General features: G+C 43.5%; 4 protein-coding genes across 4 annotated transcripts in view; 3 read left to right on the top strand and 1 right to left on the bottom strand.

Moving 5' to 3' along the window:
- Positions 1-9,230: 9,230 nt before the first annotated feature.
- LOC308290179 (chloride intracellular channel protein 4-like) lies at positions 9,231-12,142 on the top strand (the record flags this gene model as incomplete). Its single annotated transcript, XM_080731954.1, has 2 exons — positions 9,231-10,007; positions 12,074-12,142. 2 exons carry the CDS (start codon positions 9,231-9,233, stop codon positions 12,140-12,142), a joined length of 846 nt encoding a protein of 281 aa, XP_080588080.1.
- A 15,023-nt stretch (positions 12,143-27,165) lies between these two features.
- On the top strand, positions 27,166-27,753 carry LOC308290178 (protein RER1-like; the record flags this gene model as incomplete). Its single annotated transcript, XM_080731953.1, has 1 exon — positions 27,166-27,753. The coding sequence occupies one exon, from the start codon at positions 27,166-27,168 to the stop codon at positions 27,751-27,753; it is 588 nt and encodes a 195-aa protein (XP_080588079.1).
- Positions 27,754-30,426: 2,673 nt separating this feature from the next.
- On the top strand, positions 30,427-37,412 carry clns1a (chloride channel, nucleotide-sensitive, 1A; the record flags this gene model as incomplete). Its single annotated transcript, XM_080731593.1, has 6 exons — positions 30,427-30,851; positions 32,756-32,892; positions 33,524-33,649; positions 34,838-34,978; positions 35,925-36,098; positions 37,336-37,412. Exons 1-6 carry the CDS (start codon positions 30,733-30,735, stop codon positions 37,410-37,412), a joined length of 774 nt encoding a protein of 257 aa, XP_080587719.1. The 5' UTR covers positions 30,427-30,732.
- Positions 37,413-46,705: 9,293 nt separating this feature from the next.
- The window catches only part of LOC308290177 (tripartite motif-containing protein 16-like), a gene marked incomplete at its 5' end in the record, with an annotated part of 17,787 nt that continues 3,544 nt past the window's right edge, over positions 46,706-60,948 (bottom strand). Inside the window, 7 exons of the mRNA XM_080731952.1 lie at positions 46,706-47,607; positions 47,728-47,778; positions 48,794-48,953; positions 53,275-53,508; positions 54,465-54,560; positions 55,319-55,693; positions 58,274-58,555. Coding sequence (XP_080588078.1) covers positions 47,090-47,607; positions 47,728-47,778; positions 48,794-48,953; positions 53,275-53,508; positions 54,465-54,560; positions 55,319-55,693; positions 58,274-58,555 — 1,716 coding nt within the window. The 3' untranslated portion in view covers positions 46,706-47,089. The remainder of the gene's footprint in view (positions 47,608-47,727; positions 47,779-48,793; positions 48,954-53,274; positions 53,509-54,464; positions 54,561-55,318; positions 55,694-58,273; positions 58,556-60,948) is intronic.

Raw genomic sequence — 60,948 nt, 5'->3', positions numbered from 1 at the left:
GTGTTGTGAGCTTGTAGATCTGTTTGTTACTTTTTGCAGATTTTTTTTCCACAAAGAGTAAGGACATTTTCTACATGATTCTAGTTAGTTTTAGTTGTTTTGTAAACGCACAATACGGTTTCAGTTTTTATTTTTTCAAGCCTTGTTTTTATTTTTATTTCAGTTAACTACAATGATTGTTCAATTCTAGTTGTTGTAATTTCATTGGTTTTAGTTGACTATAATAACCCTGGTCCATGCCCAAGCAAGCACTGAACTTGATCATTGTCTCTTTCTTGCCATTAAAACATTTTCAAAAGAAACATCGTCTTGTTAATGTTCCTTTGTTACGACCTGAGGAACACAAATGTGAACAATCTATTTGGTTATTTCTAGATCCTCCCTCCAAACTTAATTTCAAGAAAGGGACAATGTGTGACAGTTTTATTTGAAGGCTGTGGCATTCCTCTCCCATGCACCTGTCACTTGCAGTATACCGGTATGCCTGGAAAGATAATATGAGTCATTCCTAACCAGAACTGTGGACTGAAAAGTCTAGGATGGAGTTGAAAACATGGTGATATGCCCCCCACACACACACTTTGGGGCCTTTTCCACCGGCAAAGAGCCGGTTCTGGTTCTTTCTCCGCTTTTCCACCGAGAACCGGAGTTGGTTCCGAACCGTAAAAGTTGGTTCCGAACGGGAACCACCAAATCCTTGGTTCCTCTGGTTCAATCATGGTTCAATCTGGTGGAAACGCAAGCCGGTTCGCAAGAACGAACCAAGGTTCCAAGAAAGTTGAACCGGCACTAATTCTGGAACCAAGGTTCTTTTGGTGCAAACGGCTCTTTGAGAGGCCCAAAATTCTAGTTCCCAGTTTTTATTTTATTTTGTGTTATTTATGCGATTTCAAGAGTAGGAATTAAGTGTTAAAATCTATAGCTACTCTGCATGTCCAATGTTGTACTGCCCTTATTGCACAGGGACAGCTCTTGAGGGTCATATCATGTCGATTAGGAGAAACTGTCTTGATTGTATATCATAAAACTTTCTTTTGTTGTTTATACAGTTTTGACATCTCATCAAAAATAAAACATTGGAGAGGATGAAATGGAAGGGTAACTGCTAAAGGTGTATAAAAGACATTAGAGTAGGCCTACTGCACATCTGAGGGTGAACACGCGAGGAACTCATCTGGTAAATATAATGAGTAACTGTAACAAATGGTACACACGTATATTTGCAGCTGCTGAAGGTGTACATAAGTAACAACTGTATAACTGTACAAAACAATCACAACAGAATAATAACCGAACAAGCGAGTTAAATACGGTCTGCACAAACGAAGGGTGTTCTGTACATAAACGATAACCAGGAAACGAGAGCGTGTACATTAGAGTCACTGTACAACAGAAGGTGTACAGAAACCATACATGGAGGTGTAGGCTACAGTCAAACAACAGTTGCTACAACTGTACTTCAGGAATACGTGTTCTTCTGAGGCAATATGTGAGTTACTCTACCGGAGTAAATGTAAGTCAAAGTATAACTGTTCACACAAACTATAATTGTACACAACAAGCTACACGCTTAAGAGTAACTCCATGACTAAAATGTACCGGTACAGAAAGAAGTGCTATGGAACTTGGATGTTTACGTAAAGAGTCAAATGTACATTTGAAGACGTACACATGACCCAAGTTGTGGGGAAAGAAAAGGAGAGACTGATTTTTGTTGCCTCCATTCTCAAGGTAGTGCAGAACGTTTATTGAATCTGTCTCTCTTATCATTTTCATGCTGTGTTGTACTGAATATGGCAGTGGTGGTCCTTAAGTCTCCACCCGCAGCAATGGGAGTTGTTGGCTTAAAGGAGTCATCCAGACCAAAACACATATAGGGTTAAATCTGCCTTTTATCATACCCCTTCATACCTGCTTTAGTTGATTTTTTTCATAGCTGCCCCTGTTGCTAGATTTCGGCTGCCCCTGTTGCTAGATTTCGCAGGCTCTCTCATAACTAACACAGTGGATTGTCCTTAGGCTAGTGCGGTCATTTCTTTAGCTTCAAAGTTAATATTTTTTTATTGGATTGTGTTTACACAACGTCCTGAGATCAACCAAACCGCTGTTTTGACCTCACAGGCACCCTTACTTGTCAAACGGCTTCTGCTCTGCACCAGAGCAGGGAGAGGAGAGGCTAGAAAGGGAGGGAGGGAGGGGTCTGTTTGACAAGTAAGGGTGCCTGTGAGGTCAAAACAGCGGTGTGGTTCATCTCAGGACGTTGTGTAAACACAATCCAATAAAAAAATACTAACTTTGAAGCTCAAGAAATGACCGCACTTGCCTAAGGACAATCCACTGTGTTAGTTATGAGAGAGCCCGCGAAATCTAGCAACAGGGGCAGCCGAAATCTAGCAACAGGGGCAGCTATGACAAAAATCGACTAAAGCAGGTATAAAGGGGTATGATAAAAGGCAGATTTAACCCTATATGTGTTTTGGTCTGGATGTCTCCTTTAACATGATGGACCCGAGTTGAAAAACGCCAACTATCGATTATCTTTATTAAAGATAATTCACACAAAAGTATTATAATGGGCTAAATCGATTAGTCTGATTAACCACTTAGGCCCTAATAACTAGTAAGACGCCTCAGTGCGACAAGCGACCTAACGCTAAAGGGCGAGGTCGCGCCATGTCTTGGCAGTCTGGCCAGTGATGTACCGGTATATCGGACCAGTTACCCATATATGGATAATAGTGATGTGTCAAGGGAACCACAGTGTCAGGCGATATCCCTGCTCTGAGTAGCTGACATCACATGTGATGTCACCTGTGATGTCACAGTGATGTGTCAGGGGAAGTGTCAGGCGTTACCCGTCCAGACGGATACGGTTAAGATGTGACGGTTCTGACAGTAAACTGCGACCTACGGTCGCAACAATTATACTTCGCTGTGCAATGGTGGTGTGCAGAAATAGTGAAAATAGCCAATCTACAAGCTTTTGTAGAAGCTGTGCTGTGCCTTATACTTAATTAAAAAAGAGTTATTTGTTATAATCGATTACCTAGAAAATCAATCAAAAGTGTTTCGCCCCTAGTAGGAAACCCACTTTTTGCAGAAGACTACTTACTATCTTAAGCCCCTTTTCCACTAGAGGGCCGAACCAGAACTCTCCAGAACCAAGAACTTTCAAGAACCCGTGAAGTTTCGGGACCAAGTTCTGCTTACGTTTCCATATAACCAGACCTAACCGGGAAGGTCCCAAAAAAGAGACGCAGCGCTGCTGGCCCCGCCCATAGGTTCCCAGAACTCAAGTTTAGTACTACGAGCAGGATCTAAAAAAGGTTCCCAGAACCTTGTCTGAACTCTGAAACCACTATGGAAACAAACCCAGAACCAAATAATTTTGGTTCAGGTTCTGGAAAGTTCTGGTTCCGCCTCATAGTGGAAAAGGGGCTTAACACTATATCCTGATTCTGTGTTAAAGAAGATGAATTGTATCAAAGTCACCCTTTGTTGGAAGAGGTGTAGGCCTACCTTTTTGATGTCTCATCACAAATTGGAGGCTGCCAACCATGGCACCAACTTAAAGATTTTGCCAGATACACTTTTCTTTTTGTCTTGTTTACGTTTTCTTTTTTTCTTTTCTTTTTCGTGAACAAATATGCAAGCAACTTTTTGTGAATTTTAAGAATAAAAATGAAAAAAATAGAAAGCGAGACCATTTTGACCTTGCTCGGTAGATAGTGGCCCTGTTCTCTCCGAGATAGATTAACCACTTGAACCCCAGTGTCCCTCTTCTGCACATGTCATAATAGGCGAAAATCCATCATAAAAGAGCAGATCTACAAGCTCGTCTCTCTATTTTCAGCGAATATATTTGGTGTAGAGGGGAGGAAAAGGAGAGGGCCCTATCTTATACTTTCAAAATCTTCAAACATACAGTAGCCTATGGCCGATTGATCGACTGTTTTCAACCCGTTGAGAGTGGTTAATGGTCTGGGGCAGGGGTCTTCCACAGGGGGCCAGGGACCCCTAGGGGGTCCTCAGAGTTACTACAGGGGTCCTCCAAATCTTTGTGATAGAAGCTTTATTTCTCATTTAATCACTTGAACCCTAGCGTCCATATTCTGAGAACTTTAGCCAAAAATAGCCGATCGTGCTGCGAGGTTGAGCTTGTAGATCGGCTCTACAGGTTTGGTGTAGAGGGGGAAAAGTACAAGTTCAAGTACAGAGTGAAAGGTCAAGTTTATTAAGTATTGACGGTTCAAGTGGTTAAATATCTGATAATACAAATTGACATGAATCCAAAATACACTGATGCTTGTGCTGTCAAACGATGAAACTATATGGTTGTGGAGGTCCCTGCTTCATCTCTCTCTCGACTAAGGCTAAGGGGTCCTTGGCCTGAAAACGTTGAAGACCCCTGGTCTGGGGTGTGCAGACATGTTTCAGATGGTGTTTGCTTATACTTGCTTGGAGAACCATATGGGAAGCTTTCATGGCATCATGACATGTCAGGTTGTGACTGCCTGACTGGCAACAAAGTTTAGACTGGATAATTAAGCGCCTCCATGGCAGATTCTGTTGGTTTGAAACGTCCAATAAGTCTCATGATAAGGAATAACAACGGGCACCATTTAGGCGAGCACGCTCTCAACATTCTGTTTTCCATGTTGTATTGTACGTAGTTATTGCTGTAACATAGGTGTTTTCTAAGTTATTAAAAACCAACATCTCTGAGCATCTCCTCAAAATGTGTCCTGTGTCTGCTTTTTACCTTTTTACTTTTACAACATGCACATCCATCTATAGGATTATGTAGGATTATAGATACAGGGAATGGGATCTCCATTTATGGGCATACCAGGGACAACCAGTAAGACTCCCTAATCGGGAGATAAGCGACCGTCAGGTCACAGTATACACAAAGAGGCCTGTAAGTGGCATTGGTTCCACCCACAAGTTTGTACGACAAACGGTTGATGAGTAAAGCCAAATAAAGTTCCGGCCAATCAGAGGAGGGGGTGGGGCAAAGTTAAACCAAAGGACTCTTAATGAAGATAATTGACATCAGCCACAAGTGTGTACGACAAACAGTTAATGAGTAAAGCCAAATAAGGTTTGGGCCAATCAGAGGAGGGGGCGGGGCTAAGTTAAACCAATTAAGGTGAAGGACTCTTAATCAAGTCAATTGACAGCAGCCACAAGTTAGTAGGACAAACGGTTGATGAGTAAAGCCAAATAAAGATTCGGCCAATCAGAGGGGGCGGGGAAAAGTTAAACCAATTATGGTTAAGGACTCTTAATCAAGTCAATTGACACCACTCACAGGTTTGTAGGACAAACGGTTGATGAGTAAAGCCAAATAAAGTTTTGGCCAATGAGGGGAGGGGGCGGGGCAAAGTTAAACCAATGAAGGTGAAGGACTGTTGGAGCAGCAGGAGTCGGTGGTCCCCGGGAATTCCCCGTGAGCAGAGACAGTACTCCATAAATGGGCATTAAAGGGACACAGACATGGGCACACAAGGGAAACAGACAGATCAGACCATATATGGGGATTTGTGGATTTATTTATATTTCACTAGGAGAAACCAAGCATGAGACAAAAAAATAGGTTTAAGGTTGTTTATTGCGACCGTCAGGTCGCAGTTACTATCAAAACCTCCACCGGCTGTCTGTCCGTCAGTCTGTCTGTCTGTCACGTCACACTTTTGCCCTACTCATATCTCTGCCATCGTTGCCCCTATCCATGTGAAACTTTCCACACACACTCCTTGCCTGCCAAACCACAACCTTCAGGACCCCCGGACCTCCACGGACCCCCAGGGACCCCCTGCCACCGCCGCCAAATAGTGCAAAAATAACCAAATCAACACCCCAACTGGGCTGCTCACAGGGAATTCCCGGGGACCACCGACTCCTGCTGCTCCAACAGTCCTTCACCTTCATTGGTTTAACTTTGCCCCGCCCCCTCCCCTCATTGGCCAAAACTTTATTTGGCTTTACTCATCAACCGTTTGTCGTACAAACTTGTGGGTGGAACCAATGCCACTTACAGGCCTCTTTGTGTATACTGTGACCTGACAGTCGCTTATCTCCCGATTAGGGAGTCTTACTGGTTATAAAACCTAAAGTATGGTCGTTTATGGCGCATCGCATGCGTGGCATGGGATGTACGGCATAAACAGCCAAGATGCTGAGTGCGAAATAGTCATCTAAGGTCATCACAACACGGAAGCGTGATGTGTGCGGCTTAGATGGCTATGATGCCCGATCGGCATGGGGGAGACAGCATGTTCATCGGGGCATGGATGACATAGGTGCCGGCTTGGTCATCGGGGCATGCGATGACATTTGGGGTGCTAGCGTGGTCATCTAAGGTCACGCACCATGCAAGCATGGTGTGTGCAGCTTAGATGACCAAGGGCATGAAATTACACTCTGAGTGCGTGGTCATCTAAGGTCAGCACCACACACAAGCGTGTAGTGTGCAGCTTAGATGGCCATGGGCAGTTAGTTGGGCACGAGAATGACATTTGAGGTGCTAGCATGATCATCGAAGGTCACCACCACATGCAAGCGTCTAGTGTGCAGCTTAGATGTTCAGGATGGCAGGCGTGAGGAGGGAGGTTCCGGGGGGGTCACAGACCCAGATACTTTGGCTCAGGGGAAAAGCCCACATCAGTGCTGAAGTTGATAGAGAGACCCCACCTGGAACCTGTAGAAGAGGATAGAGGTAGAAAAGGGAGGTTACTGTGAGTGAATGGTTGGCACTGGGTGGCATGGGTGGAGTTACCAGTGGCTGGTTAGAGGTGGTTGATTGTCCTCTGGTTGGCCACACCTCCCGAACTTCAGTTGTTCCAACTCCATTTATACTAGTGGTGCTCTCTCCTTTCACTACTCTCCTGTTCATTCACTTCATTGGTGGTGGTCCTTTTGTGTGCCTAAAGCAAACAGTGGTTATTTTCTTTGGTTTTTATTTCAAGGACCCCTTTTACAGGTCCATTTGGTTCCATTTGTGTATTCTCAAGAGTTACAGACCCCTTGTGAGGGTCCATTTGGACCCTGGGGGTCCCTGGAGGCTGGAGACCGGTCCAGGACCCTCCAAAGGCTTCAGGGTTTTAAGATAGATATATTTTTGTTGGGGGGAGATTTTTCTGCCTTTCTATTGATAGATGTAAAGTATAGGCTGACAGGAAACGGGCGAGAGATGGGGGGCTGACACGCAGCAAAGGTCATCAGGATCGGGACTCTAACCTGCGGCGCTGCAAGGCTGGATTACCAGCCTAGGTGCCTGGACCACTACCCTGTGGCCCAGGCCAGGTTTCAGGGTTTCACTGGGTCGGGCTGGAGAAGGGCTCCAGCCTCATCTGCTCGAAGCTCTCGCCGTCGAGACGCAAGACCAAGCCCAGCCTGGTGGGGTCCTCGGGTCCGGCGTTGTTCTTGGTGATGCCATAGCTTTCGAGGGTCTCGCTGTCCTTTAGCAACTGGTTGCCTTTGTAGAAGAGCCTTTGGTCCTCCGGCACCCTCTTCAGGATAGCCTCCATGGTGCGCTTCAGCTCGTACACGCTGGAGGTCTCCTTGGCTTCGGTGAAGATGTTGGTCTTCTTGTGGCTGATTATGAGATAGACGGTATCCATCTTGAGCAGTTAGTAGAGAGTTCTTACACGTTGAACAGGTTGAGTGTTATGTACACGCCAGAGGCCTCCGCGCTGATTTATATACAGCTGAAGCTCTGACTCATCATGACGTCATGATGATGTATGTGTCGCCACGTCACCTATAGGAAAGAGGTTCACCCATATACTGTATCATGCCCTTATGGAGATCTCTGACCATGTCACTGTTATGCCCATATATGGAGTACCCTGACGTCAGCCGTATGTGGCCATATATGGGAATGCCATATATGGGCATATCAGTTGGTGGTTCTGGGGGCCGGCCGTAGGTCTATGTTCCCCAGGTTCTATGTTCCCCAGGTTCTATGTTCCCCAGGTTTTATGTTCTCCACTTACCCCCACAAAAAAGGTTCTATGTTCCCCACTCAACTAAAAAAAAGGTTCCCCAACCCCCACTCATCCAAAAATATAGGAAACATAACTCTAAACACACACAACGGAACATAATGGGGAGAAATTCCAAATACTAGTGGGTCAGAGGGTAACTAGCGACATCTGGGCACCATATTTGTGTTATGACTGGGCATCTGGACGAGTGGGCACCTTAGGAAGGGAGAACCAGTTTATGATCAAATATGTGCATGACCATATACGGTATAGCGGTCAGATTGGCAGTCCTGGATAAGTGGATCTCCATATGCCCGCTAGCCTATATACCTGCGTATCAGTCAAATCTTGCGATTCTGGACAACCACCGATCCGACTGGCTCGATGCCTGGCATAATGTCTCTTAGGTCATTGGCGACGCATGCGGTGAGTAGGCCTATTAGGACAGTCGGTCTGATGGTTCTCGGGATACGCAAACTACAGACGGGACGGATGTGCCGACGTACATTAGAACAGAGATTTTGCCCATATATGAGCATATGCATATACAGAATGGGCATTAAAGGGACAAGGGCTGACAGATACAGAGATCACCATATATGGACATATCGGTCGAATCGGCGGTATATGAGGATATGCAGTTGTCCAGATTCCAGAACCGGCGATCTGACCGAAATGTCCGTATATGAGCTTATATAGATATCCAGTTGTCCAGAACGTCCGATCCGACCGATATGCCCATATATGGTCATACCAACATATGGGCATATACTGATGACCATCAGGGAACTCTCTGGGCAGGACTGACAGATAGAGATCTCTATATGGTATATGGGCTTAAAAGGGCACAGGTAGACAGACAGATTCAGAGATCTCCATAATACTGTATGGGTACAAATGTAGGCACCGCACTCTTTGTGGTCCTCGGAAGGTTCTCGAAACAGTTACGCACGCGCACTGTTTTTTTGTGTGTAATTTATTGAAGGGTATTCAACAATTTAAATTAAAGTTCAAGGTGTCTGTCTGTGACAGGAGGGCCGCGGATTGTGCCCAAATATGGACATGCCTGACGTCAGTTTCTGATGAGTCTGATGTCACATGCCCATATCTGGAGATGAGTGACATCAGCACACATCATACAGTATATAAAGTTCAGAATGTATGGCAGATAACGTCACAACCCCGAGCTCAACGGAGTAATTACGTAGAAAACCCTTGGTTTTCCAGGCAAAAAGTACAATGTCTCTTTCGGTGCCACAGAATGGAACAAAGGCGGGTCGCGAACCCGTTATCGAGCTTTTTGTGAAGGCAGGGAGCGATGGGGAGAGCATTGGAAACTGTCCGTTCTGCCAGAGACTGTTCATGATCCTGTGGTTGAAGGGGGTCAACTTCAAGGTCACCACGGTGGACCTCAAAAGGAAACCCGCGGCCCTCCACAACCTGGCCCCCGGGATACACCCACCCTTCATCACCTTCGACGGCGAGGTCAAGAGCGACGTCGTCCAGATCGAGGAGTTCCTCGAGGACGTCCTGAGCCCGCCCAGGTTTGCCAAGCTCAGCGCCAGGCACCCCGAGTCAAACGCGGCCTGCGTGGACGTCTTTGCCAAGTTCTCGGCCTTCATCAAGAACTCGAAACCGGCCAACTGCGAAGCTTTGGAACGCGGGCTCCTGAAGGCACTGCAGAAGCTCGACGGGTACTTGCGCTCGCCACTCCCAGACGAGATTGACCATGACAGTGCGGACGACGTCGAGGTGTCCGGCCGCAAGTTCCTGGATGGAGACGAGATGACCCTGGCTGACTGCAACCTTCTACCCAAGTTGCACATAATCAAGGTTGTGGCCAAGAAGTTCCGGGGTTTTAACATCCCTGAGGAGATGTCGGCCGTGTGGAAGTACCTGGATAACGCCTACGCACGCGAGGAGTTCACCAACACCTGCCCCAGTGACAAGGAGATCAAGCTGGCCTACGCAGCCTGGTCCTATGAGAAGCTCTCCCCGCTCATGCTACGCCGCTCTGTCCCACCCTCCCATTCGCTCATTCATAAGGAAGAACCGTCCCATCTGCTCATTCATAAGGAAGAACCCTCCCATCTGCTCATTCATAAGGAAGAACCCTCCCATCCGCTCATTCATATGGAAGAACCCTCCCATCTGCTCATTCATAAGGAAGAAGAGACAACAACTATGAAGAAAAAGACTGTGTCATTTCTTGTTTAATATTCTTAACATAAAACAACGTGGATCCCCAGACATCCACATGGACATTGGAAGAACCTCTCTCCAAACGAGAAGAACAAGGCTCGAGGCCCGAGCCTCTCTACTCCGCCTAAGTTGCACTAAAACTTCAGAAGGTGAGGTTATGCGTAGAACAGAAATGAGTATGAATGTGCCAGTGAAATCAATACTAAAAACAGGAGACTTCTATTTAAAATAATAGCAGTTAACTTTATTATATCAATACCGTTTGCACAAATGGGCTATTCTAAGTTCTAAGTAAAATCTATGTAAGGAGACAAAAGAGAAAATAATCCAAGTACCGGTACCAAGAAGTTCGTTCAGTAAAGTACACAACAGCAAGCTGTAGTGTTCTCGTAGAGACGGACGCAAAATGAAAGTAACAAGAGTCTTTATAGTATTTCGCAGGTCTTCAGCAGGGGAGGTGAGACTTTCTGATTGGTTCGTGGGAGGAGTCCCGGGCTGGACTCTATTGGCTGTTTCTTCAGTTGAGCAGGCATGATTGGGCCACACACTCAAAGGGGCAAGGCTGTCTGCCTCCGCCCCATCACCACGTGATCTTCACTCCTCCTTCCCCCGCCCCTGGGCTGTGCCAGGAATCGTTGGGTTTCTCTTTACAGATAACAGAGAAATGTAGCTTTTCCAAGGCGGCTGAGACCCCGCAAGTGCGTGGGTGCGGGTATCTGCACGTACAGGCTGACTTGTGCAAAACAGGTGCAAAACATCATTCACAGAAGATAACAGAGAAATGTAGCTTTTTCAAGGCGGCTGAGTCACAGAGCATGCACTACTATATCATTGGTGACATGAGGTGAGCATGAGCTGATCACGCTCTAGGTGCATGCTGGCGTGCGTGTGAGACAGGACTGTGCGTGAGTGGATGAACCTTGAAATGAACTCTAGTAACCTGACTGTGGGACAATACTGTAAAACATTGGCTTTTGGTACTTAGATATAATATAAAAATATAGATTTACTTAAATCAGCTTAGATCAGATATTTAGCAAACGTTTTGGTACAAAAAGTATTTACAATGTCATCACATCATATCATCAAATCCCCCTTTGATCTGCCTCCAGGGCAGATCACTAACTAGTGATGTGATACTTGGCACATTTTTCAGAAAAGTTTAAACTCCCCCTTTGGACTTCTTTTAAGAAGTCCACCTAAACTGGGTAACGTTTCTGAAAAATATGGTGAGCGGGGGTCAACAGAATCAACATTTGTTTTTTTTAATAACTTAGAAACAATAAATGGCACCCCCTTTGGGATGCAACTAACACATAAACAATGGCACAGGATTCTATGTTTCTGATGACATCTATTTCATACTTGTCAGTTTCTATCTTTTGACCATAAGGTCAACTTGGTCCCTGAATCCAGAGTTTTCACTTGGTTGGACAGACCACAGTTTTTCACTTGAGTCCTTTAGACCTCCCCTCTCAGGGTGCAGTCCTGGGCTAGACCCCTTTCCACCTGAGGTCTGCGCCCAGGCAACCCTGGACAGAGAGTTCAAGTTCTCCTGCTTCCCGGTGTCTTCTTTTCAAAGCCCACCGATCACAGGAGACACAGCTCGCCTACTGACGCATTCGCTTTTGGCTTACTGTGGCTTGACTGTACATTAAGCCCCACACGACGGCCGCTCGGGTCTTACTGTCATCTGTGATGGGACCGGCCGGTGACCCAGTCGATAGCGACCCCTGACCCCGTAGTGATGATTGGTCACCCAGGGAGGAAGCCGACGGTCTGATCCCAACCCCACTTGGCTATGGGAATTGAAACTTTGACCGTTTTCACCAGCCTTGCCTGTTCACAGAGGTCGTCCCCAAAAACGTACCCTCTGCTAGGTGTGGACTGTCATCCACGTACCACGTGTTGCCCCCACATCCACCATGTGCGACAACTACGCCGACTAGACGGTACCACGGCAGGGTGAGAACTCACCCTTCACTAGACACGGGGGCCTTCAGTCAATCTCCCCAGCACTATATGTCTGTCTTTAACGTGCCCTCGGAACCTTGCGATTCCGCCGCCGCCTGTTGTGGCCTAGGTTTGGGGTGCCCAATCCCCTTGCCTAAGCCACTGACATGTCAGTCTATAGTGGGGTATTGTTGATCAGATTCCCTAACTTTTTCTGTTACAATTGTGATCAACATACCCCTGTCATTCCTGTGTGACTGTCCAACTTTACTTTTTTGGTTGTAAGACAACATCCATAAGATGACATCAGAAAACATGAATTGACACAAGACCCCCTTCGGGGTAAAACAGAAATCAGTGCAGAAAATACCTAAAACTATATCACCTAGTCCTTTGGGGATGCTAGGGATTCACACAAGCAGGGAAAAACAATTTCTTATAGAAAACAACGGGTTCAATGTGTAAGTAGACTGGAGGCTGGTCTATGCGTGGGTGGATTAAACCATCAGTATGTAAAAAAAAAACAAAAGCTCACTCAAATGCCTCCTCGTAAACAGGAGGTGGACGGACCTGGTCCGTAACAAGATCCAGGAGAGGTTGGTGGACCTCTCCTTCGGTCAGTTGGGCTAGCTGGAAGTCAGTAGAAGGGTAAACAGTGCGGACAGCTTTGTTAATCATGTATTTCAACATTGGTATGGCTACGAAAATGATGAGCCCTACGATCAACAGGACTGGGAGAATGGTGGTGACAAACCAGTTGCTAAAGCCCCCTAGTAAGCTAAAGTCAAACCAAGTGTTTGGAATCTGGGGCTGTGGGATGGTAGCTATGGCATCACGAGAATGAGAGATGAGGGAGGAAATGTTAGCATGATTATTAGGGATTAAGAAACAACATTTTCCACCTAGCATTTTGCACACACCACCTTCCTTAGCCGTCATCCAGTCCAGGGCAGCACGATTTCTGAGGACTACTGTCCTGATTTGGGACTGTTCGTTGGTTAGGAGCTGACCTGCCAGCTGGAGGTCAGAGAGGGAGTCATGTAACATTAGCAGTTCGGCAGCTAGAGTGTTAATCTTTTTCAGGGTGAACTCTTCAGTCACACCAGAGGTGATAAAGGTGGTGGCACCTAGGCCATAGGCCATTTGGGAGTCTGAGTCAGTCCATGGGTCCTTGAATGTGTAACCTGGGTACTTGGCCCTAATGTATTCTAAGTTAGTCTGAGTCTGGTCTGGAGTGGCCCAGGCAGTGGTGGGTGTTAGGCTTCTCTTAACTCTATTGTGGGCATTGTCATCTTCTGGGGGAACAACAGGGTAAATTATAACACTGGTAAAAATATAACCCGGGTGGCAGCAGCCGTTCCATTTGGGTGGGAGAAAATGTCTTGCGGCTCTGCCGCAAGTCCACACAGCTGCATAGCTGAGGTGAGAAACGGATACATTAAACCATGGACATGAGACATTTAGCAGGGTGCCATCTAGAGCCATAGAGGTGCAATAACCGTTATTAAGATGGATATTGCGTTCGCACAGAGATATACCTAACGCTACAGTGCCTGGGGAGGTGTCGTGGGAACACAAACATACGGGGGCCTTGATGGGTTTGACAGGTAGAACGTGAGTACGTTGGGTCATTGATTGGGCTGGTTCAATACACTTCAGGGTACCATCTAGGGAGGAGTTGGTGATGGTTATGTTCCTGTCTATTAAATGGGACATTGCTAGTAGCTGGAGCATGTCACGGGGAGAGGTGCAGTTTTCAGTGGAGCTATCATGGTCAGTGAGAGAAATGGGGGTTACCCTAAGATCAGGACGGTGATGGACACAGACCCAACAGTCAGCGTCCTGCATTGCATGGTGGGCGGCAATCGCTGCCTTAACACATGCAGTATTACCTTCGCACCTCTCCAAGTATCCGTGGACACGATGTTTGGTGATGTCTGGCAGTTCAGAGTTGAGGTCTCTAGTAAGCCATTCATCGAGCTCCTCCTCATCATTGATTTCTTCTTCATAAATGATGCGTTCAGGAAGTTTAGCTGTGGCGTTAGGTTTGGGAGAAACGTCAATAAACAGTTTAGCATAGGAGTCTCGTCCGGTCAGAGTTAAACCTAACCATAATTGACCTGTGTCGCCAAGTTGTGGGTTTCTTAATTTCATGATCACATAAGGACCAGCCCGAGCCAGAGTTAACCTTCCGTTAGCTCGCCCAGTTGAGTCACCATCAAAGGATCCCCAATGTTCCCTTTGGGCTCTGCAGTCTCCGTTATGGCGATTGGACAAGGGGCGGGATCCTGCAATAATTTGACAATTGTCCTTGCAATTTCCTAAGCATGCGTATACATGATAACCAGTGCCGTAGTAAGTATACCAGTACCCTTTCACGTGAGTGGAACAATCCACTCCCTCAGTACAGAACATGTAATGATGATAATAATCTGATGCTTGGTAACTTCCGGATATGCGGTTTGCACTTTGGACAGGAGTTAGCAAGTGTACAAACATCCATATTTTGAGGAGTGTAAGTACAGTCAAGAGCATGGCATACTTCCTACGGCTGGGCATAGTGTTCCTATATATCCTAATATCACTCTCTGACTTACTATATGTTTTCAGATCTTTCTTTTAAATCTGGGCGTAGTCAATTTCTAAATTATGTGTAAGTGTAGATACTTATCTAAACGCCCAGATCTTTCAGTTATCCTTTCTGGTGTCAGAGGTGGTGTTCATGTAGTTATCAATAGATGATTTCTGTGGAGACATAGAACAACAGACATCAGTACATGACATTACATACAAACATTTAACAGACTTATTATCATTTGTGGAGCTACTCAGAGTAATATGGTACTCTGGAGAAGGACAAAGGACGCTAAGTCTAACGTTTGTCCTCAAAACCTTGGTCTTGCTCCCATTCCATATCTACTGGCAAGGGGCACTGCTTATTTCTTTTTGCTGCCTGTTCCTCTTCTTGGTTGAGCTGAGTTAGATCTTCCTGAATCTGATCTACACTCCTAGTGCTATCTCCTTCTGGCATTACCTTAACGTGCACCTTGTGGTACCAAACATGTTGACCTTCAACCTTGACTGCAAATTCTGTTGCGTCTGTTACCTTGAATGGACCTGACCATCTTACCATGTTCCACTTTCTCTTGAACCTTTTGACATAGACCATCTGGCCTATGGGGATGTACTTGGGCTTGAAAGTTTTAGGATCTCCTGATTTGTCCTGACTCAACCTATGGGCATGCATTTCACTTATTAGAGAGGTTAGCTCTCGGTGCCAGGTGGTTCTCTGCCTGTCTGTGTAGGCAGGTGGAGTGGAAGAATGGTTCAGGTTAAGACTAGCTGGGCCCTGCATCTCATACCCATGTACCATACGGTATGGGGAGATTGTTAGAGTGCTGTTGGTATTACACCTAAGGGCATAAAGGGCGATTGGTAATGCCTGGATCCAGTTTAGCTTTTTCTTGGGATCTGAGTCTTCCATAATTTTGTTTATTTTAGCCTTAATCTGCTTGTTGGCATTTTCACAAGAACCTTGACTTTCTGGCCTATAGACGCTTCCAAACTTATGTTGTAGTCCCATAGCAGACTCTACCTCAGCTAGGTGTTTGTTGCTGAAATGGCTGCCGTTGTCACTACGGATAAAACGTGGTGGACCATGAAGTGGGAGGTGATGGTTGATTAGCCATTTGACCACTGACTTCGCATCTTCTTTCTTACAGGGAATGGCATCTATCCATTTGGAGAATTCACAGACTGCAACTAAAAGGTACCTAAAACCATTTACTTGATCTATCATGTCTGTGAAATCTATGGTTATGGTTTCAAACGGAGCTGAAGGCAGGGGACGAGCCCCTGTGGGCATTCTGAGTCCCCCTTGGCTATTCATTTTAAGACAGGTTGGACAAGCTTTACAGTAGAGATTTACCAAGGCATTTAAGTTCAGGATGGTACCAATTGATTTTGATACGTTCTAAGACTGCTCTGGCATGGAGATGAGAAGGACCATGAGTTTCTATGATTAGGAGTTGCATGAGATTCTGAGAGCAGCATATGCCTTCTTCTTTTGAACGCCACACGCCTGTGTCGTCCTTTTTGCAGCCCTTCGCTAACCATTGAGTTTTTTCTTCTGGGCTACATTGCTCCTGGTCCTTTTTAAGCCATGCTAGGTTGTACTCTGGTTTGTACGTGGGTGGGTCAGGTGGGACTAGAGAGACAGATACTTGTCTGGTTACCATTTCAAGAGTGGGTTCTACATAGCCACAGGCCTTTTTAGCTGCTTGGTCAGCTTGGGCATTGCCCCTTGCAGTGAATGTTTTAGCTAGACTATGGCCTTGAACTTTTAGTACAGCTATTCTTTTTGGCTCCATAAGGGCTAAGGCTAACCTTTCCATTAGGGCCTTGTGTAGCACATATTTGCCTGTGGAGTTTATCCATTGGTTTCTAATCCAGCTGGCTAGGTTATAGTGGACAGCCTGGTGTGCATAGGCCGAGTCAGTATAGATGTTAACTGATTGATCCTTAGCTAGTTCACATGCTCTTATTAGGGCCATAATTTCTGCCTTCTGAGCTGATCGCGTACCTGTGGCTAATTCTTCTGCCTCTTTTAGTTCCCACATCTCTAATGGCACCCCCTTTACTCTGCCCTCTACCACTGAGTAACCTGCTCTGATCCCCTTAGTGGGATCTCTCCACGAGGAGCCGTCTACAAAGAAGTGTTTTACTAGTGGCTCATCGAACTCGTCTTCAATCTCTATGGTGGACAGATCCTGTCTAACTTTGGCATCTTGTGCTGCTCTTTCTTCACATATGTGTACCTCTTCTGGGGTGGTTGGAAGTGCGTGCAGTTTGTGGGCAATATTTGGAGTCTCGCTGATGTACGAGATGTGTGGTGCAGTCAGGCATTCAGTAACTTTATCTCTTCGATCTAGGGTGACTGCAAAAGTTTGGCTCCTAAGGAAGGCTCTGATGCTATGGTTGGTGTTGACAACAAGTGGATGGAACATAATGATGTGTGACAGACTCTCCACCGCTAGTTTTAAGCCTAAAACATAACGGGCACATGGGAGTTGGGCTTTCTCATAAGGTGGCAAAGTTTTCGAATAGTATGCTATGACACTACGTTCCCCTCCATCCCCCTTATGTTTCTGATATAGGACTGCATTAAAAATGCCGTCTTTCTCAGAAACATCTAAGATAAAAGGTTTGTTGGCCTCTTGGGTGTAGTCCGGCACAGCCCTGGTGGTTGCCTGCCTACAGAACACTTTCATCTGGTGAAATTGGGCTCTAGCCTCTCGGGTCCAGTCAAACTTAAGGTGACCGTTTAAGGAGCCATATTGCTTGACAATTGCTCTCAGCGCAGAGATGTTAGTCTCATAATTGGGGATAAAGGACCTGCTATAACTGGTCAGACCAATGAAAGACATGAGGTCTGCTATGGTCATGGGCAGCCTGTGCTCTAGAATGGAAGACTGGTGGGAGTGGCTGATGTTGAGGGAGCCTTCTTTAAGGATCCTACCTAGGAAGTTAACCTGAGCCCTTGCTATCTGGAGTTTTTTCCTGGACACTTTGTATCCTTCCTCTGCAAGCAGGAGGAGGAGGTCCTTAGTGGCCTGGAGACAGTCCTGGGCGTTCTCTGACGCCACCAGGATGTCGTCTACGTACTGGAGGATGACAGTACCCTTGGGAGGAATGAGACGGTTGAGCTGACTTTTCAGTGCTTTGTTAAACAACCCTGGACTAAGTTTCATCCCTTGGGGCAAAACTGTGTACTGCCATTTCTGATCACTTCCTGGTGGAAAAGTGAACGCAAAGTATTCCCTAGATGCCTCAGCTAAAGCTATGCTAAAGAAAGCGTTTTTCAAGTCCACGCAGCTGAAATAGCAGTGTGCTGGTGTAAGGCAGTTGAGCAAGACAGATGGATCTGGGACTGTTATGTCTGCTGTGGACAAGTGATCATTAACTTCCCTAAAGTCTTGAACCATACGATAGTTTGAGGAACCTGGTTTCCTGACAGCCATAATGGCTGTGTTCCAAGGTGAGGTGGAGGGCTCTATGACACCTTTAGACTGGTGGCTCCTAATGGTGGCATCTATATCTGGATAAGCTTCTGTTTTAATAGGGTACTGCCTTTTATTCACGACTGGTGCATCTTTAGTGAAGGAGACAGTCTGGGGTGGGATGTTATGGCAATGGCCCACATCCTGGTCGTCGTCAGGCCACAGGGTGGGTGGCAAAGAGTCCAGCAACTGAGGTGCTGCTTCATGGTCAGTTTGTTCCCGACCGTGGAACCTAGTCATAACAGTATGTTCCCATCTTACTGTTTCTGAGGTGTTAATTGGGCCTATCCTCACAGCACTAGATTGAGGATGCACAACATATTGGGAATGCTCGGTCCTTTCCCATTCATTTTCAGGCAGTGCTGCCAACCTTTTACACATGGGCCCGAGAGCTCTTGCTTCTTGTCCTGCGGTCAGAAATAATGAGATGTGAGGCACAGCTGTTCTCCCTAGCATATACAGGTTGGAGGTGTCATCTGAGAGCTGGACAGAAACTGCCACTCCCTCTTCCCCTGCATATACATAAAGGGCCTGAATGGTCGTAGTCTTATCTTCAGTATGCTCTGACCATGCTTCCTGATAAGCAGTGTCAGTTTCAGTCTGGGTCCTGGTATAATTTAAAGTGACATGAGGTGGGTCTTTCAAGTCATGATAAGGTCTGAGGTCAAGGATAGTGGTCTTCCATTCACTGAGAAACTGCATGAGTGAGTTGAGTGGGTGAAGGTTGGGCTGAAGCAGGCCCCAAAAGATGTCAGCTTGCCCCTTAATGGGTTCTAGATGGTGAAACAGAGTGGGTACTTGTCCTATTTGAGCCATTACTCTAGTGATTTCTTTGTCATCAAAACCTGACATATTGTACATCAGACCTGAGCCTGGTAGGGTCATTAACATGCCTGACTGCGTGCAGTGTATGGTAGGATTTATTTTGATGAGAATGTCTCTTCCTAACAGATTGACTGGACATTTTGGAGCGAACAGGAATTTGTGGTTAAACACTTGTCTACCCATTTGAGTGCGTAGTGGCTGAGTAAATGGTTGGCTTTCTAATTTCCCAGAGAATCCTATTACACTAATTCTGCTGCTTGAGAGGAGAGGTTTGCCTTCGTTAAGTGTAGAATAACGTGCTCCCGTGTCACACATGAACATGTATGTCTTGTCATTGATTATGAGTGGGATCATTGGTTCCTCTGCTGCAGCTAAGGTTTCTCTTGGGCAGCCCTAGTAGCCTTCCTGGTTGTAGTCCTGATTTTGGGTGTGATAATCTGATATCACAGCTTGAACTGCTGGATGATCTTGTGGGGCTGTGTTGGGGACTGGATATGGGTACTGGGATGGAGCACGGTCGTGGTTGCCGTTAGGGGGTGGGTGGAACTGCTGCTGGGCCTGTCCCCTTGGTGCAAAGTTACCTCTTCCCCCTCTGTATCCCCCTCCCCTGTTACCCCTGTATCCTCCCCCTTGGTTCTGCCCATATCCCTGTTGCTGCTGCTGTTGGTTTTGTGGGTGTGGACAATATCTGGCCCAGTGATCAGGTGCCCCACAGTTGAAGCACTGGAACCCATTAACTCCTGGCCCATATCCTGTTCCTCCTCCCCTGTTATATCCTCCCCCTCTATTGTACCCTCCCCTGTTACCCCTATACCCTCCCCCTTGTTGCTGTCCTCTGTATGGGGTGTTAGGGTAGGAAGCGGCTGGGGTGTACATGCCATTGATTGGGACTGGTGCGTATGTCAGGACATTTGGATTGGGACTGTCTACATCTGGGAGGCAGGACATTTGATACTGCATGAGGGGCAGTATGGGAGTGGGAGTGACTGGTTTAGCCTCGGTCTGAGTCATGTTTTTGGCTGCAGTAGCCTTGTCTTTTGTTGCTTTGGTCAAGTCCTTGAGGGTTGTCTCCGCTATTTTGAGTTGTGTTCTAAGCAGGTCGTTAGTCATTTGTTGTTGTTGTTGTTTGGACATGTCAGTGGTGCTTTTGTGTGCGTTGATGTGATGTGATACAGTGTCCGACCATTGTTCGAATGGCATGCTCATGGGATTCACAACCATTTTGAATGAATTTCTTACTGCCTCAGGTAGAACATCCATCACCTGTCCTTTGAACAGGATTTGCAAGGCTGGATCTCTGCTAGGGTGTGTGCCTGTGATGTCAGTCCACTGTCTGCATGATTTGTCTAGGAACTGAGTGCCTGATTGCTCTGGGGAGTAGGAGAGGAATCTCCCCTCCGGCATTTTAAAAGGCCATTTGCGTGCTGCCTCACGATTGAAGCGTGCAGAGTGTATGACCCACTCAGTGTCGTGGGCGTCGTTGGATGATCCTATGGCTACCTCTATCTGAGTAAGGTCATATTCTGAAGTGGAGAGAGCCACTATACTTCTGATATCACCAAGGGCGATGGTGCGTCCACTGAAGTGGGGTCTGAGATCATCGTAGAATTTTCGCCATCCTACGTCCGCGGGCTTCGGGAGTTTGGAGAGAATGCCATCCAGATCTCCTGATGAGAGTGGGTTATACACAGGTAGAGCTGCTGCTCCACCTGGTTGGGGTTTGTACAGGATTGGGGCCTGTACTACTGGGGCCTGCATGGTGGTTGTGCCGTTAGGCCAATGCATCACCATCTGGTGGCTCGCTGGGTTGGACTTGCATTCTGCTGTGTGGCGTCTACCTGGGTTGGGCAACCCACAGTGGGAACATTCTATGATAATGTTGGCGGTGGACAGTTCTGGGGCCCATGGGGCACGCGTTGGACATGCCCTAGGGTAGGAGGAAGGTGTGTACCCTGTGGCTCCAGGAATTCTCTGGTCAACAGGTGTGGTGGTGGAAGAAGAGAGAGTGACCGTGTGCATGGCTTGGGTCCGGTCTGGGACAGCATCCAGCCCCGGGTGCGGGGCCAGATAGGGCCCAGGGTAAGGTGAAGGTTGACCGCGGGTGGCAGGTGCGCCTACGTGAAAGTCCTTTCTAAGTGGCGGAGGTGGCCCATATTCATGAGGCTGACTTTGAGGGAAGTAGGTCCCTTCGGATCCCTGATAACCATGATAGGCTAACTGCTGTTCCTGTTTTCTTCTCTCTGCTTCTGCCAGGTCCTGGTGCCACTGCCACAACTGCTCTTTCTCTGCGGCCAACTCTCTTTTCTGTTCTAGTATCTGGCTGTTGGACACGCTCTCTCCTGTCTCTCTATTGTCTCCTGCTTGGTGTCTACCCCTACCCTGAGCTCTAGCTCTGTCCATCTTGTCCCTCTCCGAGCCTTCAGAGGAGTGAGCACGCTCACTAAAAGCGCGCTCACTCGTCTTTGGCCTTGCGCTGGGGCTCTTCTCTTGTGACTTCTCTTTGCTTGACCTTTTCTCACTCCTCCCATCCTCACTAGAGGATGTTCTATCTGTACTTACTGATCTCTCTCTTTCTACTTGCTTTTCCCTTCTTTTCCTCACCATAGTTCTTCCCTTTCTCTCCTTTCCCCCATTGTCAGACTCATGCCCAAGAGCCTCTCCCATGAGGGATGCTGGTGGTGTGTGTGTTTTTGTCAAAGATGCCAGGTCGGGATAGACCACACGCAAAGGATCTGCTTGGTCAGCTGTGAGGTGACCAGGTGTACCTTGTGCAGAGACTTTAACAATCTCTCTCTCTATGTCATCCTTTACTAGGAGACTGCTGACCATGATTTCGGTGCTCTCAGCGCAGGGCTGGAGTTTGAGGAAACCTGTAACTTTTACTACACCCCCATCGTCTTCACTTCCCCCATTAAGTACTGCTTGTATGGGTGGTCTTTCTGTTGGTCGCCCAGTGGGACCTGCTGGTGAATATGGTGGTGGCAGTGTCTGTGTTTGTTGTGCTGGAGGGGCCCTAGCTAGGGCCCTGGGTGGTTCTAAAGTGGACTCATACTCGCCAGGGTCTGGATACAAGTCAGAGTCAGGTTGTGGTGAAATCACCATTTGTTTTGCGTCAGAATATCTGCTTTTGAAATGAGCCCTACCCGACGTGTCCAGTTGGAGGTGCCTGGATCGGACTCTGATGATTTCTTTGAGAATCTCTAGCCTACTTTGATAACCAGCTATTTTTCTGGCTTTTGCATCTGCCCCCCATAGGGTGGTAGATTTTTGAGTGGCTTCTTCGAACTTCTTTTCCAGCTTGTGGATTAACGCATGGATTCTGGTGACATATTCTGGCTGGAGAATGCCTTTGGGGTCTACTACTATTGGCTCATTATTTTGTGGGAGTGATTTGTCCTTTTGCCACTCCACTAAGTAGTGTGCGGCGTCCGCTAACAAGGACTGCCTAGAGAAGGCATTCTGGGGAAAGAGGCGGGATGCTGTCCTCTCCACCAAGAAGGCCCAAGCGGCCTCGAACTTCTGGGGTGGTTCTGTGCTCATATCTGACTCTAAAGGATCTCTATATATCAGTGGTGTGTGTTTGTGTCACTTACCTTGACTTAAACTAAATACACAGAGAGTGTACCAAAATGACAGCAATACTCCAAAATGCAATGAATATCACAATGATGTGTTCAACTTTTATTTGAGCAGTGTTGTTTGATCTGGACAGATTTCTCCGTCTTTTGCTCCTGCAGATTGTACTCTTACGTAAGTGTAGACCCGATGATACCTTTTTATAGTTTTAATACATCCCATCCAGTTATTTATTTACTTAAAAATTGTTCTATTTGCATTAAAAGGTGTTTCGCTTAGTTATTTTATCTCAAGATGTATTTTATTTACTTTTGTTAGGTTATTCTAATGATTTAAACCTATTTTAGGATTTTCATCTAACCCGTCTAATGCTCAGGAGCTCCTTGAGTCTTTCTAATTTTTGTACTCTTCGAGTCCGTCAAAATTGGTTTTTATTCTAAAATGTGTAAAAATGATTTTAATTCAAAAATTTGAGGCTCAGAAGGAGCGCTGGGATGTATTCTATCTACTAAAATTATTTAGCAGTAATACAAAACAAGTTAACTATTTTTTAAACAGTCCGTTGTACATCGAGCTCATTCAAACCATCAATCATTCACTTTATTCCATTCGCTCTAACAATCTCTCACAGTCCCTCTTGTCCTCCAGAGACACTGTTTAAACATTCACAACACGGCGGAGACACCGTAACAGCCCCCCTTGTACTCCAGAGACACTGTTATTATTTACAATACGGCGGATACACCGTTGTGTTATTGGGCTAGGATTTTAGTAAATGCACTCCCCTCACACTGCGTTCTTGGCTAGGATTTACTATAGTTACCCCCCTCACGCTAGGTTCGGGACTTTGAGACTTACCCTACTAGTGCTCTAGGTTCGGGACTTGAGACTTACCCTACTAGTGCTCTAGGTTCGGGACTTGAGACTTACCCTACTAGTGCTCTAGGTTCGGGACTTGAGACTTACCCTACTAGTGCTCTAGGTTCGGGACTTGAGACTTACCCTACTAGTGCTCTAGGTTCGGGACTTGAGACTTACCCTACTAGTGCTCTAGGTTCGGGACTTGAGACTTACCCTACTAGTGCTCTAGGTTACCTTTTACTCATTCAACCCAGGCGCGACCCGGTGTTGTAGATGCCTGTATTTATACCGCACACTATTCACGGTAGGATGCAGTTATACTACGCTCCCAAGCAGTGTTTGTCCCACAGATTTTACTGTAATATTCCTATCGAACTAGAATGTTTGACAGTTCATACAACAGCACAACTAAATTTAGAACCTATGCCAATGTGCACAATTTCAGCGTAAGAGGTTTGTGCTTACCTTGTTAGATGTTGTAGGTGGCCACCTGTTGTACTGGTTGGAACTGGAACACTCAGGGAAAGCAACAACGCGTTTTTTCCGAAAATGTTGAATCTCGAAAATTGTTAAAAAGGCACAAAACTCATCACGTCGGGGTCACCAGGATTTTGGAAGAACCTCTCTCCAAACGAGAAGAACAAGGCTCGAGGCCCGAGCCTCTCTACTCCGCCTAAGTTGCACTAAAACTTCAGAAGGTGAGGTTATGCGTAGAACAGAAATGAGTATGAATGTGCCAGTGAAATCAATACTAAAAACAGGAGACTTCTATTTAAAATAATAGCAGTTAACTTTATTATATCAATACCGTTTGCACAAATGGGCTATTCTAAGTTCTAAGTAAAATCTATGTAAGGAGACAAAAGAGAAAATAATCCAAGTACCGGTACCAAGAAGTTCGTTCAGTAAAGTACACAACAGCAAGCTGTAGTGTTCTCGTAGAGACGGACGCAAAATGAAAGTAACAAGAGTCTTTATAGTATTTCGCAGGTCTTCAGCAGGGGAGGTGAGACTTTCTGATTGGTTCGTGGGAGGAGTCCCGGGCTGGACTCTATTGGCTGTTTCTTCAGTTGAGCAGGCATGATTGGGCCACACACTCAAAGGGGCAAGGCTGTCTGCCTCCGCCCCATCACCACGTGATCTTCACTCCTCCTTCCCCCGCCCCTGGGCTGTGCCAGGAATCGTTGGGTTTCTCTTTACAGATAACAGAGAAATGTAGCTTTTCCAAGGCGGCTGAGACCCCGCAAGTGCGTGGGTGCGGGTATCTGCACGTACAGGCTGACTTGTGCAAAACAGGTGCAAAACATCATTCACAGAAGATAACAGAGAAATGTAGCTTTTTCAAGGCGGCTGAGTCACAGAGCATGCACTACTATATCATTGGTGACATGAGGTGAGCATGAGCTGATCACGCTCTAGGTGCATGCTGGCGTGCGTGTGAGACAGGACTGTGCGTGAGTGGATGAACCTTGAAATGAACTCTAGTAACCTGACTGTGGGACAATACTGTAAAACATTGGCTTTTGGTACTTAGATATAATATAAAAATATAGATTTACTTAAATCAGCTTAGATCAGATATTTAGCAAACGTTTTGGTACAAAAAGTATTTACAATGTCATCACATCATATCATCAACATTCACTATCAAATTAAAGTTAAACAAAGTATGTACTAGCCACTCGACCATCACGCCTACATCGCACCGCCAATCTGACTGATGTGCCCATATATGGGGATCTGTATCTGTCAGTCTGTGTCCCTTTTATGACCATATTTGGATATCCCTGATGATGTCATCAGTATATGCCGTATATGGGCATCCTGATATGGAGATCTCTCAGTCCATGTCCCTTTTATGCCCATATATGGGCATTCTCCTTGAGGTTAGACAACATACTCGGCATGCACTTAACTATATATCCATGATGACACTCAAGCAGCACCTACTCATTATTTAGAGCAAATACATAATAAATACATAAATGTGGCTTATCTAATCTCCGTGAAAGTATTATGTTGGCTCTAGTAGTGCAGATAAAACACAATACATGTTGTCTTTTAAAACATAATAATACATGTTTGTCCCTTCAACCCTGCACTTGCCATATTTTTCAGATTTTTGGAGGGAGAGTTAGCCTGGCTTAGCCAGACAAATCACACTGCGTTAGCAATTGTGTTAGCAATGGCAGATAGAGTTTAGCTGCACTAGGCTAGGAAAAAGTACTCACATTTTTTACAATAAGTTAAAGTATCAATACTGCAATGTAGGAAGTAAAAGTCTGGAATTCAAAATTGACAAAAGTATTGGTATCAAAATGTACTTAAAAGTTTACTTTGGCTGTCTGATCTTCATGCTTTGTCTTTTGTATAATGTGATTGTCTTCCCTTTATTATACGATAACACACACAGTGATATGGTTAAAGCCATTGGGTCTCTTTACCATAGAGGCCAAGGCCGAAATGTATATAGGGGGGCATATATTAGGTAATGAATGTTTTGTAATAATAATCTAAATCTACAAAGTAACTAGTAACTAAAGTTTTCAAATAATTGTAGTGGAGTAAAAGTATAATACTTTTAATTAACCCTTTACAGTTTGCGAAAGCAATAGGGAGATTGTGTTTTTGCCTGTCTGTCTGTTTGTCTGTCTAGCCCAGGACTAATCTTGGTTGTCAGGCTTGGTGTCACCAGGTGCCAGAGGGGGCCCGACTCCCTCAGTTGCAAAGTCTGCCCCCTCAGTTTAAGTGTTATGTACATATTGTTTTACTAACTGTAGGCTATGTGCCCCCTCGCCATTTTCAACTGCTCCCTCGGTCATTTCAGCCTGGAGCCGAGCCTGCCTGGACCAATCAATTGGTGCGAACCGCTCCTACGTTTCACTCTGTGTGTGTCGGCCAAAAGAATGTATGAACACGGATCGCCATGTATGGAGATCCGTGCTCATAGACAAAGTAACTGACGTGATGTCACTGACAGAACAGCCCATACAAGGAGATATGCACACGTGTCGTGTTTGCACCGCTCACTTAGCACTGGTGTGATTTTTTCACATCCAAAGACAGATTGCTGCCGCTACGGTCCTGTTCAAAATGCACACCCCCCACTGCCCAAGGGACCTCCAGGATATGCTCCCTCCACCAAAGGTCAGACAGCGAACCACCCATCTATGCACAGCCCTCAGCCTCCCAGGCTCCAATACATGCACACGGGACAGAACCTTTCTCCACACTGCTGTCCGGTCCGGGTGTGGTACAGCCTGCCAGAGCATGTGGTTGATTCCATCACAGACAATGGCCTTCAAGCCTTTAAATGCAGAGTTCTAGACATCTCATGACCACTCCTCACACTAACTGTTGAGCTGCAGTGAACCGTATGATTGGCCAATGGATAGTGGATACATTATCTTACAATTTACAATTTACAATTTAGGCACTTAACAGACGCTCTTATCCAGAGCGACTTACAATAAGCAAGGTAATAACATTGATGGCTATTGTTCACAATTGCATTTAATAAAAAATACTGTGTATCTTTGCAATATTTACAATTCATAATGGCGTTCATCATTGGGCTGAAACCTTGCACAAATATGGAGTCATATACGTCATAGACGCATCACAGATGACTGATGTCAATGTAGCCAGCTAGGGTATAAAAGAGCCAGGAGGTAACAGAGGTGGCTGCATTAGACAGAATGTCGGAAGGCCATGGTGATTCAGAATCTATCCATGAGAAGCCATCTGAGGCCCTTGCATGGCTTGGACAGGTCTATAGGTCATGTTTGGACAAGTTAACACCGTTCTGTGCAGTGCGATGGGCAGCGACTCTACTACTCGCTGTCATCTACATGACCAGAGTGTGCACGCTACAGGGTTGGTATCTAGTTACCTATGCTTTGGGAATCTACCTCCTCGGCCAGTTCCTCGGCTTCATTTCACCCAAAGTGGATCCCTCCCTGCTCGACGAAGACGAATACCCCTCCCTCCCTACCCAGCAGAACGACGAGTTCCGCCCGTTCATCAGGAGGCTGCCCGAATTCAAGTTCTGGCACTCCGCGACATGTTCCATCATCATAGCCATGATGTGCACATGCTTTGAAGCCCTCAACCTGCCCGCGGCCTGGCCCCTTCTTGTAGTGTACTTCCTCATGCTGGTCTACATCACCATGAAGAGGCAGATTAAGCATATGATCAGGTACAGATACCTGCCGTTCACACATGGGAAGATGACTTACCAAGAGAGGAAATTAAGATTGAGCACCTTTATGAAAGGAAATGGATGAATGGGGATCGCAGCTTCTCTCTCCCGCTCTTGACATGTCCTCTGTTTTTTTGGGTGGTGCTAACCGCTCCTACATCTGGCTTTGTCTGTTTGTATGTATGTACGTATGTCCCACACCTGGCTCATCGGCCAAGCTTCATGAACTTACTCACTCCGCTCAGCTCATACTGGGTGCAATCTTTTTTTACTCCAGTAACTTTACGTTGTGAACTGTGAAGGACCATGTGATCCACGTTCAAACAAGATGTAAGGTGGTGAGGATGGGCTCCAAGCCTCTAACACCTCTGCTCCATACAGAATACGATACAAAAAGGAGATTTAGAGTGACGTACCACCGCTCTGGTGGACTCGAGATGAAAAAGAAAAAATCAAACCTCGGTTCGAAGTGGAGCGGTGAATTTGAGCAGTTCCAGGTAAATATATATATATATATATATATATATATATATATATATATATATATATATATATAATTGAATATTGAATATACATATTTTGGGGACCTCTCTGCGGGTCTTGACCCACAGATTGACAACATTAACCTCCCGTGGCAGGGGGAAGAGAATAGAATAGTCCCTGACTTTTTTTTCACCAATTTATATATTGACGTGTCAATTCTTGATTGCCCGTGGCTCGCTGCGGTGGCTGCATGCTTCGTGAGCCTCCACTCTAGCGGCTATCACGGGTGTGTGTGTGTGTGTGTGTGTGTGTGTGTGTGTGTGTGTGTGTGTGTGTGTGTGGTAAAAGTCCGCGCATGCGCAGATGCCGCCGTGCTGACCAACACAATTTGGACACGGTAAAAGTCCGCGCATGCGCAGATGCCGCCGTGCTGACCAACACAATTTGGACACACAAAGCCACACAAAGGGAGCTGTGCTAGCACACCGCTCCAAAAAGACTGTACAGATCGTTCTGGGATTTCATACCATCAGATTAACGTAATAAAAAGGCTAGGCCGGAATTCTCCTTTAAGGTAGCTGGCCTGGAATCCCCTCATGGACCCCCAGGGGTCCCCAGACTCCCCTTTGAGAACCAGGGATGCAACAAATGAATACCCAAGGACACATAGCACCTCCATACAGCCAAGCATATGACCGCTTAAACAGAGACGTATTTATATAAGTTGTCAGGCTTTGTCAAGCCAGCAATGTTCAGACTGCTCATGGTACAATTCTATACATGGCCCATGCCATGGCTTCCAAATATGAGTATACAGCAGGGCAGGTATTTCATGGAGGCCATGGCCGCTGTTGCCCCTCAGTTTGGCCTTGTGCCCCTCAGACCAATGCATGACCTGAGGCCACAGTGGCCTTAATGCCCAAGCTGACTGTACCACTTTCTCCTCTGTCTCTTGTCAATTTGTAGACAGTAGACACCGGTGTCTCTTTCTTGTCATGTGGACCCCAGTGTCTTTTGTTGAGATTCTGAAATCTTAACTCCCCCAAGTCCCCATCTTTAAACTAATCCAGTGACTTTGGTGCTGGGCTGCTGAGCATGGATCAGATTGTGAATAACATCATTTATCGATTTTACTGAAGATTAGGTTATCATCCCTAACCCTTAAATTCAACAAATTCTTTCAATGGACTAAAATTGTGTTTTATTTGATGTCCTTCCTGCCCTCAGTGTCCTGGCATTTGGCCTTTGTGCCCTCAAACAATGGACAACATCAAAGGCCAAGTAAAGTAATGGTTGGTATTTTGAATGTTTATCTTGGAAAGCTTGGTCCATAGATCAAAAACACAGCCTACTTCTATCGTGTCCTCCTTGTGAATGGAGTCAACAAAAACAGCATCAGTACCAAGTTGCACCACCAGAACGTAAGTTCTGCCCTAAGTTAGAGAGTAAAGTCCTCACTAGGCACATTAACCATTTTGTAACTACTGATGGTTTAAAGTTTAAACCATCAGTTTAAACCACTTTGTTTAAACTTTAAACAAAGTGGTTCATCAACGTCAGTATACTAGATGAAAGAGTGTAGGCATACTAACTCATATAACAGGGACGGTGAATTAAGAAAAAAGCTCCTCACCAAAAAGCTCCTCACCAATAGTAGCATTTTCTTTTTTTTTTTATGTGAGACAGAGGCCCCTTTCCCACCAAAATATATTTGGTTCTATAGATTCTTGGAAATCTTGGTTGCTTTTCACAGAGCTGGTGGTTTAGGAGGCAATTATAGCCTATAGGGCAGGGGTTTTTCAAAGTGGTGGGGGGCTGTGACGGCAGTCCAGGGGTGCCGCAAGATAATTTGATAATATTTTGAATTTCTTTGGACACTTAAAAAATATATACCGGTAAGTTAAAAACAATAAAAAAGTTATTTTCAGTCAGTTCCAACCAAAATGGCTTAAACGTTTTCCTTGCGACATAATCACTAAACTATGCTATAAGGTGCTGGGAGTGAAAATTAAGAATATAATGTACAGTAGGGGTGCCTCGGATGAAAATAAATAAATAATAATATATTATGTATAGGGGTGCCCTGAGCAAAAAAAAAAAAAAAAAAAAAAAAAAAAACGTTTGGGAACCCCTGACAATTTACCAGCTTGCACTTCCTCCTCCGGCTGGTAGGGGGGACGGTAGGTAGGATTCCCCTTCTCGCTGTCAACTCCTCTTGACTTGGCGCCTATGCTTGGCGCTCGTTGTCTGCTCTCTGCTCACCACTGCTTCCTGTTTAGATCACAACACGCTGTGATGAACTGAACTAACACAACACTCAACAAACTAATGCCATTTACCTACTAAAACCTGTCCCTCTGTGTGTGTAAAGTCACTTTGTATTAGCTCGATCTAGTCGCTTTAGAGTCTCATAGAAAAGACAGCAAGTACAGCGCGTGTTTCCAAGCAGCCCTGGTGACAACCAGCAGCAGACACCAGCAGCAGCTAAAGTAAACTGAGTTGTTTTAGTGGAATCAAAAGGAGAGCAAAACAGCGTTTGTTTTAGCTTTTTGTTGTCTGAATCAAACGTCAAATCGGTACCATGGTGCTGCTGAAGAGTCTCCCCCCACCCACGGAGGGAGTGAGACACGAGCAGGCCGAGACCAGTGCCATCCTGGACGGCGTGGGGCTGGGCTGTGGCACGCTCTACGTTGCAGAGACGTAAGTGATGCATGCATGCATGCATGGAGGAGAGTAGAGCTGTCTGTCTATCCTCAAAACTTTGATTGATTGATTGAAGACTTTATTAGAAGTTTGCATAGGAAAAGGTACAGTTTCATGACGGTACAGTTCACTGGTACAAGGTCTACTTAAAGGAGATCCTAGAAAAGACTAAGCGTATTTCCATAGGAAACCATTGAAGTAAGTATCTCATATAACATTGAATGACAGACGGATAAAACATTTCAACTTTCAAGGTCTTCCACCTCAACTCTGACAATGTACAAATGGGTTCATTTGGTCACAGTGTTGATTTGTCACAGTGAAAAGCAGTAGTACACATTGAATTCTCTATGTAAAAGTATCAATGTAGATATTCTCTGTTGCAAGTAAAAGTCCAGAATTCAAAATGTAGTCTACATTTGAGTAAAAGTACAAAAGTATCGGCATCAAAATGTATTAAAAGTACCAAAGTAAAAGTACTCATTATGCAGAATGTCCCATTTCACATGTTCAAGATGTATAATTTTTTTGTTGAAAATAGCAGATCCACAAGCTCACAATTTGTCGCTTGTAGCTCTGCTATTTTCAAATGCCCGAAATGTATATAGAGCTGAAGTGGTTACTCTATGTTTTGTAATAATTATAAATCTACAAAGTAACTATAACGTTCTCAAATAAATGTAGTGGAGTAAATGTACAATATTTGCATCCGAGATGTAGTGGAGTAGTAGTAAAAGTATTGGAAATCGGAAATACTCAAGTAAAGTAGTAAAGTAAATCTCAAAATTGTACAGTACTTGAGTAAATCTAATGTATAGTGGTGTAAAGTTACTTTACACCACTGCCATCACTACATCATCAGGGGTCTTTGATGTTTTCCAGGCCAAGGACCCCAGCTCTTAGCTGGGCCAGAGAGAGAGAGAGAGACGAAGCAGGGACCCTCACTACATCATTTGTATAAAATCGTGTTGCAGATTAAACTTTTTAGCACAGATTTCATATCATAGATCAGTGGTTTTCAACCATTTTCATATCTAGGTCCGTTATTTATTCAGTATTTGAGCCACGGGCCACCATTTGATGAGATTTAGCCTCTCAGGCCCAAATCTTTGAATATATTATTATCTTTGCATTGTCCACAATTCCATGCCGTAACAGCAAACGTTGATGAAAATAACACACAGAAATGTCATTTGTACTGTAACTCATAACGACATAACATTCAACGACAGAAACATTAAATCGTCAATCACAACAACTATTGTGAGAATTAATTGTCAAGTAAACAAGACGAACCTCGGTTCGAAGTGAAGCGGTGGACAGATAAAACCTCCAATAGCACATGAAACCAAGTCATTTGATGAGACGATCAAATTGTACATGTTCCTCTCCATGCTGACTATAGCAAAGTTAATAATTATTTAGTATAAACCATGCTATTACCTATAGGGTTGAATTGTCATGTGAAGCTTCACCAATCCAATGCAATAGGTGAGACCTATGCAATAAGTGAGACCTATTGCATATTTGAAAAAGCCTATTCATTCTGGACTGATATTTTACACGTACGGGACAGGAAAAACCTGTTCATTCTGGCCTGGAGTGACCATATATGGACATAAGGTAACGGACATTGTGTTTTTGAAAAACCCTGTTCATTCTGGACTGAAATGACCATATATGGGCGTGGTACACAGATTCATTGGAGGTAACGGACATTCTGTTTTTGAAAAAACTTGTTCATTCTGGACTGAAATGACCATATATGGGCGTGATACACACAAAGCCATTCATTGGAAGCGGTTTCCACCGCTTCAAAAATAATATATATGTCGTTGACAGTCCTACTGTATGTGTGACTAGCAGGCTAACAGTTGTGTTAACTTGCTGTCATGTTTCAGCCGCTTGTCATGGTTTGACGGTGCAGGAATGGGCTTCAGCCTGGACTATCCAACCATCAGCCTGCACGCCATCTCCAGAGACCTCAGTGCCTATCCCCAGGAACACCTGTATGTGATGGTCAACGCCAAGCTCTCTGGTGGGTAGTAGGGTTGGGATCCCTTTGATCCCCCACCCGCTACGCGCTCGTTCCGTTCATGTTCAGACATGTGGTGCGTGGCCCCAACAGGATCGGCTTGTTGGAGCAGAGGGCGGTCGGCGTTACAAGGAGCGGAGGAAAATCCTCCCTCCAATGCCTCTCAGACCCATTTTAAAACTCGCTCATGCTCAATTCAAAACAGCCCCGCTCCGCGTGCCGATCCCACTCCGCTCCACCCTCACCTGCTCTGGTGCGTTGTATTTATCAATTTTAAGAAGAAAAAGTCCAAGAGGGTTTTCATTACTTTTCCATTCCATATCGCTACACTTGGTCTATCGATAAACGTGTGTATTCTCTGTGTTCATGTCAAGGTGCGAGTTTGTCCATTTGTCCATGTATTTGCCAGAGAATCACTGTGTTTACTTATTTATATCCATAATATTCTTTTACCTTAAAACACCTGCACCATCCACACGTTTCACACAGATTTAATTTCTTTGCTAATTAGTTACTGTATCGAACTATCGATTTTAAATCATTGAATCGTCTCGATCGCCATGAATGAACCAGTATCGTATTGTCAACCATGTATCTTGATGCTCATCGTATCGCTGTTACCGACCTTTTTAAGATGAAAACGAAGCCGAGATGGCAGAGAATGCACGTGACGAGGAGGATGAAGATGCCAGCAGTGATGGCGACGATGAGGAAGGAGTCATCACAGAGATCAGATTTGTGCCCAGTGACAAGGCCGCATGTGAGTACGATGATACACTGTACGTTAACGCATTGACTGTCAGAATTAAAACGTTCACAGACGTCTTAGCAGGTTACCATGGTAACCGATAGCCCCCACGCTGCGGCAGCCGCTAGTGAGCAAAAAAGCTCAATTCCCCATGATGCCTCGCGAAAGCCGCCTCGGCTGACTTCCGTTTCCTCATTCACTTCCATTCTATCTGGCTGCGGTGAAACGTTTGTTTTCCCACATTGCTCGTTTGGTCAAAACGGACTCATTTTCTATGGACTATATCTGACTCCTGGATCATTGCGGTTGTATTTTTGGAGCGGTGAAAGCGCTCCCAATAGACAGGTATGTCCGTGGGTATGTCCCTGGCTGGGTGGCTGGGTGGCTGGCTGGCTGGCTGGCTGGCCGTGTCCGTAGCCTGGCAATACCTTGAGTGGCCACACACAACACACTAGTTAAAGGAGGGGCGCTGTTTTGTGCAGGCCAGGCACACTCACCACTCACTCACAGGCACAGTTTACAGTTTAGGCATTTAGCAACACACACAGGGTATAGCTGCTCAGATTCACCGCTCCACTTCGAACCGAGGTTTGATTTTTTCTTCTCTGTGTGGAAGAACACACGTGGGGCGGCCGTTAACAGTCGCGGCCACATGCACAATGGGCACGCGCAGAGTGCATGGAGCGGTCAAAACTCCGGTAAATAACATAGGATTTGATTATGGCAGTTAACCGACATTATTTTTGGGAAACCACTGGCAGCCTTTGAGAGTGTTGAGAAAAGACAGCCTTGCCTCAGCTGTCCAACCCATCATAACAGAGATAAAAGTGTGGATAAAAACAATGTACAAATAAAATGGAACTAAAAAAGTAATTGCACTATATCCTACTTTATCTCACATGTTTTACTGTTCACAACAGAAAACGGGTGCAACAGTATAACAACAACACATTGAAAATGTATTCCTGGTTCACAGCCCAATCAGTGGAGTTATACTGCCATCTTGTGGAGGAATGTCTTTTTGTTTTGACCCTGGCTGAAATGCTTTTTTCCATGAGCATGTGCTTTGATGTGTTGACAGTCTGAAATCTCTCTCCGTCGCTTCATAAAGTTGTTACGGGATCAGATGCTTGGAGTTATGGACTACATTTAGCAAAGCATTCAGGGACTTGTTTTAACTTTATGTGTGTGCGTGTGCAGTGGAGTCTATGTTCTCAGCGATGTGTGAGTGCCAGGCTCTTCATCCTGACCCAGAGGACGAAGACTCAGACAACGACTTTGAAGGAGAGGAATACGATGTTGAGGAGGCTGGTGAGAACACACACACACGCACACACACACGTGCACACACACAATGAAACTAACAATTAAGCTGCATATAGATCTGCATAGATTATGCTCCAAACCCAAACAATTTACTCAGGGGGAATATTAATACTTTTGATTGAGAATTACAGGAAAACATAATATGTGGCTCTATCTATTCAATTCATCAACAGAGCATTGCATAATATATTAATTCATGTTATCAAATACAAATACAACAAACACTGCAGCTACAGTATATTTACAAAAATAAGATTTGCACACTTTTAATGTAATTAAACAGTATTTTTATCAGTAGCCGCGCAGCTAGGCCTTACATGATTTTATTTTCATCAGTATTGCACTTTTCAAAGATTGTGTTTAACTGTGCAGTCCAACACAAACAAACAAACAAACAGTTGTTCTTTACATGGTTCTAACTTATCCCCCCCCCCCCCCCCCTCTCTCCCCTGTCTGTCTTGTTTGTCCTTCCTCGCGTCCTGGATACAGAGGCAGGTAAGTCACCTTTCGTGATCACTACATTGCTATTGCCTGATGATCTGAAGTAGGGATGGGACTATATGAAAATGTCATATCGCGATTATTGTGACCAAAGAAATCGCGATTTACGATATTATCGTGATAATCAAAATAATCCCAAACATCCATTATCCTGGGGCGGAACATTTTCCCAAAAATAGCAGATCTACAAGCTCACAACACGTCGCAATGCGACGCGTTATAGAGGGTTTAAAGGATACCAGATATGCAGCTCGGCAAATAAAAGGTGAATTGACAGAGGACGATATCACGATGAATTAAATCTCCACTATACAATTATCGTGAGTGTTTTTTTATCACGATAAACGATAATATAGCGTATCGTCCCCATCCCTAATCTGAAGCAGTGGTTCTCAAAAGTTTTCATTTCACCTGAGGACACCTGATTTAACTCCTTGTGCTGATCCCTCCGCTCCCCCAGAACACGGCCATGGGGACATCCCAACCTTCTACACCTACGAGGAGGGCCTCTCGTCTCTGACCCAGGAGGGACAGGCCACCCTGGAGCGTCTGGAGGGCATGCTGGCCCAGTCTGTGGCCCAGCAGTACCACATGGCCGGGGTTCGAACCGACGGGCCCAGCTCTGAGTTTGAAGGTAACTAGCTAGTTGAATCTAGTGTTGTTGTTTTTTGACAGCAAATTTTGATTTAGTTTTAGACATAGTCTTTTGAATTAAAATGCCATTTAGTTTTAGTCATAATTTAGTCACCTGAAAAGTTTTAGTTTTCTTGTCTGAAATATCATAATATTTTAGATGACTAAATCTACAGTTGATTTAGTCAACTAAAATGTATTTTGGCAGGCCTTGATGACATTGTAATGGCTGATTTTACACGACGCGTTGTGAGCTTGTAGATCTTCATACATTTGAAAACTTGTGAATTGAAACATTCTGCATAATGACTACTTTCTACTTTTTGTACATTTTGATACCAATACTTTTTTTCCTTTATTTAAAGCTATACTATGTAACTTTTTTAATAAAATAAATCTTAAAATTGTCCTAATTATTAAATCGCTAAAGTTTTTGAACACCCACTCTGTTAATTTCAGCCCCAAAAGCCTTTTCTTTATATGTGTTCTACTGAGCCCTGGTGGCCGTGACCGGGGCTGTTTTTCCCAGCAAAATTACGTCATATGCATCATTCTGTACACATGTCTCCCTACCGGCCAATCACAGCCCAGATCATACACTGCCGAGCTCTTCAGGAAGTACACTGCAGTGTTTACACTGGTCTAGGAGTTTAGCATGTAAGTCCCCAACAGCTGCTCGTAGAGGGACACGAAATATTTTTATATTCTGGATTTTTACTTGTAACAGTATTTCTACATTGCAGTATAGTGGCTATGCACGTGACATCAACGTACCCGGAAGTTATGCAGCCCATACGTCCGAATGTGTGATTGTATTAAACAAAACAACATTAAACTCATCAACATAGGAGCTGTACGGAAAGCTTGGATTATCCTCCTTCTAGCTGCAATATTTTTGTTTCATAGACAGCCACCATAGACATGTTATGAGTTACTTACTGTCAGTAGATTCCGTGCAGGTGATTATTGCACAGAAAAGTGTTGGAGTTTGGAAGCGCTCGTTTTCAATAACGCAACGTCCCGCTGCCTGCTGCATTTTGTGCAATTTCGAAACAGGTGGTACGTGGGATCATTGACTGATTTCCAACGAGCGCTTCCAAACACTCCATGCATGCTGCTAAATGTTTTGCCACTAGCCGAGGGCGGCGTGTCCCGGTGGAAAAAGGGCGCATGTGCATACTCTCTAGACTAGAGATATTTTTAGTTGAGTAAAAACTATAAGTATGTTGTCTTGGCAGATGGCATGGAGGTGGATGCAGGCTCAGCGGTGGCCGGGCAGTTTGAGGATGCAGATGCAGATGTAGATCACTGGTAAGTCTTCATCATCATCATCAACTCTTTATTGACAGACACTAGGTCCAATAAGAAGACAAACAAAAACACAACATTAAAAACATCACACCATAAAAAATAAATAAAAACAGAGCAATCAGAACACTAAAATAAGGTACTATACCAGTGTTTCCAGATGCAAGAGTGGTATTTCACATTACTGAACTGGGGTTTAGTCAGCAGCATGATAATCAAATTATTAGACACATTCAGACGACAGATAAACTTGAACGTCAAATTTCTCAAAAGAGCATGAAAAGTGCACACTCCTACTTCACAAAACAATTGACTGGCACTCGACCATCTTGGTTTTCTGAGTAGAATCCTCATACAATCATTGTAAGCAACCTGCAGCTTTTGGATGCTTGTCTGCTTATATTTTACCCACAAGGGGGCAGTATACAGAGGAGTGCAGTAGGCTCTGAACAAGTTTATCTCAACATCATTAGAACAAAAGTAGAACTTCTTCCTAAGCATGTTGGCTTGTGCATAGAGCATACGACGCTGCCTATATATGTCATCATCATCACTCAATTGGTCAGTAATGATGTGACCCAGATATTTTGCTTTATCACACACAGTCAGAACCTGACCTGACAAATAGAATGAAGGAAAAGAAAGGTCCTTGTCCTCTCTTGTTCTACAGACCATGATGACACTCTTTTTAGCGTTATATTTCACATCACATTGTACACCATAATCTGAACATATATTCAGTAGCTGTTGGAACCCAGTACTGCTAGGAGACAGGATGGCCAAATCATCAGCATACATGAAATGATTAATCAGAGTGTTGCCAAGCACACAACCAGTTCTACAGTTACTGAGCTGTACAGAGAGGTCATTCATGTAAATATTGAAGAGGGCGGGGGAGAGAATCCCCCCCTGCCGGACCCCATTCCCAACCTTAAACGGTGCAGATACTTTGTCGCCCCATCTAATCTGCATGCTCTGGTTAGCATACCAGTATGAGAGAATTCTAATAATACTAGCAGGCACGCCCCTCTCTTTCAGCTTTAAACAGTTTATGATGGTTGATTCGATCAAATGCCTTAGAGGCGTCAATAAAACCAACTAAAACTGAGGAATTCTTACCTTTATACATACCAATCACTTCTTTCAATGCATATATACATAGGTCTGTACCATGCTTAGCTTTAAAACCAAACTGATTGTCAGTAGTTATAAGAAAAGAGCTTAAACGATCTAATAAAATTCTCTCTAAAACCTTTGAGAGTATACTAGCAAGTGCAATAGGCCTGTAGTTGTCCATGCTTCCCACCTTACCTGCCTTGTCCTGACCGGCACCAAAGTGACGGACAGCATGGAGTCAGGCAGCAGCCCATGTGACATCAGGCCTGTAAAACAGATGGCAAGCAGGACCGCTACCCTGGGGCTTGCATGTTTCAGATGCTCTGCTGTGATATGATCAAGGCCTAAGCTTGATCATGGCTAAAGCTAGATTTATACTTTTGTCGTGGCTTGTAGATCAGTGATATTTAACTGGCTGGTCAAGACTGGCCTGCAGGCCAAATTAGTTAAATAAATGTAACTAATTATTATTGGATGGTTGGTTGTGACACAATGACCATTTTAAATGTTTTTCATAACCGCTAAACCGAAGGGAGAACCTCTTTCCCAAGTGTTACGTCCAGGCAGACTGGGTTTTGAGGTTATAATTTCGGTGAGGTTAGAGTTACGGTTAAGGTTAGAGTTAGGCATAGTGTTTGTGAGGTTAACCCATTTAGACCTAACCGATAGAATAGGGCTAAATCAGAAATTAGCCTACAAAACAAACATGTTGCTACATACTGTACATGTACTGTAAGCCCCTCCCAAACAGCAAAATGTGTTCCCGGCCTGAATAGGCCCACTTCACCTCTGGGACAACCCTATCATATTTTATTGTTGTTTGGGACACGATCAACACAATCCTGAGTTATTTTTTGTGTTCAATCTGTTTTTTTTTAGATATTCTAGTATTTCAGCATGTACTAGTGATGCATTTTGATGCGTTTTGCTTCATATGATGCTAAATGCATCACTAGTACATGCTGAAATACTAAAATATCTAAAAAAACAGATTGAACACAAAAAATAACTCAGGATTGTGTTGATCGTGTCCCAAACAACAATAAAATAAGATCGGGTTGTCCCAGAGGTGAAGTGGCCCTTTAACACATGGGAAGCCAAGGTTTCTAACATTTCTAGCTGTTGCTGCTGCCGCCGTTCACTCACGCTTTATTTTGAAGAGCCTCGGAAGCTTTGTGCGTGTGCAGACTGTGCACGTGAGTGTCCACTGACGATTGAGGAAGAAAATCCATTTGTTTACAAACGCTCGCGAAACTAAAATCCAAACCGGGGCCGACCATCGCGGTAAAGTGTCGCCGTGAAAACAATCAGATCTCTGCTTCCCTGGCGTTCTTTGCACCTCATTCATAGATAAAGCCCTTTTTATGTTTCAGCCTAGAATGGAAATTAATGCAGCCAGGTCGCGCCATTTTCTCTCTCTCTACGAGCCACAGTGTGAAGTATGGACTAGGGTCATTCACAGGGCACACAGCATGCGCGCAGAGCTGTACTGTTCACCCTTTGTTGTCTTGTTGAGGAACGAGACAACTCCTTTTGGCAGAGTGACCCCTAGTGGCCTTATCTCGTTACTGAACGAGTTTGGTGTACACATTGTTAAGGTTGGGCATAGTTTGAGTTAAATTAAATGTTAGGGTTTAGACGCAATCGAGGGGAAACACCTGGGAAAGAGGGAGTGTCTTTAACCGAAGCTCGTTAAGGGTTCATCAACCAAATGTAGGATACTGTTTAGAATGGAGGAATGTCCCCTCACTCAGGGTCGCACATTACACCCCACCAGTACTGCATTTTCAATCAAAACATCGCTACAAGAACCCAAATGCAGGTAAATGTGATCTTTGGTGATTAAGCCACGCATAAGAAAATAAAGCCCACTTCATTATGTACTCAAGTAAAGTATCTGATGTTAAATTGTATTTAAGTATCAAAGGTAAAAGTACAAGTTTCAAAAGTTATAGTATAAAGACCTTTTCGTAGTACAAACAAAACAGACAGAAAACTACTCGCTGCTTTCAGAATGATGTAGCTTTCAAGGTAGCTTGCCATGAAAGCACGACATCATTTATCTGAAGGAGGCTAAACCAAAATACGGTTTGGTCTTATGTACCCGTACAAAAAGATGTAACAATAAAGTACAACCTTGAACCTTGAATCATTTCCGTCTTCATACACTTCATCATCATCGAAGCCTTTATTTCAGCTCGGAGTACACTTCAAATGCTTCCATCATCCGGATGCTCAAACCAATCAAAAAACTTTCATTCCTTCAGCCTTGCCAGTCTGCCTCCGACAATATGTTTCCATGACAACGATCCGTACACAGAACATACTGATTATCTACTTCTTGTTCCCTTAACCCCATTTAGGCCTAACCTATAGAATAGGGCTAAATCAGAAATTAGCCTACAAAACAAATATGTTGCTACATACTGTACATGTACTGTAAGCCCCTCCCAAACAGCAAAATGTGTTCCCGGCCTGAATGGAATATCAAAATCTAGGCCTGTGTAGGAGTGGCACAGAAATTATCCTATCAAACATCTAAATGCAGTATGAAGCAGGCCCTAAGTTACCATATTGGACATACAGTATATGTCCATTGTTGTGTCCTATCGGACCTACAGTATATAACACACAAGAAACGGTTAACCATTAACATTTTGTTCATTTCTGTTGTCACAGTCTTGTGGCTCCCGGCTCCAAGTCATTCTATAATTGTGGCCCCCTGCCTAATCTACAGTAGTTGAATACCCCTGGTGTAGATCACCTACGTCAAAGTACTGCCTCCCCCTGGCCAGCCGAGGCGGCTGATGGAGGGGAAAGTAACTGGTTGGAATAACGTGTTCCTTCCACGCGCTACGTCCAACCAGGGAAACTCCCCCCTGTCAGGTGAAAAGAAGGGGCTTGTACAAAAAATGCATATCTGGTTCCCCTTCCGGGCCCAGAACGGAAGCACTGTCTCTACTCTAGGTTACTTAGTAACCCCGGAGCGGCAATCCGATTTTGGATAGTTTTTAATCAAATCTAATTGGTTAATCGCTCGGGGAAACTTGGGCCTGGCACGCAAAGACATCGGAAATGACTTGGGGAAACTCTGTCTTGGGCAGTAAATGAGTTAACAGCGTTAACATCTCTCTCCTTGTCTTCAGATGGAGCCTTTCCTCGGCTGCCAAAAATCGAAGGGCTGCTGTTGCATCATGGGACAGAATAAAGAAGACGACGTCACTTCGGTTGAGGTTTTCCTACATGCCTCCAAGCTCTTATTCGTCTTCTCTCCCTGTTCCAAACACAACATGTTCTGTCTGACAACTTCCCAGACACCCCGATAATGTACTTACTGTCATCTCAGTAGTCTAGAAGATAGTACAATTTGTGTCTTTATGATCACCTGTACCAACATCATTGACCAGTAATATTTCTCTGCTGTTAACCTGTATCACCTAACAGTGTATTGAATGAAAGAAAGTTTAACAGCTAAAATTCCCAACATAAACATTTTTCTGTCATGTAAAGTGTTCTAAACTGTTGCATGTATAGATATACATTTGCCCGCAACTGTCACCAGTAGTGCTCTGTCATAACATATTTCTTCCCCCATATCACCCACAGCCGATTTATATTTAGTTGCGTGCCCGTGCCGGTGTCTCTTAACGAAAATAGCCGATCTGTAAGCTCACAAAGCATCGCGATGGTGTGCAACCAAGTATTAATCAGGCATAATGTTACCTTTGTCCCATTTTAAAATATCATTCCGTGTTACGGAGCGCTATTGGTCAATCTACATTGCACTCATGCGGGCTGCATTATCATCCCTACAGGAATTGGGTTTAATGAGAAATAAATAGCCTTGTTTCACTCTGTAATAAACATTTTGTTGATGCACCAGAGCTAGCGTACTGCCCTGAGCAAAAGTCAAGCAAGAACTGTGGATGACCACCACTTGCTCTCAGAACCCAAGCTGTTCTGAGAGCAGTTGCCATAAAGTCACCTTTCACTCTAATTCATAAGAATCGATACCCGACGCAATTCCCAACCTCAACAAAGCAGAAAAATCGGTCATTAATCAGTGTTCTAGTTAGCCATATGTTAGGGTAAAATGTAGGTAAAAACAGGAAATGATTTGAAATTTGGGACTCGGGTGTCTCTTCTTTTATTTGGGGATTTGTGTGATTTTTTTTTTTTAAGTAAAAGAATACTATAATAGGTTAAAACTGCCCTTGACTGCCTTCAGGGTTTTATCGTGATATCTTGTTAAAATTCCCACTCATTTGAGTCATTTCCTGATTGACTTGCTTTTTGTTTTTCCCCGATCAAACAACTGATAAGGAAAGTAAAACTACTCCAGACTATTGAGACACACGCAAGCAAGCTACTGTGTTCTGTTGGGATGCAGGCCCAGTGCTGTGGACTGTATAAATAAATGTCTGTTTGTGTTTTGTACCTGAAGACCAGCTTGTTCTCTGATGTTCCTCGAGAGGGAGACGTGTTATGTTTGTATTAAGTCTCTTGAATAAATGCATAGTTTTTGTAACGTTTCCATTTCCTTTTATTTAATCAAGTTATTGTTAAGTTTCAGACGGAATAAGAATAAGGATATTCTTCCGTCAAAAGCTGCTAAGTAGGGTTAGGTTTAGGCATAGTTTTAGTGAAGTTAAATGTTAGGGTTTAGAGTGGACCTAATCAAGGCGAAACACCTGGGAAAGAGGGAGTCCCGTTAACTAAAGCTTGTTAATGGTTCATCAAACATTAACTGATTAGAATAATATTTAGGCTACTGTTTAGAATGGAGGAATGTCCCCTCACTCAGGGTCCCAAATTACACCCCACCAGTACTGCATTATCAGTCAAAACACTGCTCAACACAACGTAAATGTAATCTTTGGTGATTAAGCCACATAAGAAAATACGTACTCAAGTAAAGTATCTGGTGTTAAATTGTATTTAAGTATCAAAAGTAAAAGTACAAGTTACAAAAGTACAAATATAACAAACAGAATGTTGTCTACTTCAACTCACTACTTTCAGAATAATGTAGCTTTCAAGGTAGCTTGCCATGAAAGCACAGCATCTTTTCCATTATCATCATCATAACCTTTATTTCAGCAGAGTACACTTCAAATGCTATTGTCATCCGGATGCTCAGACCAATTCAAAGCCTTTCATTCCTACAAACGTATAAAGACTTCACCTTGCCAGCCTGCCTACAACGATATGTTTCCATGACAATCTCTCAAGAACAGATTCTCTGATGAAAAGGAACAAAACAGAGAGGTCGCTGTTTTTCCCTTTTCTTTGACGATGGCTAGCCATATTGCCGTGACAATACACAGAACACACTGATTATCTACTTCTTATTCCCTTTAATATGAGAATCTAAGCCTGTGCAGGACTGGCACAGAAATGATCTTATCAAACTTCAAAATGCATAAATGCTGTATGAAGCAGGCCCTAAGTTATTGTACATACAGTATATGTCCATTGTTGTGACCTATTGGACCTATATAACAAAAACTTGTCCCGACTTGTCCCGACTTCCAAGTAATTTTACAATTGTGGCCAACTGCCTAATCTAGTTGAATACCCCTGGTCTAGATCATCTGCTATTTTTCATGAGCGACACCCTACGTCAAAGTAGGGGGGTTTATTCTGTACACTGTTACCGTTTCTTAATCTAATGCCAATACTCAACCCGCTGTTTGAAAAACAATCCAGGGGGCACGGTGGCACAGTCGCCTCACAGCTAGAAGGTCCTGGGTTTTGATTCCTGCTGGGACGTGCGTCCTCAATTCTCAATTCTCATGTTTACACAGTAAACATGAGAATTGAATGAAATTCTGATATGGAATGTTGTGGACACTGGAATGGGGGGTGAAGGCGAGAGGTGCAGTGCTCATGTCCAACCCCCAAAACTACCATTGGTGGGCAAGCCATATTATAACTCCTCCTCTGAAAAAAGGGGTTTAAAAAGATGTCCCTTTACCCATCATATTTACAGAAGACCACTTTGCCACTCGTTCATGTGGGAATATTCTCTGTTCAACAGCGTGAACTTGATTTTGATGCTCCAACATGCCGTGCAATGACACAAGAAGCCATGAAGATGAGCGGGAATGTGGTTTTTGGGAAATCTTCCCAGGTTTTGCACGCCTAACAGGGTTCCTTGTCAGTTTTTTGGGTTTGTTGGTGTTCTCTATTGCAATAAATTGCATCCTCCTGTATTTGGCGCTAAGACACAGATATCCCAGGCAACCTCAGTACATCATTCTGGCAAATCTAGCGCTATGTAATATTTTAATAGCCATTACTCCATGTGTATATCTGTTGCCTGGTGTGCTGCAGGGGAAAACTGTAATATTAAGCAAATGGTGCATAGGTTTTGTACCTACATTTGGCAATTTTATGAGTGCGTGCCTAATGACTTGGACCTTACTGGCAGCTGAACGTTACACTTTCATCTGCCATGGAATCGACTACCTCAGGATTGTCACAACTCGTCACCTTCGCTGGGCTTTGGCTGTGATCTGGACCATAGTTTTGATTTTGAATATGTATCATCAAGCTCTCATCTACCACAGGTTTGACTTTGCTGCCAAGCCCTTGGACACACTGATGTGCGACCCATTGACGGTGGTGAAACACACGGAGCTGACTTATAAGGACTTGTGGCTTCTTCGTGGCCCGCCTGGTTGCATCGTTATTGTGTCCATCTCTATCATCCTCACCTGCTATTTGCTGATCTTTCGAGCTGCGTCCAAGGTGTCGGCGGATCTACGGAAGAGCAGCCATAAAGCTGCTTGTAACGTGGGCTGCTACCTTGCCATGTTCTTGTTGCAAATGCTTCCAGTGCTCTTTTCTGCTGCCATGTCTTCACTGGATGAAATGTACCCAGAGCTGAGCCCTCAAAACCAACTTCTGCTGTTGATTCTGATAATGGTCACTCCATCGGCTAACGCGGCCACCGTGATCTATCGCAACACAGAGATAAAGAAAGAGTTTCTCTCCCTCTGCGGTCATAAGGTTGGGGGTCAAGAGGATATTGAGATGAGGGAGCTGCCAGTGAGACAAGGACGGAGTGTGAGTGTCTTGCTCTGTGACTGATACGAATAATAGTGATCATTAATATCACTAGATTATTTTTATTGTTTGTTTCATGCTTATATCACAACACAAACAGTATGCTGCTAAGTGTTTACTGTTCGTCTCTACTTGCAAAAGAGACTGATATTCTGGCTTGTTTTGCATTCACTGTGCAACTCATGCATATTTGACATGTGTCCTGTTATGCTTTGTTTTTTCCCCCCATATTCTCTATTCGTATGACCTTTTTTATTGCAAAACCCTAGAAGTTTGTATAGAAACAAATATTTTGTAATTCCCTGCATCTGTCTGAACCCTGAATGAGGACATCATCATATAAGGGGAAAAAACAACATTAAGAACAGAAAATATAATCCTGAGAAGCTGTTCAAAATATTATTTGCACAATGTTTATTGACAAGTGAATAGACAAGTGATTTTGATTGACAGTATGTGTGTGCCCTCTGCTTTGCACTTCTGAGGCTGTTACTAAAGATACCTGTCATTTTATAATGCGTTTACTTGGCTTGATGTTTTGTGTAAATCACATTGAATTGCGCTGCTGTCGGATGGAAACCTAAGTCCAAAAACGTATTATTATAAGTTAATTATTTTAAAGCATTGTGACGATTTAAATACATGAAAATAGCCAATCGGCAAGCTCATAACATCAAGCATCGTGAGACATTGTGAGCCTGTAGATCTGCTATTTTCACTGCTTTTGTATTGTGTGACACTGTTGAATGATGAAATATAGGGCATTAATTTACAACAAAACATAAAAGGTTGAAATATGGAGATTTGGAGATACAAGGTCTCTGCCTGACAGCAACAAATCAACAACAAGGCTGTTGAAATGTGCTCTACAACAAACTTGCCGAGCCTATCATATCTGCTGTTCTACCTGCACATTAGGTTGGTTTCTCTTCGTACTTCAGATATTGAATATATTATTATGTTCTTATCTTTGAGAACAGACTTTTATGAATTGTGACATGAGTCATGACATATGATGGACCAAACAGTTTATTGCATAATGCTGCTGTATTTGTATCTGTGCAATGATGCTGCTGCTGCTGCTGCTGCTATAGGGCATGGGTGCACTAAACACATTTTTAGGTTGTAGGCTATTCTGAATACGATGACAATAAATATAAGTAATACTGAAAACAGAGTTCCTTGGATTTTTTTCTTTTTCTTGTAACTCTACTTCTTCAACCTTGTAAAGTAACTAAAGTAACTAAGTACATTTATGTACTTGTATTTGTACTTTACTTGAGTATTTCCAATTTCCAATACTTTTACTTCTACTCCACAAGGCCTACATCCCGGATCCAAATATTGTACTTTTGCTCCACTACATTTATTTTAAAACTTAGTTTGTTACTTTGTAGATTGATATTACAAAACACATGCTTCCTCTAGAAGAAAGAATCTACAATCAAATGAAGAAAACAAAGTGTTCAACTATCATCATCAGTATTCTTAACATGTCTACCATGTCTTACACAGCTCTGCTGTGTCCCCATTGCTATACCAAAGCATTATCCCTGGATAGAGAGGTTGTGTGAACGTGGTTTGAACTGTGTGGAGGAGGGTCATTGTGTCAGAAACACTGTAAAAGGACAGAGTACCTGCCTTGTGATCCAGGTACACACCCACTCTGGAGGAGAAAGGCCCTGACAATTTAGTCACAACACCTTTGTGTTTGAAACTGTAGCCTTTATCAATGCACCGTAAACACCAGGATTTATCATCATCTCCAAAGAGGCTTTGTCTGCTAATGTTTTTATAACAGACTGCTATATAAACTCCAACACCAATCCTCTCCACTTCCCAGTAACAACGTCCAGACAGACGCTCTGTACACAACACCTGGCGGTACTCAGTAAATCTCTCTGCATGATCAGGGTAAGGTTGTTGTTGTAGTGTTAAAGTCACCTTCCTCTTCTCCTCTGACAGGGAGAGATGTTTGCTTATTGTGTTCATGTCCAGAGACAGAGGATAGGAATCTGTGAGAACACACAACAAATTATTATGTTTAGAATGAGTCTCTCAGCTAAAACTCATGAGAGAATTAAATAAAAACATTGAGATTGAAATGTTCAGAACCTGCATAAACATGGACTCACATTGTAAAAAGTCCTTTCTGGTCTGAGGCTCCACTGGATGTAAAACATCAACTGCACACAATGGAGACACAAGAAAACAGTAAACGTTTTCTCATACTGAAGAACGAATTAAATTATTGAAGTTCCAGGTGTCAAAAACGTAAAGCTGTAATAGCTCGATCATAGCTATAGTGTTAGTTCAGTAACAGCTGTCTTCCCAGTGCTTTAGTAAAACAGGAAATACATTTTCATGTGTTACAAATGTCATCCAATCAGGAGAGAGAACTCCTCAAGATCATTTAATGAGAACAAATTGTAATCATAATAATGGTAAATGGTGCATTTATATACCCTAGAGCAGTGGTTCTCAACCTGTGGGTCTGGAAATTATTTTTTGGGGGGTCTCCAGATGATTAACTTAATGTGCAACATTGTTTCTCACCCAACAGTAAACAAACCAAAATTAAGTGTATACAAGGTACATGCACATTTCTAAAGTGACAATTTAAGGACTTTTTAATACCTCTAAAAATGACAAATTAAACATTAGCCAATTTGTCAAATATTAGAGGTAGAAATTGTGAAAATAGACGATCTACAAGCTATCTACAACAGGCCGATCTACTCGTTCTGAGCATGTAGATCTGCTATTTTCACAATAGAACCGTGTTATACAAAATGTAATTCCTCAACTCTTAGTGCTCGTAGGGTGGGGGGTCCCCAGTTAAAATACAATTATTTTGGCGGTTGCAGCCTGAAAAGGTTGAGAACCACTGCTCTAGAGGGTGATATGAAACACTGTACTTGGTGATAAGAAAAAACAGGTCACACAGGTCATACTAATTTGCTGCCCCCCATACAACATAATACAGGCTTTAGTGGCCTTCCCAGACATACTTCCACCTGTACAAATTCCATTCAACACTTAGAAATGTGCTGTACAGTAATTCCACCTCCCTTTTCAGGAATATTTTTTGCTTAAATTCTTCAATTTTACTATAGAATCTGACAGACAGCCTACCTGTGTACCATCAGTTGTTTACTATGATGGCTGGTTAGAAAAACAATAAACACATTTCAGTCTCACCTCTCTTTGACATCTCTGGCCAAGATGTCTTCAGGATGTTGTCTAGTTGGTCTCTCAGACCAGACACGACATCAATCACATCTGTGAAGGACCTCAGAGGAGAGATGACCACACTGGGTGAGACTGGAGATCCACTGGAGCTGGAGAGAGACTGGAAACTCTGGAGGGAGACAAGCAGAGACCGTGTTGATTTGGTCAACTGAAACTATGACGAAAGATGTTCGTCAACTACCTTTTTTCACTGACGAAAACAGAATGAAAGCTAAATCAAAACTAAGCTACGATGACTAAAATTAAGACTAAATATATTAGCCTGTTCAAAGAGGAAGACGATTTGGCATTGGGGGGCGGATTCAAACCTCCCGCCTGGATCCAGCGCCGAGATCCTATTGGTTCACCGATCCCCAAAAGTAGTAGTATGACTATGCCAGGTTAGCACTGTAGTGCTCTAGTTAAAAATATTAATCTGACGATATTTCAACTAGAGATTATAAACAACACGTTACATAACTTTGGCTCAACAATGCTGCAGCCTGCAGTACAGTACATACACTACAGCTGTGTACGGTATTGCTGCACGACATTTTGTATTTTAGTGCAGTTAAACATCTCGCTGCTCAAACTTGGACAATAGCCTAACTACCATTATAAATAAAATGCTGTAAACTTAAGCTAAAAGTAAAACGCGATCCAGTAATAATGGGGCGAGCGAGGGGGTATCAAACGAGCTACTGTTGTGTTTACACACGCAGAGTTTAATCTGGGAACGGCAACGGCAAAATATAAATGTATCTTTTGTTCTTTTTAATTAGCTACAGAGCTCTGTATCAGTCTTTGCTTTGTCAGTCTTTGCTGTATCATGTCTCGTATAGTATTTCCACTGGTGGAAAAGTAGACTACTCAAACCATTTCACAAGTTTTCAAATGTATACAATATTTGAAAATAGCAGATTACAAGCTCACAATACGTTGCTCAAGTAAAGTACAGTACTTGCTTGGCTTTACACCTCTGAATGTATCCCCCTTCCCCCACGTAACATGCTTACCCTTACATTCCTTCCTTTTGTCTCTAACTATGGTCTTTATCTGTGTGTCAACCCCCACTCCAACTTACAAATATGTTAATCCCAATGTTATCATGTTTTTTCTATCATGTGTTCATCAATGTATTCATTTGAACATTATTTTTTCATTTTCATCTCAAGGAGAAAACACATTGGAGGAGTCCCTACTCAGCTCTGCTGCAAACCCAGTCCAGACCTTCAACAATGGGAGTGGAGAGTCACAGCTGGAACGCCAAACAAACATCTTCTCAATCAAAATAATAACAAAATATGCCTTCAACTTGTCACTGTAACAACTACACATACTGAAATATGGTTCAATTAAACATCCGACAAGCTGCTAAAATAAAACTACAAAGGATGTATACATTGAACTGATTGAATATTTTATTACTTTCTACAGTCTTCTTTACATTTTACTATTGAGCCAAATAAACGTTTAAATAATATGGAAATGGAAATCCTAATATGTCTTTATTAAATTGAGGGTACCAGTTTAAGAAGACATTTAATCATTTCAATATAATTATATTGTTTTGACATTGGAACATATCTGTAAAATCGGTTGGCTACTTCTTTTGACTCATCTGGTGATGACATGACACTCTTTATAATCCATGGTATTGGTGTATTTGCATGAAAATCAAGGTGCTAGCAGGCTTGATTGGCCCATATAGCCTATTGTCATACTGTAGGCTATACAGACTATGTACACAATGAATTATTTAAACAATGTGTCTCATGTTGCTCACAGGTTTGGGTGAAAGGAGGATTTAAGCTGGGGCGGCCCAGCGCCTAGTTGGCGACCTGGCCAACTCGGAACAATGTAAATAGGGAATGAATGCAAACCCCATTATACCTGTTTTCATAGGACCCGTTTTGACCATCTGTCTGCCTGTGTCCATTTATGCCCATATGGAGTTATCTGTATCTGTCTGTCTGTATGTCGCTGTCCATTTTATGTCCATATATGGAGATCACTGCAGTTATAGTTCTGGGTCCATTTTATGCCCATATATGGAGATATCTGTCTATCTGCGTCCATTTTATGCCCATATATGGAGTATCTGTCTGTGCCTCCAACTGTGTTGCAGACACAGTGCCGGTTCCCCCTTTAATGCAAACCTCATTATACCTGTTGTCATAGGACCCGTTTTGAACATCTGTTTGCCTGTGTCCATTTATGCCCATATATGGAGATATCTGTATCTGTCTGTCTGCGTCCATTTTATGCCCATATATGGAGATCTTTGACCATCTGTTTGCCTCTGTCCATTTATGTCCATATATGGAGATATCTGTATCTGTCTGTCTGCAATCCATTTTATGCCCATATATGGGGGCATTCATTTTATGCCCATATATGGAGAACGCGCGTGCCCGTGGGACGAACGGTTCTCGAGATACGCGGATTACATACATACATACACACTCACAGAGATTTTTTGTTGACTCATGTGGCGTACGTGATGTCAGAGCCTTTTATGAAGTGATGTCACAATGAGTCAGAGCTTTCGCCGATTTCCTCCGGAACAGCCTGATGTCAACAATCAACCAAATAAACCAACAATCAAATAAGGAGATTCCGAACGTTTCGCGCCGGTTCGGGAAAACCGCGCGTCGGGTCGGGTCGAGACCCGGCACTGCACTCCGTGCCACGGCGGGGAACGCGCGTGCCGAATCTGAAGCCGGTGGGACGAACGGTTCTCGAGATACGCGGATTACAGACACACAGACACACAGACACGTAGAGACTTCTCGCATTTATAGATAGATAATTGATTAGACATGAATGCAAAACAGCAAGAGTAAAAGGATAGTTCTATGATTAAAATGCGTAGGCTATACATTCTAAACTACTATTGAGAATAACAGGGTGAATGCATTGAAACGTTGTAGCCATTTAATAGTCTGTAGGTTGGTCCCACCATGTTCCCACCAAGGTAGCCTTTCAACATCTTAAAACAGTATTTGATTGTGTTACTGGTGAATGTGTATTTATTTATTTATGTGACATCAACGGACGAGATGCTGCGCAGCCTCATCAGTACCATAGCAAAGGTAATAAAAGAGTAAAGACTGGGGATAAAGGAAATCATTAAATGGAGAACATTAAATTAACTTCTGAAAAGGCTTCTAAGCCTACACTATAGCCTACTAAAAACTAGTGGAACCGCGATCTTGCCACACGTGAATAATTGGTTGTAAACAATAACACAGACAATGTAAATCCTTAGTCTAGTTGTGGGAAGAAAAGGTTATCATCATGGCCCCAAATAACTTTTAAATATCTTGCAATTGCCGACGAGTCTCTTACTAAATCGGCAAGAGTGCCTCTCATCCTCAATACATAAAGGCTAAGCTATATAACTTCTCCATCAGCAGTCAGTGGTGCGTGTTCCCCACACTCCCAAGCCCCCACCATTGCGCACAGATTCACCGGGAAATACCCGTCGCCTGCCTCGCAGGAGAAAGTAAACGTTAGCTGCTTAGCTAGTTAGCTTCAAGTTAGCCTCTAAGCTAGCAGCAACATAATTCGAACTATGGTAAACCCTGAGGCTTGACCTGCTTTGGTGAATATGCGACTACTTCATTGCATACACCGTGCTGGCGTGCGTTTGTCCACACTTCCATCCGATTGCCTTTTAAATGTAAATTTCCCATCCACGGAGTCTTGTGTAATGTGTATGCGAGCGCAGCCGTGCAGGGAGAGGGACTGCTGCGCTGGTTTGGTTTGGTTTGGTTTCCCTACGGAACTATTTTCAGGGTAGGACCAGAGCAGACTTGCCCCGACGTCACAGCATATGGAGAGACGCCCCCTTATGCCAAACAATGCGTTGTGCTTCCCCAGGCTTTTATTTTTTCTTCCTATCGCCAAAATAAAAGTCTGGGTTTCCGAGGCTAAAATATATTGATAATTTCGTCAATAAATAAAAGATACAAGACATACACACACGGTCAAATGTTGGAGCGGAAGGCACCGCTCAAACATTACATTTGTGTTCCATACTACGAACAAAAAGTGCACTGGGCAGATGCAATTATTATTTTAGAAATATACAATTATGAATCATAATTGTATATTGCTAAAATATTTTACAAATACTGCAAATAAGCTCACAAGCTGATCATTTAGGTATGCTACTTTTGGAAGATGTTTGAACATTTCTCAAAATAATTGTGATTATCTCAAATAATTGTGATTAGGTGTTTATTATGTAATAATTGTAACAGGCCTAATTTTGACATTGTTATTCTGGTCTGTACACTACTACAATATACTATCAACTAATAATGTCATGTTATGCTATGTCATATCATATATCGTAATGTAATGTAATGTAATATGACATGATGGAATGAAATTAAATTCTCCCAATAGTCAAAACCAAACTGTAAAATGCCATTGAGTGGAACCTGAATGAAAGTGATGATGTCATCAGTGTTGGACAGCTCCTCCAGGTCAGCATGTCTCCTCTCCAGCTGCTCCATGTGCTCCTCCAGCTGCCTCAGGAGAGCCTCAGTCTGAGCCACAGCAGTCTGCTGCTGATCTCTGATCAGCTCTTTAAGCTGACTGCGTCTTCTTTCAATGGAGACAATCATCTCACTGAAGATCCCATCACTGGCCTCCACTGCTGCTTCTGCAGAGCTCTGCACACACGTGCACATGCACGCACATAAATTATATATGTGTGTGGGTTGCTGGCACAAAATATTTATCTATACTATATTTGGGGGGGTCCTTCCTTGACAAAGAAGTTTGAGAACCACTGCTTTAGTGCTTCTGATGACACAAGGCACCGTCTCCTCCATATAGCACAGTGGTTTTCAAACCTTTTAATATCAAGGACCATTATTCGGTATTTGAGCCGTGGACCACCATTTGATGAGATTTAGCCTCTCATACCCAAGACTTAAGACTATTTTGTTGTCGTTGAATAAGGTTTTGTCCACGGGTGGCAATTCCATGCTGTATTGATATGGTACCAAAGGAAATGTACCAAAGGAGAAATTTTACAAAAAGATTCTCAAAGAGAACACCAGCACTCACGGAACAGTCCTTTTAAGGCACTTTTTTATTGTTTTATTGTTTTATTTTATGGTCGGCATGGTAAGCTGCAGGAGCAGCAACAAACGGACGCGTTTCGGCAGTCAAGCCTTCATCAGCAACGCTGATGAAGGCTTGACTGCCGAAACGCGTGTTCTCTTTGAGAATTCTTTTGTAAAGTTACGTTTCCCGACCGTGCACCTGGTAAGAAGTTTAGTATGTTTGAAACGAGTTGGAGTTGTGCGTGCACTTCTGCTCTAACCATAGGACTCATAACAGGCTAATCAAAAGAACAATTCTTCAACATTATGTCATTGTGTATAGACTTCTTGTACATTAAGAAGACACTAATTGAACTCTTGAGAGCGTACAAATTTACACTTTCAAGAGTTAAAGATCTATAAGGGTCCATTTGGTTACCAACTCTCCATCATTTAGCTGGGGACCACCTGGAACCCCCTCAAGGACCACTGGTTGAAAACCACTGATATAGCATCACCATTTCCTCTATCCACAGTAAACACAATAACATGAACCATTGCCATAATAATCAGCTCACGTTCAGGGCCTCAAGGAACTGTCTCAGGTCTTTCAGCTCCTTCTTTGTCTCCTGGATCTGCTGCTGGACTTTCTGCTGACTTGTCACCAGCTGTTTCTGCAAGAAACAGGAAGAGAGACAGTTTGGCTTGTAATTTAACAAAGCACATTTCAGTGTGTCGGGATACCAATTCTATCCAATCAGGAGAGAGAGAACTCCGGGTACAAACACACGTACTGGATCCACACGTCATCTTAAAGGGTCATGAAACCCCAAATCACTTAATTATGTGTCACTTGTTACAGGGAGAAATTATATGATGCAATTTGCCCATAGGCTTGGGGATTCAGAGCTTTCAGCTGTTTCTGTAACTATTTATGTGTACTTGCTGACCAGAGACTCTGTCAGCACACCGCCCTCAACTGTTTCCTAGTTTTCTGAACTCTCTCACAATCACAAGTTAGACAGTTCTTTAGATTTATAGAAGTTTCTTCAAATGTAGTGTTTTATCACATTAGTATTTTAAATTCATTTTAGTAGGATATATTAAATTTGAGTATTTATCGATGGGTAGTTGACTCGTTCCGAGCCGACTCACCACCGGGGTTACATGCTGCGAGAGAGCGCTGCTATGCGGCTGCTGCGGACAGCCATGTCGGTCCCGGCAAAAATAATGTACATATCATTTACAAAATAAAGTATCAATTGCCTGTTTTTCATTGGGTCCAAAAGGAGTGTACTTCATTCTTTAATACTTTTTATTAATTGTACAACACCCTCGTTTGTGTTTTTAATGTCTCTGGCATGGTTATTTAGTTCTGCTTCTATCTTTAAAACATGATCTACCGTATGTGTTCAGGTGATCGTGGTCCTACCTGTTTCTCTGCCTTCTCTGCAGCAGCTGACACAATGGCATGGCCCTTGTGTTCATCCATGGTGCACAGATAGCAGATACACTGCTGGTCTGTGCGACAGAACACCTCCATCAGCCTGTCATGACTGGAGCACATCTTCTCCTGCAGTTTGCTGGTGGCTGGGACCAGCTTGTGCTTCTGCAACACGGGAACATTGTGGTGGGGCTGGAGGTGAGTCTCGCAGTAAGAGGCCAGACACACCAGACAGGACATGAGAGCTTTGCGACGCCTGGCTCCGGTGCAGAAGTCACAGGCCACGTCTGCTGGACCGGCGTAGAGCAGAGCAGCGGAGGCAGGAGACGACTGACCTCCTGTACTGCTCAGCTTCATCACAACCTGGAAGTAAAGAGAAGAGGAGGGGAGGTCACTCACTGTGTGATGACAAATAAACACAGTCATTGTGAGGTTCAAACACAGTTAGAAATCTGAACTTTGGCATTGAATAAAGTTGATTGCTTACAATGTAAGCATTTAACAGACACTCTTAATCACTGGAACCCTTTGTATCTGTTATGTATGCCTACAATGAATGTATGTCGAGAATATGAAAACTAGGGTATATTGGTTAACCAGTGACTAGCAAAGTCAAAGATCAGAGTAGATTTCATTAACCCTAGTCAACAAAATGACAGCATAAACCTAACCGTATTCCAAACCTTATCCTCAGTAAAACATTGCCAAAACATAACCCTATTCCTAAACCTAACCTCTGTAAAACTATGCCAAACAAACCCTAAAACCTATTTCTAACCTTATCCTCAGTAAAACAAATACAAGAACCGCCTCATCGAGTGGTGATCGGCTAAAAAAAATGAGGGCGAGCGTGTTTTGAGGCGAGCATTCCGGTTACCTTTGGTGCTTCTGCGGAATGCTGTCTGACTGGTGTCGTTTACCATACCTGTACTTTAATGTTATTGCAGATCGACCTTTGTTGTTAGTCCACTTGTCGACCGCCGAATAATGTAGGGTGACTGTGTTTTGGGGCGAGCGTTTTGGTATTACCTGGAACCCCATCATGGACCCCTGGGGATCCGCACACCCCAACTTTGATTGATTGATTGATAGATAGATTGAAGAATTTATTAGAAGTTTGCAATAGAAAAAAGTACAGTTTCATGACAGCACAAATCACTGGTACAAGGTCAACTAAAAGGAGTTCCTAGTAAGCTTTACGGCTTATTTACACAGGAACCACTTTATGTATCTCATAACATTGAAAGACAGACGGATAGAACAGAGTACTTTGCATAGGATAACATCAATTACAAAAGCAGAAAAGAAAATAATAAATGACAGGGCGATAAAAACAACAGATGTGGGCTTAGTCTATTTACAAGTGACTAGTAGCAGCCGTCTGAAGGTGACTTTTCAGACCAATTTTGAAGGAGGCTATAGGGATTTGCACTCGGGCAGGGAACACATTTTAGTGTAGTAGCCTACTGTACATGTAGGGGAGAGTGGGGTAAACTGAGACACTTTTTACATTTTCTCCCCTAGAGGCGAACTAAAAGATATATCAGTAAAAATATACACATTTCCCAGTAATTTGGGATGTTTCCTAACAATGGAAGTTATCAGAACATATTCAAGACAAAAGGCAGAGAAAATATGATTGTTTTAAAAAAAGTGGTCTTGTGTCTCAGTTTACCCCAGGACCGGGGTAAACTGAGACAGACCAGAGAAATCAACGGGGTAAAGTGATCCACTCACTTTTTTCACTTTAAAACTACCATAAAAACACAAAAACCCGGTTAACCGGGTTAAATATGCGCAATACAAAAATGTACATAGCAGACATTCTTTTAATAGGCTTTGTCCTGTCATTTCCACCCATGTGTCAAATAATGTGACACATGGGCAGAAGGAAAAAACTAAAAACCCTATAAAAAATGTATAGAAGGGTTTACCAAACTTTCCTCAGTTGATCCTTATGTAATTCTTCCTGTAGAATATATTTCTGCAAAGTATATTGTTGTATTGTGCATAACTAATGAAATAATTCGCATATTTAGTCAAATATGCTACTTATCTCATTAATTATGCACAATACAAAGAAATATATATCAAAAATGGATTCTACAGGGGAAAATACATAAGAATCAATTGAGACTAGTTTGGTACACCCTTTAATTAGGTTTTTACAGCTTTCTCCCTGTCTTTCATGTTAAGGATAGTCTCACTTTACCCCGAAGCAATTGTCTCACTTTACCCCACAGCCACATTTTGGGAAAAGGGATATTTTTATCAATTCAGGGTAATCTTCAGCTAGCATCTATCACATGGATTTATAAGTTGGTAGTTCATCAACATGTATGATATAAAATGTTCTCCCTGCATCAATTTGCTTTGACACAACAGCTGATTATGTTGACAGCAAGAAAATTTACTTTTACATGCAAAAAACACATTTTTGTGAAAAAAGCATGTTTTCTACAGCACTATCAGGTCTCTCTTTTCATGACAAGTGGGAAATTCAAGGGGCTTGAAAATATAATGGTCACATGGCCACAAATGTGTTCCATTGCCAAGATAAATGGAGCGTCTCAGTTTACCCGGTGTCTCAGTTTACCCCGCTCTCCCCCTACAGTATGTAGCAACATATTTGTTTTTGTAATTTTTTGAATAATATTTGACTTTATTCAGAAAACTTAGGTCAGGCCTAAATGGGTTAAGGGGGGGGGGGGGGGCGTTCCACATGTTGGTGGTATAGAGTGGAATCACTGGTCTAACCTCCTAACATGCTATCTAAATAAAAATGTAGCCTGTTTGTAGCCTTGCCTATATCATTAATAATAATTAACAGCATCATCAACACAATGTGTAGTACAGTAAGTAAACAACATCTACCAACCGAGTTTGCTGTATAGCAGAACGTTTAGTTTAATGCTGTAACTTGTAAAGTCATCTCAGACTCACCTCAGCCAGCATGGTGTTTTTCCTCAGAACAGGTCTGGGACTGAAGCTCTCTCTGCACTGGGGACAGCTGCAGACTGCAGTCTCGTCCCAGTAACCCTCAATGCAGCTTCTACAGTAGCTGTGTCCACACGGCAGAGACACAGGTTCCTTTAGAAGCTCCAGACAGACAGGACAGCAGAACTGCTCCTGCTCCAGCTCACATGCCTGTTGCTGCTGCTTCTGTGCCATTTGACTGACAACCACACTCACACTAGCCTCGGAAACCCAGGCTTTGCACTCACACTGAGAGAGAAAGAGAACACACAACACACACTTTGGATTACTCCACAGACAGACTGGGAGAAAAAACACACTACAGCTTTAGGTTTCGTTTCTTATGAAAACTGGGGGAGGCAAAAAGGGTGGGACTTCCTGGATGTTTGCTGCAGGAGTGGTTTAAAGAGACAGAGACAAAACGTTGGGCTCACACTTAGGCATAATATATTTAATAATATAATATGTATAATAATATAATATTTGACATAATCACAATTATTTTTTCATGATCGTCATAATCGTTTCCATGTTGAAAAAGCTTCACACATTTTCAAAAATAGTGGAAATAGCAGATCTACAAGTATTTTTAAAGTATAAAGTTGTCAAAAGTCAGTCATTTCTTTGTATATGTAGTGTCATATCTGCCATATGTGCAACTTCAAAACCTAAAAGCCAAACAGAAATGTAATTGTCAACGACGAATTAATAATTGCAATTATTTGATTGACAATAATAGTCATAAAATGTCATAATCATGACAGCCCTACTCACACTAAAAAAATAATTTCTCTGCCGTGTGGAAAAGTCTGGTGAGGTGACAGAGGATTACAAGATAATTGGGGGTATTTATTTATTATAGTAATATCTCGACTTCACACTGACCACATTCTCTCCACTTCCTCCAGCGAGCACACTGCCTTTAAGAGTGAAACACTCTGACTCACGATTACAAATATGTCATGATGACAAGATGATATTATGTGAGCTTGATCATGAATTATTATGATTCATAATATTAAACTAAAGGGGGAAACCTGAAAATGACACACAAGGATGACATCTAGTGGCCAATTCAGCAAGGCCTTATCATTGCTTCTACCACTTTTTCGAGTCACGTGTTCAAATACTGGATTCTGATTGGCTAAATTCCGGAGGTTATGAGAGAACTACTGCCGCAAAGTTGTGTCAGGACTTGTCCGAGATCAATGAGCCTCAGTGTACATCCGGGGACTTCAGGAGGTAGTCGGAACACCTTTCCCCCAACCAACAAATGACCGTGGCAACGGTCCTATGTTCACTAACGTGCATGCTATAGTCGCCGATTTATTTGGATCCAATGCAATCCGCCAACTTTAAAGCCCCTTTTCTCTGAACCTATGCCTTTCTGGAAGCGAACAGCCTCTATTTACGGCCGGAATGGTACTTCTAACTGACGTTAGCTTAGCTGTAAGCTAGACGCATGGATTAGTATGGAGTTGGCGCCATCTGTTGGTGAGTAGAAGATGTTGTTGGTGGAACTATCTGCTGTCTCGCGGAAGTTTTATAGGCAATAATGATTGTAACTTAAGATCCTTGCAAGTTACAACTATGTGTTTTCTTTCATGTATAAGGGAAAAAGTGGTAGAAAAGCTATTTACCACTCGGGGTCGGACATTATGCTCTGATAATGTCCTGTGTTAGGGTGTTATCGGACTCGGCTTCGCCTCGTCCGATAACACCCTAACACAGGACATTATCAGAGCATAATGTCCTCTCACTCGGGGTAAATTGCTTACTTAGTAGCTAGCTTGTTATTTGCATTTAGTTTTTTGGTCCCCTAAAGCTACTATCAGAGTCCAGGGTGAAGAGCTCCACGTTGTAGTTTCCTAGCTATCACCTAGGCTTTGTTATGTATTTTAGGTGATAGCTAGAAAACTACACCGCGGTGAAGTGAATAGCCCTTTACACTTCAGGTGCACCTGGAGTTGCACCTGAAGTGTTCATGGAATTATTCATTTTTTATTTTTATATTTCAGGGAACCAGATTAAGTTCCTACAGATTTAGTGAGAAAAATTGCCAAATTGAATAAATGAATGAATTCCATTCAGTATTTATGACCTCAATCAGTGAACAGGACAGTGATAGTCACTGGACCTTTGGTTTAACCCAGAGCAGTATAATCAGAGAGTGGTGTCACCGCGGGGTCAGAAACAGCGCTGGTCACGTGGTTCATTGTCACTTTACACCTCATAGACTTCAATGCATTTTGTAAACTTCCGGTTGGCCGTTTGTCACTATACGCCAATAGATGTGTGCGTAGACGACCTGGCCCCATGAAGTGAACGGGTCAACGGGAGTGACGCAACTCTCCATTCTAGGGCTCTGGTTTAACCGCTTTGACTCATGGGACACATGATGAACATGTGACCCAGAGTTCAGTACACTTGTCATTGGAAGCAAACTGGATTTAGCTCAAATTCATCTTCTGAGTTGCCTTTCATCCTATCAAGTGTAGCCCTACAGTCGATACTGAGTGTAGACATTAGGCCCGCCTAAGTGTTCTACACATAGTTTGCACAATATCTTTTTAATAAGCATGATGCAGTAGAGAAAGGTATCTGCAATAAAGCAGACAGCCCGCAACACTCCAAGTTAAATG

Source organism: Nannobrachium achirus (genome assembly GCF_963921795.1).
Source record: "Nannobrachium achirus genome assembly, chromosome: 8".
Taxonomy (NCBI): domain Eukaryota; kingdom Metazoa; phylum Chordata; class Actinopteri; order Myctophiformes; family Myctophidae; genus Nannobrachium; species Nannobrachium achirus.
This window is presented reverse-complemented; position numbering and strand designations above follow the sequence as displayed.